Below are 60,948 nucleotides of genomic sequence, written 5' to 3'. Positions count from 1 at the left end.
TCTCCACTCACTGCAACCTCTGCCTCCCGGGTTCAAGCAATTCTCCTGCCTCAGCTTCCCAAGTAGCTGGGATTACAGGCATGCGCCACCGTGCCTGGCTAATTTTTTGTATTTAGTAGAGAAGGGGTTTTACCATGTTAGTCAGGCTGGTCTCAAACTCATGACCTCAGGTGCTCCACCCACCTTGGCCTCCCAACGTGCTGAGATTATAAGCATAAGCCACCACGCCTGGCCAATAACTGTTAATTGAGTTCCTACTGTGTGCAAGAGCTGCTCTGGGTCAGCGGGGGCTACAGCAGTGAACAAAACCAAGTTGTGCTTGCATTCTAGCTGGGGAGACAGACAATGAACAAATAAGAAAATAAATAAATGATATGTTGGGTAATGAAAAGTAAGGAAACATTTAAGCAGAATAAAAGGATGAGACTGATGGTGTGGGATGGTATTTTGGTTAAAGTGTTCAGGGAAGATACCACTGAAGGGTGTTGTCTAAGCTATACAGAAGGAAGACCTAAAAACTCCTCTCCTCTCCCCTCCCCTCCCCCCCCTTTCTCTTCTGTTTTAGAGACACAGTCTCATCTCACCATGTTGCCCAAGCTGATCTCAAACTCCTAGCCTCGAGCAGTCCTCCTGCCTCAGCCTCCCAAAATGCTGGGATTGCAGGTGTGAGCCACCATGCCTGGCCCAAGATAGGTTTTCAGTAGTGCACTATACTGTGTGGAGGTTTGGTTTAAAAGAACAGAAATTTATTCTTTCACATACCTGGAGGCCAGAAGTCCTAAGTCAAGACCGGGTGTGATGGCTGGGATCACACCTGTAGTCCCAGCACTTTGGGAGGTCAAGTCAGGCGGATTACTTGAGGTCAGGAGTTCAAGACCAACTTGGTCAACATGGCAAAACTTTGTCTCTACTAAAAAATTACAAAACTTAGACAGGCATGGTGAGGTTCACCTGTAATCCCAGCTACTCAGGAGGCTGAGGCAGGAGAATCGCTTAAACCCAGGAGGCAGAGGTTGCAGTGAGCAGAGATCATGCCACTGCACTCCAGCCTGGGCAACAGAGCGAGATTCTGTCACACACACACACACACAAAATCCTAAGTCAAAGTATTGGCAGGGCTGGTTCCTATTGTAGGCACTGAAGGGGAGTCTGTTCCACACCCTCCTCCTAGTTTCTAGAGGTTGCTGGCGATCTTGGCATTCCTTGGTTTGTAGATGTGTTACTCTAATTTCTGCCTCTGTCTCCACATGGCGCTCTCTCTCTTTCTTTCTCTCTCTCTCTCTCTCTCTCTCTCTGTGTGTGTGTGTGTCCACATTTTTTCTTTTTTATTAAGACACCAGTCAGGTGTCTTATTTTATTTTATTTTATTTTATTTTATTTTATTTTATTTTATTAAGACACCAGCCGGGTGCAGTGGCTCGTGCCTGTAATCCCAGCACTTTGGGAGGCCAAGGCGGGCAGATCACCCGAGGTTAGGAATTCGAGACCAGCCTGGTCAACATGGTGAAATCCTGTCTCTACTAAAAATACAAAAAAAAAAAAAAAATTAGCTGGGTGTGGTAGCCGGCACCTGTAATCCCAGCTACTCGGGAGGCTGAGGCAGGAGAATTGCTTGAACCCGGGAGGCGGAGGTTGCAGTGAGTCAAGATTGTGCCATTGCACTCCAGCCTCGGCAACAAGAGTGAGACTCCATCTTAAAAAAAAAAAAAAAAAAAGACACCAGTCGGTCGGGTGTGGTGGCTCACACCTGCAATCCTAGCACTTTGGGAGGCCGAGGCAGATGGATTGCCTGAGCTCAGGAGTTCTAGACCAGCCTGGCCAATATGGTGAAACCTCATCTCTACTAAAATGTAAAAAATGAGCTGGCCACGGTGGTGGGCACCTGTAATCCCAGCTACTCAGGAGGCTGAGGCAGGAGAATCGCTTGAACGTGGGAGGCGGAGGTTGTAGTGAGCCAAGATCATGCCACTGAACTCCAGCCTGGACTCTGCCTCAAAAAAGACACCAGTCATTGGATTTGGCCTCACCCTGATTCAGTAAGATTCAGCTTAACCTGATTACAACTGCAAAGACTCTATTTCCAAATATGACATTCACAGGTACTGGGCGCTAGGACTTCCACATATCTTTTGGAGGAACACAATCCAATCTGCAACAGTGTTGTTTTGAGTTATCACAATAACTAGGGGACATGCTGCCACATAGGGCAGGGGCCAGGGGTGCTAGGAAGACATTTCACAATTTGTCAGTTCCTCAGATACTGCTGTGAGTGAAAACCCTGTTTGTAATATCTGAACCTAGAACTAACTCTGTTTTACATATAACATAAAGAATATTTATAGGGATTCAGTATACACTAACTTTTCCTGAAATGCAACCAACTCTTCTACTGTTTTCTTTCTTTCTTTGTTTTTAATTGGTCTGCTGTTTTCATTGTGAAAGATTGTACTATTTTTCCCTTTCACTTTTTTCCTTTTAGAGATGGGGACTTACTCTGTCGACCATGCTAGAGTGCAGTGGTACAGTAACAGCTCACTGCAGCCTCCACTTCATGGCTCAAGTGATCCTCCCACTTCAGCCTCCTGAGTAGCTGGGACTAGAGGTGGGTGCCGCCAAACTTGGCTAATTTTTTAATGTTTATGTTTGTGGAGATGGGGTCTTGCTATGTTACCCAGGCTGGTCCCAAACTTCTGGCCTCAAGTTATGCCTCTGCCTTGGCCTCCCAAAGTGCTAGGATTAAAGGCATGAGCCACCACACCCAGCTTTTTAATTCTTTTTCACTTGTGTGTGTATTCTTCTTTCCTCTTCTTTCTTACATGAAAAGTAACACATTATATACTATTTTACACTTTGCTTTTTTCACTTATTAGGGTATCTGACATTTTTTGTACAATATTTTATACTGTTACAAGTTTATCTTCAAGGTAAACTACTAAAATTGACATTGGCGAGTTAAAGTGTAAATGTATGTATTGTTTCTATGGTTATACATTTCCTATTGTACTCTTTTTTTGCCAATCTGATACGTGAGAAATGGTATCTCAGTATGATTTTAATTTGCATTTCTCATATTACGAGAAAAGTTGAGCATCTTTTAATGTTTTAAGTAATTTAATTTTTTTTGTGAATTATCTGTTCGTGTGTTTTATCTGTTTTTCTATCAGGTTTTTAGTCTTTCTCCCCCTCATTTTTTACAAGTTCTTATATACTTGGTTATTTTAGCCTTTTATCTATGATATATCTTGGAAATATTTTCTCCCACTTTGTCATGTACCTCTACGTGATTTTTTGTCATGCAAACACATTTTATTTTTACATCATTGAATCTGTCTTCTATTTTATCACATTTGAATTTTTATGCACTCTATTATATTCAGAATTTTTCCAAGGGCTGTCCACCATTGTGGACACTCATGTAACCAATGCCATTTGATTCAGCTGGTGGTGTTTGAGCCACAAATACAACACATGGATATCTGTCTGCATTTATAGCTGTCAACTCACCATAACTCTATAACTGCAAGCGCCAGACTTTTTCATGACATTTGCTAATATAGTTGTGCCTGAGCATTAACATTAAAATCTATGTTATAGTAGAAGTTGGTTTCCTTTCTTTCTCATTATATCACAATTAGGGCATTATATTTATTTTATTGGAGTTGTAATTTATAACCTATGGTTTTCATTGTGGGATTGGGATAGCAAATATCTTAAAAGAGAGCATTTGGTCTGATAGGGTTGAGCACCACTCCTCTGGGGGAAGTGTGTTTCAGGCTAAAGATGTAGCAATCACATGAATTGCCTTGGCCTGTCCAATGCAGGGAAGGTATTGAGGCTGGAGCAGAGTGACAAGGGAAAAGTGAGAGGTCACAGAAATTGCCAGGGTTCACATCATATAGGGCCTAGAAGGTCATGGTAAGGACCTCCCATCATGCTTTCCACTCTAGCTAGAATAAAATGCAATGTGGCTTTGAGCAAGCGAGTGACAGGGTCTCATTTAGGCTCCTCTGGGATTGCAGACTGCAGTGGGGTGCAATGGAAGCAGGGAGACCAATTGGAAGTCCACTGCAGAAGTCCAGGCATGGAGGCCGGGTCCGGTGGCTCACTCCTGTAATCCCAGGACTTTGGGAGGCCGAGGCAGGTGGATCACCTGAGGTTGGGAGTTCGAGACCAGCCTGACCAATAAGGTGAAACCCCGTCTCTACTAAAAATGCAAAAATTAGTTGGGCTGTGGTGGCGTGCACCTGTAATCCCAGCTACTCAGGAGGCTGAGGCAGGAGGATTGCTTGAACCCGGGAGGCAGAGGTTGCAGTGAGCCAAAATCGCACCACTGGACTCCAGCCTGGGTGACAGACGGAGATCTCAAAAAAAAAAAAAAAAAAAAAAAAAAAAGTCCAGGCATAGCTCAGTGGAAAAGTTGGGAAGTGGTTTGATTTGGGATATATTTTGAAGGTGGAGAGGTCAGGATTTGCTCATGCAATTTATTTAGTCTTGTGTGAGGAGCCATAAAATCCAGGTTCTACCTGTGTGGAACTTATACTCTAGAGGAGGAGACAGCTGCCACACATACAGTTATCAAACCATGTTCTAAGTGCAATGATGGTGATTTGTGCAGGGTATTCTAGGAGTACAGAGGAAGTTGGTGGTGGGTATTTAACCTAGCCTGGATAGTGGTGATCGGGATAAGGGTAGGGAAAAGTTCTAGGATTAATCACAATTCATTGCAGCCAACAAGCCTTTATTAAGCACCTGCTCTGTACCAGGCACAGTTCTAGGCACTGGGGACGCAAAAGTGATCAAAATGAAGTCCCTGTCCTCATGGAGCTCACATTCTAGAGGGCACGATCTGAGACCCTCTTCCTGTTTTATTTGGTTTTTCTCTAGAGACAGAGTCTTGCTCTGTTGCTGAGGCTGGAGTGCAGTGTTGTGATCATGGCTCACTGCAGCCTTGACCTCCTGGGTTCAAGTGATCCTCCCACTTCAGCCTCCCAAGTAGCTGGGACTATAGGCACATACCATAATGCTTGGTTAATTTTTAAAAAATTATTTTTTTTTTGTAGAGATGGGGTCTTGCTATATTGCCAAGGTTGGCTCTTCCTGTTTTTGGTGAAAGCAATTAATACTTGTTAGTATATATGTAACATAACTCATTGGTGTGGTAAAGCTATAGTCGTAGGATTCTGGAATGCCATTCTCTTGGGGCATCTGACTGTTTTCAGAGAGAAAGAAAGAGGAAGGGGAGGGAAGGGCTTTGACTTGAGTGGGAGGAAGGGCAGGTAGGACTGGAATGAGATTTTTATTTTTATTTTTATTTGTTTATTTATTTTGAGATGGAGTCTTGCTCTGTCACCCAGACTGGAGTGCAGTGGCATGATCTCAGCTCACTGTAACCTCTGCCTCCCAGGTTCAAGCACTTATCCTGCCTCAGCCTCCGAGTAGCTGGGATTACAGGTGTGCACCACCATGCCCAGCTAATTTTTGTTTTTAGTTGAGATGGGGTTTCACCATGTTGGCCAAGCTGGTCTCGAACTTCTGACCTCAGGTGATCCACCCACCTTGGCCTCCCAAAGTACTGGGATTACAGGTGCGAGCCACTGCACCTGGCCCAGAGTCACCTTTCTGAGGCAAAAAGCAAAATGGCAATATGAAGTATGTGGGCAGATCTGGATTTTTTTGGACCTAGAATTTATACAGTTTGGAAGACCTACTTCAAGAAACATCATATAAAATTGTGAATACGGGGCTGGGCATGGTAGCTCATGTCTGTAACCCCAGCACTTTGGAAGGCCGAGGTGGGGAGGTCACTTGAGGCCAGGAGTTCAAGATCAGCCTGGTCAACATGGTGAAACCCATCTCTACTGAAAATATAAAAATTAGCTGGGCATGGTGGCAGGTGCCTGTAATCCCAGCTTCTCGGGATACGGAAGCACGAGCATCGCTTGAACCCAGAAGGAGGAAGTTGCAGTGAGCCGAGATCGCACCACTGCATGCCAGCCTGGGCACCCTGGGCAACAGAGTGAAAACTCTGCCTCAAAAAAAAAAAAAAAAAAAAAAAAAAAAACAAAGTTTTGCACAGAGCCTTGGAAAGGCCTGTGCAAGTGAGGGGCCCTGTAGCCTAAGTTTGATTAGGTTCACAATCACACCATCTCTAGGAGGAAGAGTCACTGAGCTGTTAATATCTTTTTATTTTAAATCCCACTCCTGGAAATCAGTTCAACAAAATGATCGAGAGGCAGTGTGGTCTGGTGGGTAAGAACGGCAAAATACAAAGTCCTTTCAATAACCTACAGCGTCCTCCATGGTTCCAGTGACTCTCTCCTTCCTTTGTCTCTTGACCCTCTGTCCCCACTCTCACTCCACTCAGTCACATGGGTCTTCGTGGTTAAGGTCTCCAGGCCAGCCACGTTCCCACCTCAAGGTCTTTGCCATTCCCCCTGTCTGAACTGCTCTTCCCCCGGATCTCCACACTGCTTGCTCTTTAACCACCCTGAGGTGTGTACTCAATATCTTCTGAGTTTGCAGCGAGGCCTTCCCTCACCAGCCCAAATCTCCTTTTCTTCTTTTTTCTTTTCCTATTCTTATTGCCAGTTTACCTACTGTACATATTACTTTTTTTTTGAGAGGAGTTTTGCTCTTGTTGCCCAGGCTGGAGTGTGATGGTGCGATCTCAGCTCGCTGCAATCTTCGCCTCCTGAGTTCAAGTGATTCTCCTGCCTCAGCCTCCTGAGTAGCTAGGATTACAGGGGCCTGCCACCATGCACGGCTAATTTTTGTATTTACAGTAGAGACGGGGTTTCCCCATGTTGGCCAGGCTGGTCTCGAACTCCTGACCTCAAGTGATCCACCCGCCTCAGCCTCCCAAAGTGCTGGGATTACAGGTGTAAGCCATGATGCCCGGCCACCATAGCATCTTCATCTACAAGGTGGAACTAACAAATTTGCCTACTAGTCAACATCAAGATTAATTACATACTTGCATTGTGCTTTGAACTTATGGAAGACAGATGCCACTGACTTGGCAGGCATCCCACAAGGATGGTACTCCTGTGGCTGTGGGGACAGAGTGGTATTTGAGTCCCTAGCCCTCTGTCAGTAGCGTTCAGCAGCACAGGGCCAAGCTCCAGTGCTAGGCAATACTGGGCATTGAAATGTTGGTTTCCCTCTAATTTTTTAAGGTTCTGTTTTTTATATAAACAGTAGGAAATATATTTCAATTATAGCAGGAAAGGCATGGCTAAGGCCATCTTTATTACCTCGATCTTTCTGAAGTTTCTGACATTAAACACATTCCTTTCTGAACAAATCTCCCTATATCTGTAAAATTAGCTTTTAAATACATAGCACATATACATGGAACAAATTTAAAAGGTAGAAAAGGATATGCAATAAAATATTATCTTCCCATCCCTGTCTCCCTGCTTCCAAGCTCCTCTTCCCAGAGGTAACTGCTATTTTAAGCAAACACTGTATGTATATCTGGGTGTGTGCTTTCTGTACAATGCAATGGTAGAGTGGCTATTACACTGTATTATACTACAATATTATGCACATTGTACTCTTTCTTTCCCTCTCTTCCCTCCCTCCCTCCCTCTCTCCCTCCCTCTCTCTCTCTCTCTCTCTCTCTCTTTCTTTCTTTCTTTCTTTCTTTCGACGGAATCTTGCTCTGTTGCTCAGGCTGGAGTGCACTGGCAAGATCTCGGCTCACTGCGGTTTCTGCCTGCCAGGTTCCAGCGATTCTCCTGCTTCAGCCTCCTGGGTAGCTGGGATTACAGGTGCACGCCACCATGCCTGGCTAAGTTTTGTATTTTTAGTACAGACGAGGTTTTTACCACGTTGGCCAGTCTGGTCTCAAACTCCCGATCTCAGGTGATCCGCCAGCCTCAGCCTCCCAAAGTGCTGGGATTACAGGCGTGAGCCGCCACACTCGGCCTTTTTTTTCTTTTGGAGACGGAGTCTCGCACTGTCTCCTGGGTTGAAGTGCAATGGCACGATCTTGTTTCACTGCAACCTCTGCCTCCTGGGTTCACAGGATTCTCCTGCCTCAGCCTCCTGAGTAGCTGGGATTACAGGCGCACACCACCACACCCAGCTAATTTTTTTGTATTTTTAGTAGAGAATGGTTTCACTATGTTGGCCAGACTGGTCTTGAACTCCTGACTTCGTGATCTGCCCGCCTTGGCCTCCCAAAGTGTTGGGATTACAGGCATGAGCCACCGTGCCCAGCCCTTTGTTCTTAATACTATATGTTACAGATTATTCCACTTTGGGGTATACAAAGTTGTTTTATTTTAATAAAGATTATCTAGCATTGGATTATATGGATAAACAAGTTTATTTAATCAATTTCTCATTGGCAGATATTCAGGTGTTTCCAATCTTTTGCTATTTCAAAAAATGCAGCACCTCCTCAGGCAACGCAGAGTTAAAAATATTTAAAAATGCAGCAATGACTATCCTTTTACATTAAAAAATATGTGGGAGTCTATCTAAAGCTTAAATTCCTAGAAGTGCATTTAAATATTGCCAAATTGCTTGCTGTAGAGGCTGTACCAATCAATGTACATTGTCATCAATAATTCACGGAATGCCTACATCTCCACATTTTTTTTTCCACCTTACCTCTCCATATTCTTTCGTAGCATTTAGCCCAATATCATTTACCTGTAAGTTTTTAAAAGATGGCTTGTATTGATGGCAGCAACCCAGGAACTTCCTTACAAGTTAAGTGATAAATTCTAAAGCAAACTATCCGGGAAGATTGAGGAAGTCCTTTATTTAAGATATCCAATATTAAACTATCTTTGTATTTTATGCCTAAAATAGTTTATTCCAATATATAGAGAGAACAGAAAAATAAATGTTTAATGTGATGGTTCTCAAAGAATAATCTGCAGATCAGCTGCTATCAGAATCACGTGGAAGTTGCAGGGAGGGAGGGCTTTTGAAAAATTTAGATTTTTTTTAGGCTCGTCCCAGACTTATGAAACTTGAAATCTCCAAGGGAGGGGCCAAGTTCTCATTGGCGATCCTTATACCCACTGTCATTTGGAAACAGCTGCTCTATCCTTAGGGTAGGACAATTTGCAGGCAGGCAAGTGCCCTTACTAATTAACTCTTTAAAAATTACAAAGTGATACACTTTTATAGTAAACATTTCAAAGAAAAGACAGCTAAGCACAAAAGAGAATAGCAGTAACATTGCTTCAAGTACTGTACATAAATTTATCTCATTTAAATCCTCACAACAATCCTAAGAGTTCAGTACTATCATTACTTTTCTCTTCTGCATTTTACAGATAAAGAAACGGAAGGACCGAGAGGTTAACTGATTTTTACAACATGATATTGCTAAAAAGTGGTGTAGCCATAATTTTATTTATTTATTAGAGACAGAGCCTTGCTATGTTGCTTAGGATGGTCTCCACCTCCTGGGCCCAAGTGATCCTCCTGTCTCAACCTCCCAAAAAGTGCTGGGATTACAGGCATTAGCCCCCACGCCTGGCCTACCGTTGGCTGTGATTTAAACTTCAGTGTTTCTAAAGGCTGAAGTTGAATTCCAGAGCATTCACTCTCTGTGAATTCTAGAGCACAACTTAGAAATAAACACTGCCAGATATTGGGTGTGTATTTTTCTTGTTCTTGTCTTTTTCTCAAGCACGTGTACTTATGAGTTTATCAGAGAAACTTTCCTTAGCCCTCCACCTAAGCCAGATGGCCCCTGTTTTCTTTCATTGTACCTTGGGTATGAGTAGTGGGTACAAAACAATAGTGGTGGTGGTAAAGGGAAATAAACAGAATAAATCTCAGGCAATATCGTCAAGTATTATCTGTTATTTATATAAATAGCTAGCTTTTATTTTATATCAAAATTATCTTTTTGTAAGGCTGTATCAATTTATATTCCCACCGGCTGTGTTCTTTATATATTTGCTATCCATTGGTCCCCAAATGTTGTTTACTCTCATTACACTGTGGAATATTTAATGCCTTTTTGTTCTGCAAAAACTGTTTTTATTAATTAACATCAAGGATACGGTGCTGACAAATATTCTCTACAATTACAAATGTTGGAAACTCTGCTGTCTGACATTCTTTCCGTGTGAATGGAACATCCCATTCTCGTCCAGAGCATCTGAGCCATGCAGGTGACTTTGACACACGATTTTCAATACGGGTACAAAGTTTTACATAGAGTTTTCAGACCCAACGTTTCACATTTGTCTTAACTTTGAGATCTCCAAGGAAAAAGCCTGCTTCTTACTCAGTCTAATGTTAACCTGATGCTACACACAGCTCTGCTTTGTTTTGAGTCTATCAAACACTGCTCCATTTAATTTTTACCAAAAATTCCCCTCATTCCCAAAACCCAATAATGACACTTCTGTTTGATGAGAGGCATTGAGGTTCCTCTGGAGTGCAGTCTCCCTTGCTGCAGCAAGTTAATAAATCTAACTTTGTGGACTACAGGTTTGTTCCTGGTGGTCTTTATGGGAAGACTTTAGCAATCTTAAACTGTAGGCCCCAAATCCCAAAACAACAGGAAACTCTACTCAGTATCTTTTCTTTTCTTCTTCTTTTTTTCTTTTTTTGAGACGGAATCTGGCCCTCGTCCCCCAGGCTGGAGTGCAGTGGCGCGATCTCGGCTCACTGCAACCCCCATCTCCCGGGTTCAAGCGATTCTCCAGCCTCAGCCTCCTAAGTAGCTGGGACTACAGGCGCCCGCCACCACGCCCGGCTCATTTTTGTATTTTTAGTGGAGACGGGGTTTCATCATGTTGGTCAGGCTGGTCTCAACCTCCTGACCTCGTGATCCGCCAGCCTCGGCCTCCCTTAGTGCTGGGATTACAAGCCTGAGCCACTGCGCCCGGCCAGTATCTTTTCTTAAAGATTCCTTTTTATACAAGATGAATTAGACAAGATGGATCATTTTGGCTTTTAGTTTTTCCAAGGTTCCAACCTAGTTAGAGCGGCTGTTTTCTGTGCACGGAAAATTCTTTCCGCAGATCTTTGCCCGGCTGGCCCAGTTCACACCTAAAGTGGCCATCTGTCCTCACACTGCCGCACCCCGACCCCGTCACTCTACCTCATCATCTCATTTCATTTTCCTATTTTTCCAATCACTCTCTGAGATTATCTTACTTCATTATCTATTTGTTTATAAAGTATCCCAATGAAGATGCAGGATCAGGAGAGAGGGTACCACGACAGCGCTGACAGCCGCAGCTGCCCGGTGTCTAGAACTGTGCCCGACGAACACTTGTGGAATGAGTGAGTAGACGAGGAACTAGACACTTCGTTTGCCTTCGTCCCCTTTAAATACCCTCCAAGTGGATCCAGCCGTATTAAAACTCTGAGAAATAAGTGAATGGCATTTGGCCTCGCCATTGGCTGGAACTTTTGCCGTTGCTCCTGGCAACCACTGTTTTCCCACCAGTCGTGTCGTCGCCCTACCTGGCTCCGCCCCTCAGGGCGCCGAGCCTCGACCGGGCGGTAAAAATCGGCCCTTGCCCTTTAAGCGGCGGGACTTCTGGTCACGTCGTCCGCGGCCGCCGGAAGGGGAAGTTTCGCCTCACAAGGCTGTCTCGCTGGTCCGAATTCGGTGGCGCCACGTCCTCCCGTCTCCGCCTTCTGCATCGCGGCTTCGGCGGCTTCCACCTCGATACCTAACAGTCGCGGAGCCGGCCGCGTCGTGAGGGGGTCGGCACGGGGAGTCGGGCGGTCGTGTGCATCTTGGCTACCTGTGGGTCGAAGATGTCGGACATCGGAGACTGGTTCAGGAGCATCCCGGCGATCACGCGCTATTGGTTCGCCGCCACCGTCGCGGTGCCCTTGGTCGGCAAACTCGGCCTCATCAGCCCGGCATACCTCTTCCTCTGGCCGGAAGCTTTCCTTTATCGGTTTCAGGTACTTACCAGAGACGGGGGGGCGTGGAGACTACAGGCCCCAGGAGGATCCGCGGCGGCGGAGCGTAGGCCGGCATGTTGCGGACGAGCGGTGCCTGCTGGGATTTGTAGTGCGTCCGGAGCCGGCGGTTTAGGGCGGGGTCCTTTGGGCCGGGGGAGGCTTTGGGAGCCGGGTCCTGGATAGCTGGAGTTGTGGGCTTAGCCTGGTGGGGAGGGGTTGACTTAACTAGTTTAGTGAGATTGTGCTTCCCGCTCTTCGCACTCATGAAGGAAGCAGTGAGATTAGTCGGCGGTAGTTGTCAATCTGTTGGACGCTGGCAATTAGGTCTGCCTGGAGCATTGCCCTCTGACCTCCCTCTGGTCACCCACGTGGGTGGCCTGTAGGTGTCAACTTCACCAACTTCTAGCTGAGTTCCTTTCACGTTAATGGAGTTTTTTTGTTTTGTTTTGTTTTTCCTATAGGAATGATTTAAAGTCAGAGATACAAAGAATTAGTGTATTTTTCTGCATTTCCCTGTAGCCCTAATTTAGTATCCCCCACGTAGTAATAGAATGTACGAAGGAATGGGGCAAAGAGTAAATTTGTCCAGAAATGGAAGGCCTTGTTATTTTCTTAAGCATGAAGGAAACGGTCCAGAGTAACATTTGTGTCAAGAGAGTGCTAGTTTTCAGAAGGTTATTTGTATTCACCAATTTCTGATTTAAAACTTTAATCAGCGGCAGGTCAGATAGCAAGATCTGGCATTAATTTCAGCCCTTTGCTTGGCCTGTGGATAACGTTTTCTTGTCTTTCTCTCTCTTCACTGGGTATTATTTCTTGGTTTCCTTTGCTGGTTCCTTATCCTCCTGACTTTTAAATGTTAGGATGTTCCTTAGGAAACAGTTATAGGACTTTCTCTATAGACTCTCCCTAGCTTTAGATGGTCTCATTCATTCAGCCTCAGGGCTTTATGTTCTTTCTGTAAACTGGAGATTCTGAAATGTCAATATAAATATCTTCAGTCCAGATCTGTCTCCCTATTTCCAGATTTGTACATCCAACAGTTACTTGAAATCACGACTTGGATGACTAAGAGTCATCTTCATCTTAACGTGTCCAAAACTGAATCCCCTTTCCCCCTTTGCCTTAGAAGTGAATAGCAACTCCATTATTAGAGGAGCTGAAGTTAATTGTCAGAGTCATCTTTTATTTTTCTTGTTTTTCTCACACGCCGCAATCTGTCAGTAAATCCTGTTGACTCTATTTGAGACATATATCCAGAATACAATCCCTTGTCATTCTCCATTGCAAACCATTATCACTGCAATCTGGTTCCTTTCTGTCTTTTCTCTAGACAGCTAGAGTGATCCTTTTAAAACCTAAATCAAGTGCTGTCATTCCTCTGTCCAGAATCCTACCATGCCCTTCTTAATGAGTAAAATCCAAGTTCTTTCAGTGGCCTGCAAGGCCCCTGCTGCCTCTCTGACCTCATCTCCTACTGCTCTCCAAAGTGTACCTTAGGCTCCACAATGAGATCCTTGCTGTTACTTCAGTGCTTATCTGGATCTCTCCTTAGGGCCTTTGCACATGTTGTTTCTCTGCCTGAGGAAGATAACCGTGGCTCACTTGTTTACCTTCTATCATTCTTCAGGTCTGTACCCAAATGCCCTCTTATTGACAAGGCCTTCTCTGATGGCCCTATATAAAATAGCCCCTCTTTCACTCCACTCCCTTATCCTTCATTTTTCTCTTCTTTCTTTTTCTTTTTTTTTTTTTTTTGGAGACGGAGTCTCGCTCTGTTGCCCAGGCTGGAGTGTATATGGTGCAATCTTGGTTCACTGCAACCTCTGCCTCCTGGGTTCAAGCGGTTCTCCTGTCTCAGCCTCCCAAGTAGCTGGAATTATAGGCGCACACCACCATGCCCAGCGTATTTTTGTATTTTAGTAGAGACAGGGTTTCGCCATGTTGGCCAGGCTGGTCTTGAACTCCTGACCTCAGGTGATCCACCTGCCTCAGCCTCCCAAAGCGCTGGGATTAGAGGTGTGAGCCACCACACCCGGCCTTATCCTTCATTTTTCTTGCTGCATGTTACCCTTTGGTATTTGTCTGCTTCCCCTCAGAGAATAAGGCTCCATGAGAGCTGGATCTTTACCTTGTTCACCACTGTCCTTGTTACCTAGAATAGTGCCTGGCACATAGTAGGTGCTTGTATATTAACTGAGTTGTTGGAAGTAATTGTTCACTTGCTGTATGTGGGCACTGGGGTACAATAGTAAATAGGACTGAAAAGGTTTCAGATCCTGTGAAGACATAGAGGCACGTGATTTAAGGGGTATAATATTTGATAGGGTGTTGCACCCAGAAAGGCCTCAGAGAAGACATTTGAAGAAATTGGAATACTGAGGAACCAGCCAGCTTTGAGTGGATCTGGCTCTGGAGACAACCAACCAATTCTGTGACTCAGCCTGGTGCTTATATTTGCCAAGCTTTTGCTTACATATCACATTTAACCTGATGACAGCACCTTAGGAGACTGACTTAAGAATGTATTGGGGAAGAGAGACATTTCAATATAGCAGGGAGGAGAATGAACTTGGACTATAGGCTGAGCGTAGAAGTTCTATATCCATCACTAGTAGTTCTAGATTCTTTCACTAGTAAGTGAAAGACTCAGAGGTAGGAGCTGGGAACAGGAAGAAGACTGGGTTGCCAGCTGGCACAGGGTCAGCTGTAGGATGAGGATTGGTAGATGAAGGCAGGGAGATAGCCAGAGCTGGGTGCAGTAAAGCTCAGATGGAAAGGTGGGTGAAAGCTAGATCATAGTTGAGCCTTGTATGTCATGTTAAGAGGTTTGAACTTTATTTTGAGGGCACTACGAAGTCTTTGGAGCCTTGTGAACAAAGGACTGACAGATTGCCCCGACTACTCTGTGGAGTGGACTTTGTGTGTGTATGGAGGGGGTTGAAGGAGGAAGGGCTAGGTGATGAGATCAGAGAGGTGAATCCAGTTAGGAGGCCAGAGAGATGGTGGTTTGAAACTGTGGCTGTGAAGATAGAGAAAAGGGCATAGACTTGGCAGAGGGGACAAGATTACAGCTGAACGGATATGAAGAGTGAATGGCTGAAGCAAGCAGGACTGAAAGATACTACTGTTTTCACAGGAGCAGCTGAGTGGATGGCGGAGCCCTTGACTGAGATGGGGAATGGTCAGGGATGCCTAGGTTGGGAGTGGGGGCTGGTATGGATGAAGAGTTGGGTTTTGGCCATGCTAAGTCTTGAGATGCTTTTTAGGCATCCATGTGGAGAGTCCCAGGGAGCAGTTGGAAATAAAAATATGATTCTGGAGTGCAGCCGGAATTGCATACTGTTCTGGGTTTATTACTTTAGTAAATATTTGTTGGCTGAGTTAATGTTGTGCACTTTGTTCCTTGTGGCTTGTTGGGTAATGTGTGGTCATGGGGAGCAATGGTGGCATATTAATGTGTGAGAAGGAGCTGGTCAAAACCGGCTCGTTGTCCTTGTTTGCAAAATCCTCACTTGTGTGGTGATACTAGTGACTACATGACGTAAATAAGCACGTTGTAAAGAAGTAATGTAAATAAGCCTCTCTAACAGGCTGTGAGTGTATAATGTTAAAAGTGGTGAACTGATTAGAAAAAGTCATTGTTCTTGTCACATCTTCCACGATTTTATCATCTTCCCTGTATTATTTCTTCTCAGCTTGTTATCCCCAGGCTGGGAGAAGCTACCGCAGGAGGCAGGACAGTGGACTGCCCAGGTGTGGAAAGACCAACAGCTGTACCTTGTCTTTTTTTCTTGTTACTCTGATTCTTGCCTATTTTGGACACATGTAACTTTTAGACCCACCTGGAGGAACTCATTTGCAAATGAAGCAGTCAAGGAAAAACTGCATTTGAAGGCTGCTGTGCACGGACAGCGTGAGGTGTGTTTTAGCAGAATTCTGCTAGAAAGCTCCTCTTTTCCTTAGAAGCTGAATCTTTCACAGCTTACAAAAATAGGGGAGTGATTGATTTAGAATTGTGTGCTTATGTTGGAAGTGACAAGTTATTTTTCCTCCTAAGCTATCGATTCCTGTGTGTAGCTTGTTGGTTTGAAACTCTGAGGTTTATAACGTTATTTCTTTAGGTTGGATAGGTTGAAACAGGTGTGTGTCAAGACTCATTATACTGTTGTCTATGATTTCTCCCTCTTCTGAGTCCCTCAGATTTACATTCATCAATCAAATAGTTCACAATAATGAAATGTCTTCATATTAATCCTTGATTAACTACACAAGAGGTGGCAATTCCTGCTGCCTTTGTGTTTTCTAAGGTTATGTCTCCCAGGGCTGCCTGCTTGGCGGTATTTCTTCATTTCTTTGGCCAAAATAACATCACCCTGTTACAACTTCTCTGAGGTTATGTCATTGAACTCCGACAATCATCCTGAGATAAGTGTTACCCCCATTTTGTAGACAGCTTCAGTTTCAGTTTCTATTTCATTGAGTCAGAGATAGTTCTAAGCTGTCTTGTTTAACTCCTTTGCATAATATCTACGAAAAAAATAAGTATGTAGCAAAACATTTTTGAAGGTGATTTCTTCCAAATCAATCATAGCAAATTATTTTTCCTTTTCTATTAGAGTAGAAAGACTGTTAGATTTCAAGTAGTTGAATCATGGTCTCAAGGCCTGGCTCAGCCCCCTGCTAGTTGTGTATCCTTAGGCAAGTTATTTGTCCTGTCTGAGCCTCAATTTCTTTAGGATCTGAGGATAATATAATAGCATATTAACTTTGTTCTAAGACTCCATTGATTATACAATGCACCATCAATTTAATGCAACTTTTTTGGGGGACAGGTTTGGTTTAATGTAATTTGTAGAAATTACATTAAACCAGTGTATTGATTGTAAGACACTCTAATTTCAGAAACACAAGAATGAGTACCTTCAAACTGAGGAAATATGTTATCTACTTCTTGCCTGTAATATGTAGAACACATAGAAAAATGTTTGTAATACCCAGTAAATAGCCTGATAAATAGGCTATTCAAAAATAGTTGCCTCGTTTGTAGTTAATGTGGGGAAAAAAAAGCTGCCAATTTTTATTTATCAGCCAATACTTTATGCCTTATTTCCTTCTCTCCTGGACAGTAAGATTCTAATTTTAATTAGTAATTGAAATGTAACTGCTGGATGATTATTCTGCTTTGTCTCCTTAAAAGCATCCTGACTTGAAATGGGAAGATGTGAACTCTTGATTTCTCTAATTTGTTTCCAGGGATAAGAAATGGTACCGACCAATTCTGTGACTCAGCCTGGTGCTTACATTTGCCAAGCTTTTGCTTACATATCACATTTAACCTGATGACAGCAACCTTAGGAGACTGATTTAAGAGTGGATTGGGGAAGAGAGACATTTCAACTTAGCAGGGAGGAGAATGAACTTGGGCTATAGGCTGAGCATCAAAGTTCTATATCCATCAAGGTTTGGCTATAGAACTCTAGTGGCAAGTGTTTTGGTATGTATAGTTGAAAATCTTTCCTTAGTAGTCCTGTCCACGTTGAACAGTTCAGCTGTGGTCTATAATAACGTTGCCCATTGGATTGTGGCTTTTTAAAAAACTTTTTCTTGAGTTATAATATATAAGCAGGAGAGTGTATGTATAATAAGTTTATAGCTGAGTTTTTAAAAATTCAAAACATGTGCATAGCCAGCATTCAGATCAAGAAACAGAATCCCTAAAACCTTCCTCCTGCTTCCTTCTGGTCACTGTCCTCTCTAAGGGTGACTGTGCTCTGGATTTTTAATACCATGTATTGTTTTTGCCAGTCTTTATGCTTTCTATAGATGGAATTATGAAGTATGTTCTCTTTTGTGTCTAGCTGCTTTTATCAACATTATGTTTGAGAGTCACCCATGTTGTTGCATGTGGTTATAGATTGCTCATTGTGAGACCATGCCACAATCTATTTACTCATTCAGCTATTAATGGACCTTTTGGGCAGTTTCCAGTTTGGCTGTTATGAATGGTGCTGCTATGAACATTCTAGTACATGTCTTGGTGAACATATGTATTTCTGGGTGAGCATGAATAGTCATTTCTGTTGCTTATATATCTAGGAGTAGATTTGATGGCTTCTAATTGCTCTTTTTAAAGATTAAGTGCATTTCATTTGTTTAAATGAGTGGAAGGGGCCTTTTCTTGCCTACTCGTCGTGTCCCCCCCACCCAGCAAAAAAGGCTACAGTTTGCTAAACCAGCATTTGTCACACAGGTGCTCATCATCTTTCTTGTTTGGTGGCTGATACATACTTAAGTTCAAATCAAGTGATCCTTATTTCAGACAAATCTTCACTTTTCATACTTTAAAAAAAAAAACAACGAAACACTCTAGACTCTGGATGGCAAATTATTTCAGTAGCAGATTGTTTAGAAGATTTTAGTTAAAGGATGGCTGCAACCTACACTCTCAAGTTGTTGGACTAATAACTGAGGAACAATGTCTTACATCTTCTTGAAGAGTGTGTATAGCAGTGAGCACATGGGCTACATGTCCTTGTTAAGTGAGGAACTCTGGGTGGATTACCGGAACTCTAATTAGGGCCCAGCTTTCTTCCTGAAAAAAACTAGGATCATTATGGGCCTAGTCTTGGGGTTGCTGTGGACTTAAAATGAGATACTCCCCAATGAGTCCTCTCAGTAAGTGTGAGGCAGGCAGTCCTCTGTCTGCAAGTTTTGGCTCTCTGTGCTGCAGCTGGCAGCCTCTTAGGCTCTCCAGGGTTGAAAATGGGCCTCTTTACTCCTGGCGCTGAACATAAAGCCAATTCCTTCTCCTGTTTACATATCTGGTAGAGGAAAAAATGGGATTTAGTTGGATACTTACAACGGGGATTTCCGAAATATGTTACACTGTATCCTTCTAAAGAGATAAGCTGTCTTCTGGTGTTTTTAGATTATAATTTTAAAGTAAAACAAAAATAATATTAAGTCTTTTAGATCAATGAAAGCAAGTATAACTCAAGGGTAGGCTTAATGAACAGGGAAAAGAAGTGAGATATTTTGACAGACACTGATTTCCAAAGAACAGGTGCGCACAGTGACTAAAAATAGTCTTGTGTCATCAGCATTAGAGAAAATGTAGTCAGACAAAAACGAGGTTTCTTTTCCACACCAGGCCTTGAGTAACTTATAGGAATATGGGGGTAGTTGAAATATGAATTTATAAAAACCGGTTAGCAGGTGTTTCCGAAAAGATGGTGATAATACAATTAATACACCCACACATATTAATTCTTTTTACAAAGCATCTTTTTAATTCACTGTCTTAATTCCAACCTTTTACAAACCCTGTAAGATAAGGAAGGCAGAAGTCATAGGATAATGTCATTGGGTAGATGATGAAGCCAATTTGACGTCCATACGTTTCTAAGGTTCCAGGGCTACTTAGGAGGTTTTGCTTCTGGTCTTTACTCCCAGTGCTTTTCTGAAGCACAGAGAATGAATTAGTAGGTTTATTCTGAGTCCATTTCAGGATTATACATGTCTTAGTAGTGAACACTTACACTAATTATAGTTGTACCTCATAATACTGATGCCATTTGTGAGAGGGATTGTAAAAATAGGGGCTTAATATCACAAACTCTGGAGTCAGACTGTCTGGGATAAAGTTCTAGCTTCACCACTTACTGGCTGATACTTAACCTTTTCTCATCCTGTTTCCTCATCTATGAAATCCATCTCCTGAATCAGTGCATGTAAATAAGCAGAGTAGCACACTAATTTAATGATTTATTTAAAAAAACCATTAACTATGGAAATTGAGGCTCAGAAGTGGTGACTTGTAAGCAAAAACTGAAACCCAGGCCTTCTCAAATCATCTCCAGTTTCTTTCCAACAAACTATCCTGTTTCTGTGATAAAGTTGTGAATAAATCAAAACAAATGTTAACCTATTTTATTTTTCTGGTTTAATACAAGTTTCTTGGAAAGTCACTTTTTCGGTATGCACATCATGCTTCCCTCTGCAAGGTATTAAGCTCTGAGGGTTACATTCCCATACTTGGAGAATGGAGCTGGCCAGTCTGTATGTGGCCAGTCCCCGTGACTGATGTCCTCCATTCCAACCACACTCGAATTGTTAGCAGTACTCGTTCAGTTATTGTGCTCTTGCAATTCTTGGGGCCTTTGTAACAAGTCCACATGTCCCCTCCCTTCTGCCAACTCTTTCTTCTTTTGACAGCCTTCCCCACTACTCTGAGGAATTCAGGGGGCATATCTTTTGTGCTTGGTATATGCTAGTGTGCAATGAGATAGACATATAGCTCTCATACCAAAAGCCAGCATTTCGCTGCCATTTCCAAAAGTTTAGGAAGGCCGTCTACTTCAATCATTATTTAACATTGTTCTGGTGGGGGTGCCAGCCAGTGAATTAAACAAGAATGAAATAAGATACAAAAGTTGATTTACAGCTAGGGTTGTATGCTTAGAAAGCCCAAGAAGCTCAATTTTCTTTTTTGTTGAGACAGAGTTTCACTCTTGTTGCCCAGGCTTCAGTGCAATGGCGTGATCTCGGCTCACTGCAACCTCTGCCTCCTGGGTTCAAGCGATTCTTCTGCCTCAGCCTCCCGAGTAGCTGGGATTACAGGCATGCGCCACCATGCCCGGCTAATTTTGTGTTTTTAGGAGAGACGAGGTTTCTCCATGTTGGTCAGGCTGGTCTTGAACTCCCAACCTCAGGTGATCTGCCCGCCTTGGCCTCCCAAAGTGCTGGGGTTACAGGCATGAGCCACTGCACCTGGTCGAAGCTCAATTTTCAATATTGTAGGCAGTAAGATACTCAACTTTTGTGGTTAGATATAAAAAGATGGAAAGAGATAGCTCTATAGACAACTCTAAGAGCTATGAAAAACTTTTTGGCTGGGAATTATATCAATATCACATGGATATAATGAAATAATGGTTCTAATTCATTTAGAAAAATAAAATATTGAGACTAACCAAGAAAATTGTGACAATTGTTGAAGAAAAAACAGGTGGGGGGATATCATTTAGCTATTTAACTTCACCAGGTATTAAAATATATTATAAAAGTAATAGAAATTAGGCTAGGCACAGTGGCTCATGCCTATAATCCCAGCACTTTGGGAGGCTGAGGTGGGAGGATCATTTGAGGCTGGCAGTTTGAGACCAGCCTGGACAACGTAGGGAGAGCCCGTCTCCAAAAAAAAAAAAAAAAAAAAAAATTAAACAGGTGCGATGGTACATGCCTGTAGTCCTAGCCACTTGGGAGGCTGAGTGGAGAATTGCTTGAACCCAGAAATTTGAGGTTACAGTGAGCTGTGGTCATGACACTGCACTCCAACCTGAGCAACAGACTGAGACCTTGTCTCAAAAAAAAAAAAAAAAAAAAAGAAATTAAAATAACTTGATATTGGCATAGGAATCAATTCCAAACAGAATGGTGTTAAAATAGACCTTAATATAAAAGAAGCTAGAGTATAAATGTTCAATGAAAGTAGTTTTACAAATAATTGGAAAAAATGAGGGTTACTCTGTAAATGGCATTGGGAAAACAGGGCGACCATTTAGAAAAACAGTTGGATCTCTTCCTCATTCCTTGGATGCACCTTGAAAGTGCTAAAATAAAACCGTAAACACTTACATTCTTGGAGCAAAAAGACTTTCTAAACATGACATATCGTGGACACATTTGCTTACATTTAATTAAACCTTTGTATGCCAAAATATGGCAAAAATACCATGAAAGTCGAATGACTGATCAGAAAATGCTTGCAATGATGAGAAAGAGAAATTTCATAATGTCTGAAGAAATACAGCCAGGTGCGATGGCTCATGCCTGTAATCCCAGCACTTTGGGAGGCCAGGGCAGGGGGATTGCTTGAGCTCAGGAGTTTGAGACGAGCCTGGGCGACATCATGAGACCCTGTATCTACAAAAAATATAAAAATTAGCCAGGTGTGGTGGTGCGTGCTAGTAGTCCCAGCTACTCGGGAGGCTGAGGTGGGAGAATCACCTGAGTGTGGGAGGTGGAGGTTGTGGTGAGCTAAGATCATGCCACTGCACGCCAGCCTGGGCATCAGAGCAAGATCCTATCTCGGGGAAAAAAAAAAAAAAAAAAGAAATGTAAATCCAGAAGAACAGATGAATAAAGGAAATGCTCAGGTTTTTAAAACATGAGAAGGTGCTTGACTTCTCATAATGCAAATAAAAATTAGTTTTCAGATTGGTGAATATATAATACATGAAATGGTGAGAGTATGGAGAGAAGACAGGCAGTCATCTACTTTTTAGGAGGAAGTATAAATCGAGCAGACATTTTTGTAGGCATTTGGCAGTATCTACCAAAATAAATGCTTATGTCTGTTGCTCTAGCAGATTTATTGACAGGAACTTATTCTGTATATGCACATATAAAGAGGATTTACAGGAATATTCATTGTGGCATTGTAACAGTTTAAACAAAAGTTTAGACATTCACATACAAGGAATACTGTGAAACCAATTAAAATATTTTGTCGGGAATGAACCAAGGTATAAAACAGTGCCATATAGAGTAGAATAAAGAAGAATGAGTAATAGTAACATGTGTTTCTTAGAGGAAATACAGGACACTGATCAGCTGTTGTTGGAACTGGGAGACTGGAAGTTGGGAATGAGGCTTACTTGTTACTTTATTATTTAATTTAATTTAATTTAATTTAATTTTTTTGAGATGGAGCGATTCTCCTGCCTCAGCCTCCCAAGTAACTGAGATTACAGGCGCCTGCCACCACACCGGGCTAATTTTTATATTTTTAGTAGAGATGTAGTTTCACCATGTTGGCCAGGCTGGTCTTGAACTTTTCATCTCAGGTGATCTGCCTGCCTCGTCTTTCTAAAGTGCTGTGATTACAGGGCATGAGCCACTGAACCTGGCCTACTTATTACTTTAGACCCTTCTTATGTTTTGTTTTTTCAGGGAAATGTTTTTAAAGAAAAAGTGCCCCTATTGCCTATTTAGTGCATTGGTTTGAATAAAAAATTGTTGTTTTACTTCTGCCTTTGTGGCATTTTTGGACAAGGTTTGTCATTCTAGAATATTCTTTCCCTAAATAGAGGCATTACTGTACTGTTGGAAATTAAGCCTTTGTAATTCATTTTTTGATGTAGGCTTACTTGTATGCCTGATCTTAGTAAAGACTGATCATGTACTCATATAGTATGGATTTTGTTTCAACTTGTTTAGAAATATTTGTTGCTTATTTTATGATGTCGTTTTATTCCATTGATTTGCAGATTAATGTGATCGTAACTGGTGTGAACACTTTTCTTCAGCTGTTTTCTTGAATTGTGTTGGTAGTATCACTTTCATACCTCTCATTGAGGAGGATGCTTTGCAGGGGTTAATTTTGTTTAGTTAAAAGGGAAAAAAATAACCAGGCTTACAGAAACTAACAGCTGTGTTTATTTTGATCTGGACAGATTTGGAGGCCAATCACTGCCACCTTTTATTTCCCTGTGGGTCCAGGAACTGGATTTCTTTATTTGGTCAATTTGTATTTCTTATATCAGTATTCTACACGACTGGAAACAGGTATGTTACCCATAGTTGTTTTAAGTATTGTTTCTTTCTCATTTACTAATCTATGTGTTTTCTTTGGAGGAATTTGGAGGGCAGTTAGCATTACAAAAAGAAACTGGGTATTGATAGTAAATGCTCAGTGACTGTGCTGGGACTGCACCAGGCACTTAGCTTATTCAATTTTTAATTCTCACAACATCCTGAGGTATAAGTAGCAGTGTTACCATTTTATAGATGCAAAAAGTAGCAGATCAGAGGTTGACATGTCTTGTCCATCTCCTTAGTGGCTAAGCTGTATGCCTCTCATTTATTTTGGCAGTCTCACTCATTTCTTTTGCAGCAGTCCTTGTCCTTCAGTGCAGAATTGGGCTGGAGTATATATGTCTCCTAGATTGGGGTTGAAAAACACTAATTTATGTAATTAAAAGCCTAGATTTGTTCTCCAATTGAAAAACTCAACTCTAAAGTACAGTATATAACCAAGATTTAATGATATATAATAGTTTATCAGGTATGAATACCAATGTAATATTTTATTTATTTATTTATTTTTTGAGGCAGTCTTGCTCTGTTGCCTAGGCTGGAGTGCAGTGGTGCCATCTCAGTTCACTGCAGCCTCTGCCTCTCGGGATCACACAATTCTCGTGCCTCAGCCTCCTGAGTAGCTGAGATTATAGGCACCTGCCACCATACCTGGCTAATTTTTGTAGTTTTAGTAGAGACGGGGTTTCACCCTGTTGGCCAGGCTGATCTCAAACTCCTGACCTCAAGTGATCTGCCTGCCTCGGCCTCCCAAAGTGCTGGGATTACAGGTGTGAGCCAACGCGCCCAGCCAACCTACGTAATATTATGGATAAATTCGAAAAATCTTACTGAATTGTCATTTATTTCCTACGATACCTTATATGCTTTTCTGAGTTGCTTACACTAAAGAAACAATGCATCAGTACGCTGTGTTACAGTATGGATATAATTTTGTTAAATTTAAATGATTTTGAAAAGGCTGACTGACTTCAGAGACTTTATAAACTTGCTGGCTGTTACCTCAGGGTAGAGAACTCTGAACCACCCTTAAATGTAAGTCAGTGTTCATGTGGTTGAGAATTGTGAATCAGCCTCATCACTGCAGGGAAATAGTAGGATGGCTATTTGATGTCAAGTAACATTTTTCCTTAAATTGGCATTTGCTACTAGGTTCTTTTTCAAAATAAAGAAATTGTATTAATACAAAGTATAAGGTCATAGACTATTATATTACTATTGGGAGAAACCTAGTTTATTTCCTGAGTTTTACCAAAAGATGAATAGGAGATTCAAGGAAGTGAAGTAACTTGGCAGAAGTGAAACTGACGACCAGTCCTCTCACCACCATGTCAGGGGTTTGATCTTTAAATCTACCAGAATATGTGATTTTTATTCTCCTTTGTTCCAGTTGGACCCATTGTGATACTGAGTGCTTAGCAGTCTACCTTTCTGGTATAACTTAATTGAGGATTAATTTGTTAGAGTAATTTTTTTTTGTTTGTTTGTTTTGAGACAGGGTCTTATTCTGTCACCCAGGCTGGAGTATAGTGGCACGGTCGTGGCTCCCTGCAGCCTTGACTGCCTGGGTTCAAGTGATCCTCCCACCTTAGCCTCCCTAGTAGCTACAAGTATGGGTGTTAAACTGCCACACCTGGCTGACTTTTGTGTTTTTGTAGAGATGGGGTTTCACTATGTTGCCCAGCCTGGTCTTGAACTCCTGGGCTTGAGAGATCTGCCCACCTTGGCCTCCCAAAGTGCTGGGATTACAGGTGTGAGCCACTGTGTCCAGCTGGAGTAATTTTTTTATATTGATAGTAAATGTTATCTCAGTAGTAAAATAGATTAAGTGTGGATGATCTATGATCAGTTATTTAAAATTTTATTCTGGAAAATTTTCAAACATATGAAAAAGTGGAGGGAAAAGTCAATGAACCTTTTTCTTTTTGTTGAGACCAAATTCGCATAACATAAAATTCATCATTTTAACCATTTTAAGGTGTACAATTCAGTGATCTTTAGTATATTCACAGTGTTATGCAGCTGTCACCACAATCTAATTCTAGAACATTTTCATTACTTCCTAAAAAAGCCAAAGCAGTCACAGTTTACCCTCCTCTTTCCCTCCTCCCAGCCTCTGGCAACCACTAAACTACTTTCTGTGTCTATGGATTCACCTATTCAGGACATTTCATATGTCCTCTGGTGACTGACTTCTTTCACTTATCACAATGTTTTTAAGGTTCATCCCTGTTGTAGTGTATGTCAGTACGAACCCTGCTTAACCATCTAATGGTTATCACCTCTAATAGTTACCTCATAGCCAATCTTGTTTTATTTATATCTATGACTGTCCTCCACCCCTGATTTTTTGAAGCAAAATGCCAGACATTTCATTGGTAAATATTTCAGAATTTAACTCTGAACTATAAGGACTTGAAAAATAATTCTAATGCTATTTTTAAACCTAAATTGTAATAATTCCATGGCCACTCTTTTTTTTTTTTTTTTTTTGAGATACAGTTTTACTCTGTCACCCAGGTTGGAGTGCAGTGGCATGATCTCAGCTGACTGCAACCTCTGCCTCCTGGGTTCAAGCGATTCTCATGCCTCAGGCTCCTGAGTAGCTGGGACTCCAGGTACGTGCCACCACGCCCAGCTAATTTTTGTATTTTTAGTAGACAGGGTTTTACCATGTTGGCCAGGCTGGTCTCAAACTCCTGACCTCAGGTGATTCGCCCACCTCAGCCTCCCAAAGTGCTGGGATTATAGGTGTGAGCCACTGTACCCGACCAAAACCACTGATCTTATTGACTCTTTAGATTTGCCTGTTCTGGGCATTTCTTAAAATCATTTTGTTGCCTTTTGTGACTTATGTCTTTTACATAGCATAATGTTTTCAAGATTCTTCCATAGAGCATGTGTCAGTACTTCATTCCATTATATCGCCAATTAAGATTCCATCGTATGGACATACCTCATTTTGTTTATTCAGGCGTCAGTTGATAGACATTTGACTTGGTTTCATTTTTTGGCCATTATGAATAATAGCTGCTATGAACTTATGGAGGGGAGCTTTTGAGATCATTCTACTTAATGCTCTTATTTTATAGATAAGAAAACAGTGATCTGGAGTGGTGGTGACATGTCTCAAAAGTCGCAAAGCTTTTTGAGTTAATGCAGTTAGGACTGGAACCTAGGTTCACGGATCCCCAGTTTTCTCTCAGCCACATAGCTTTAAGTTAACATCTTGACAAAATGTTTGCCACCTGCATATTTTCCCTCCTGGCTAAATTGTTAGGTATATAGCAGAGTTGACTTATTTATGAGGTTTCTGATTTGAACTGGAAGACTGTAATTTGAAACCAGTTAATTTGTAAATTCTGAGTTGCAAGCATGTCAGATAATATAGTACTGTAATTTATATGATTACAATATTTTAAGTACTCAGTCTAAAGACTCCTTAGGAATCAGACAGCCAAAGCCACATCAAAAGAAGCACAGCTATTATTAAAATTCAGAAATTGTGTTAGAATTTCAGCTCTGATTCATCATTGTGATCCTCTAGCATTAGGCCTGCTTAACACTGTGACTGAAGTGTGCTTTGAGGTATCAAGGGAGAAATAAAGGAGAGTAGAAGACACTTTTGCTGGAAACCTATTTTGTTTTAGATATATCTTTCTGCCTTGCTGACACTTGTTGGGTTTCTTTTTTTAAATTGACTAGCTATATCATGTAACTGTGAGGGGGTGTGGAGTGGGGAGGGAAAGTAACTTTCAAGCTAGAGTGATCTTACAGTCATTTCTGTTTTTTTTTGTTTTTTTTTTGCTTCTCTTAAAGTCTTCTAACCAAAGGCATTAGGAATCATGCTTATAAGAGAGCCCGTTGTTGATTATTCTGCCCAGTAAGGCATATGGCGCAGTGACAGCAGCACTGTGCTAGTAATTTGATGTCACTCTGCTTCTAACAAGCTGTGTGACTCTGGTCATGTGACTTTAACTCCACATCTGTAAGAAGCAGGTCATAGGTCTTTCCGTTCTCCCTTCCAGATGCAGTATGAGGACTGAGTCAGAGGCTATGGAAAGGTTTTGGGACGCTTTATTCACTCCTTCCCCCACATTGTTTTCCCGTGGTAGAATGTAAGTCTCTGGAAGACAGAGACTTTCTTTTTCAGTATCTAAGGCCAGTGTGGTACAGGGGGTTGTGTGTGTGTGTTTGTGTTTCTAATAATAATGGTAAGTGCCTCCCAGCATAGCCATGCTGGAGGAGACACAACAGGAGACAAAACAGCTATGGTTGCTCCTCTGACAGAGCTTACAGTCTAGTGGAGGAGGACAGGGATCAAGCATGTCATCCTGAATGCGGCCTTCAGGTCACGGTGAGAGCCAAGAAGGAAAGGCTGACAGGCTGGGAAGGAGCTTGGGGGGCCTCACTGGTCTTTGGGATGCAGGGCTCAGTAGCCGTGGAATTGACTGTACTTTCTCTGCATCTATTTTAGCCTATGGTAGTCAGAGCATGTCACTTACTGGAATTCAGTTAGGAGAGCATAGATTAACCTTATTCAGGTAACTTTGATTCAGGGCTTTATTGGGGACATTGTTTAGATATTTTAAAAAATTCACTTTTCTAGAGACGAGTGGTTTTTAAAATGTTCTCATTTTGGCTTTTTCTATAACTTTTTGAAGTGTTTCTCTATGTAGATGTTACTTTGTTCTGAAATTCTGAACCATGACATTTGGCTTGTTTTTGTTTCCAGGAGCTTTTGATGGGAGGCCAGCAGACTATTTATTCATGCTCCTCTTTAACTGGATTTGCATCGTGGTATCCTTCAGTCTGTGATTTTGGGCCAGAAATAAAACCAGTTTTTTCCAGGTTTGGGGAAATAGACCGTATTATGTAAACATTTCAAATTACAATATTTGCATCTTGGTTGACTGCAGTTAATAAGAATAATTAAAGTTTTTTTGAAAAAAAGCTGTAGTAAATCACATAGCCTTTGAGTTATGCGTTGTCTTACCATTTGTGGGATTTTTTTTCCCACCTTTGGTTGAGTAGTTTTATGACTGTTCCCTCTTCTTGTTCCCAGTTCTTTGTGTTCTCATGTGTGACAGCTTGTTGACTGAGGCACAAAGAGAGTCCGTGCCATGAAACAGCTTTTGAAATCTGTGGTCCTTATCAGAAAATTAATTTACAACCAGCATCCTTTTCTGACTTCATTTTTGTCCTTCTCTGGGGTCCTACATAGTAATTCAGTCCCTCTATAAAGTACCCAGCTCTGGGAAGGGACACAGTACGTTTCTCTGCTTTGTATCAATAGCAGTTGTCAGCCGCCCTCCAACTGCAGGACTCTTACAGATGGTGAGAGCACAGCAGCTCTTGATGTCCCAGGTCCTGTGCAAAATTGGTGAGCTCAAAATTGCCTTTGGGCTCAGCTTCCATTTAAACTTGGCCAAGGGCCAGAAAATGTGGTACTGTGGATGCCCTTTGCCCTCCTTTAAGGCAAGGAAAAAAATGTTTTGGACTTTAACCATGCTATAGAGCCCTGAGAATGTAAGTAGAATGATTATTTCCTTCAAAGGCTACAGACATCTTTATCCTTTATTTGAAGGAGAGACGTTAAAATGCAATAGCAGAGGAAAAGAATGCCGGGTGACCAGACTAAGTCATAGGCTGAAGCTGTCGATTTCTACTGTGTTCTTGTCATGGTATCGTCGAATGAAATATGCATAATGAAGATTAGATACCTTTGTGTTGTGGACCGTTTTAAGCAATCTGAACTATAGAAAAGTATTTTCCTTCAGAACACTGGAATTAACTTAAAAATTTTTTAAATAAAAAAATATGTATATAAATTAGAGATGGGGTCTTGCTGTGTTGCCCAGGCTGGTTTGGAACTCCTGGCCTCAAGCAATCCTCCCATCTTGGCCTTCCAAAGTACAGAGATTACAGGCATAAGCCAAATTACACCTGGCCAAATGAACTTTTAAGTGGGGGGAAAATAAACACATCAGTCTTGACTAGGTACAGAATGCTTCTTTTATGTCTGATCTTTAACTTTACAAACCAAGATTACTGGCTTAACAATGGATATGCAGGTAAGTGTCCCTTTAAACTATCTATTTGCCCTTTTATATGTTTCAAATCATCAGTCGCCATCAGAGAAATGCAAATCAAAACCACAATGAGATACCATCTCACACCAGTTAGAATGGCAGTCATTAAAAAAATCAGGAAACAACAGGTGCTGGAGAGGATGTGGAGAAATAGGAACACTTTTACACTGTTGGTGGGACTGTAAGCTAGTTCAACCATTGTGGAAAACAGTGTGGCGATTGCTCAAGGATCTAGAACTAGAAATACCATATGACCCAGCCACCCCACTACTGGGGATATACCCAAAGGATTATAAGTCATGCTGCTATAAAGACACATGCACACGATGTTTATTGCAGCACTATTCACAATAGCAAAGACTTGGAATCAACCCAATTGTCCATCAGTGACAGACTGGATTAACAAAATGTGGCACATATACACCATGGAATACTATGCAGCCATAAAAATGGATGAGTTCGTGTCCTTTGTAGGGACATGGATGCAGCTGGAAACCATTCTCAGCAAACTATTGCAAGAACAGAAAACCAAATTCCGCATGTTCTCACTCATAGGTAGGAATTGAACAATGAGATCACTTGGACACAGGAAGGGGATCATCACATACCAGGTGCTATTGTGGGGAGGGACGGTGGAGGGAGAGCATTAGGAGATATACCTAATGTAAACAACGAGTTAATGGGTACAGCACACCAACATGGCACATGTATACATATGTAACAAACCTGCACATTGTGCACATGTACCCTAGAACTTCAAGTATAATTAAAAATATATATTTATATATATGTATACAGTGTTAGTGGCCTTTGTCAGAAGTTGAAATTGCATTAACTATGGGGTTAATTACGTGATATTTTGAAATTATAGAATTACAACTGTTTTATTTATTTGTTTATTTTTGAGACAGAGTCTTGCTCTGTTGCCCAGGCTGGAGTGCAGTGGCTCAATCTCGGCTCACTGCAGCCTCCGCCTCCCGGATTCAAGCGATTCTCCTGCCTCAGCTTCCCAAGTAGCTGGGATTACAGATACGTGTCACCACGCCCGGCTAATTTTTGTATTTTTAGTAGAGATGGGATTTCACCATGTTGGTCAGGCTGGTCTTGAACTCCTGACCTCATGATCTGCCTGCCTTGGCCTCCCAAAGTGCTAGGATTACAGGCATGAGCCACTGTGCCTGGCCTACAGCTGTTTTATTTTGAAGATCTTAAGTCAGCTAAATCTTTGAGGCTCTTACATGAGTTATCTAAATCATTGCTTTCCTTGCTCATTTCTGGCCTCTTTTTGGTGTTTGAACATTGACAATAATGGTTGTCTAGTATTTTCTAGGCATGTGACGGTAATGGTTGTCTAGTATTTCTAGGCATGTATATGGATGTTTTTTAAAAATTGAGATTATATGGTAATGCTTTGTTGCTTTTTGTAAATAACAGAGCTTGACTCTTACATTTCTGAATCCATCTAAAATGATGTAGTTTTGTTGTATTTTATCATAGGATTTTGTAGTATTCATTGTATGATAAATAATAGGATCAATTTATAGTTCTGATCGGTTGAGTTTCCCTTTACCCAGGTGAGGATTGTTGTGAAGAGGAGGGGTAAAAAGCATAGTAGATGTACACGGTTTTATGTGCCTCTGGAGCTTGGTTTTTACATGTCGACTCCTTTTGCAGTTGCTGATGATTCCTCTGATCATGTCAGTACTTTATGTCTGGGCCCAGCTGAACAGAGACATGATTGTATCATTTTGGTTTGGAACACGATTTAAGGTACTTTACCTTGATTGGAAAAGTGTCCTTTTCATTTGTCTTTGCAGAAATCCCTCTTCAGTCCAGAGATGTACTTTCTGACTCACCCAGAAGAGGTCACTGCAGAGCAGTGTACCATAGGCAAGCCCCTTTCTGCCCTCCTCAATCCCAGCTCTATTTAATTAGCCAACCTGGAGTCTGTTGCTGGCCTTTGTTTCTTCACTCCCTCTCTACCTCAGGCCCCTCAGGGATATGTCCCTGAGTGATCTTATGTGTCTGTGTTAGAGAGAAGGAGAGAGAACTCATGTGAAACCCTGCCTTTACAAATCAGTTCTTATCACTCCCTCATTCCCTGTTATTTGCTTTATACTGTAGCTGAAACAGACTGTTTTTGCCCCCAAACACTTCTCTTTGTACATTCTTTCACAGTTTTCCACCTGTAACATCTTGATTCTCTTTTTTGTATAAATCGTACCCATTCTTAATTTGAATTGGAACTGAACATATTTCCTGAGTCTCCTGCCTAGAATTCATCTTACCTTTGGGCTTTTTCAATACTTTGTGTTTCTCTTTAGTACTTACCACATGTAGCTGTAAAGTTATTTAAGTATAACCCTCTCTTTCCTGGTTTGTGAAGTTTCTTGCAACTCCTTTAGCTCTTGATATGATGGCTTGGATTTGGTAAGGGGCTCAAATGTTCATCTGGAGAGCTTTCTTATTTGGGACAGTATTAGTTTAAGATATCAATATGTGATGAGATAAAAATTCAGAGTAATTTTGCAAGTTATATAAAAGAAGAACTTGAAAAGACGGGGTATGTTTATTTTATTTGTAACAATTTGTTGGCTGGAATCTTAGTGTGATTCTCTCATGGGTCTTGCTTTTAGTAGCATCTGTGGGACACTCATCTGCTTTTTGAAGCTGTTTGTTAATAGCAATTCAGCAGGGCCTGTATTGCAGCAGACCTGTGGGCAAAGTACTGTGTCCTTCCAGTTACAAATACACAAGTAAGTCTAGTTTTAGATAGGAAGGTTTAAGTATAGTGGGAATAATGCTAGATTGATCTGAGAAATTTTGCAGTGACCTTCCAGAGGATTTATATAAAGCCCTTGTCAGTGTATCCTTACCCATTTTAGTCCCAGTAGTAGCTGTGTCCTCGTCAGGTGTGGCTACTCACATTTGCATATATTTATTCCATCCTAGGCCTGCTATTTACCCTGGGTTATCCTTGGATTCAACTATATCATCGGAGGCTCGTAAGTGATATTAGATTTATTTAATTGGAAACTAATCCTTGGGAAATTTCCATTAGTTTTTATCTTTCTCTAACCTTTATACAACTTTAAAGAATCCCAACATTGATGCATTAGAACCTTGTACTTATGGGATAATTTTACTTCGATGGAATTGATTAGATTGCGGGGCTTTAAGCACATTTAACATTGAATGGTTGTGATTTTGTTAACTTATTGTTACACACAGTGTGTTCCTATGTGTGTATAGGAATAAATATGTATTTCTGGATTCACTATTCAGATTGACGGAGACCTAATTTTTGTCTGAGTTGACTCCTCTAAGAGCTATGTATAAAATTACTATGTCTTATATTCTTAAGGCATTTCCAGAATGCCTTGGAGACTGCCGATCAGTCATAGAAATCCAGATTCTTAGATAGGATATAATTTTGCAAGTGGATTCATAATATAGAACCTTTTTTTAAAATTTTTTTTGAGATGCAGTTTCACTTTTGTCGCCCAGGCTGGAGTGCAATGGTGCGATCTTGGCTCATTGTAACCTTTGCCTCATGGTTCAAGCGATTCTCCTGCCTCAGCCTCCTGAGTGGCTGGGATTACAGGCACCCGCCTCCACACCCGGCTATTTTTTTTTTTTTTTTTTTTTTTTATTTTTAGTAGAGACGGGCTTTCACTGTGTTTGCCAGGCTGTTCTCAAACTCCTAACCTCAAATGATCTGCCTGCCTTGGCCTCCCAAAGTGCTGGAATTACAGGCATGAGCCACCGTGCCTAGCTGATAATACAGAGCTTTTGGCCAACCAGGGTCAAATATCTAGTCTATTGGTCAGGAATTAGAACTAGACCTAGGAATACCTTTAATTCATCCAGTCAGAATTTTAAAGGGAGGATACTAAGATGGAGCTTCTCTAAGAACTCCCATTTCTTCATATTTTCTGTTTATTTATTTACTTATTTTTTTTTTTTTTTTTTGAGATGGGGTCTCGCTCTGTCACCGAGGTTGAAGTTCAGTGGCACGATCTTGGCTCACTGCAACCTCTGCTTCCCAGGTTCAAGCAATTCTCATGCCTCAGCCTCCCGAGTAGCTGGGATTACAGGCGTGCACCACCACACCCAGCTAATTTTTGTATTTTTTGTAGAGATGAGGTTTCGCCATATTGCCCAGGCTGGTCTCAAATTCCTGACCTCAAATGATCCTCCCGCCTTGGCCTCCCAAAGTGCTGGGATTGCAGGCATGAGCTACTGCACCCCACCAGAACTCCCATTTCTTATACTACAAACTACTTTTTAATATTTCAATCGATTTTTATAGTGCTGGTTCTTCATATATCTGACATATTTGCTCTGTGTGATCCTGACTACTTCTGCATATTGTTGGGGAGAAGAGAATGAATAGAGTGGACTGTTCAGAGCAAAGCATGTTCTGAACTTGGTAAAGCTGCTCTTCCAGCCAGGAAGGCGAAGTCTAAAGTAGTTGCAGGTGTTGATTTGTCCCTGACAGGAATCATGTTGCAGGTGAAGACAAACAGGATATGTAATAGTAACAGTAGATCTATACACTCTTGAGGTGACCTGTGTGTAAGCCATGGGAAAACTGAAGAAGGTCAGCGTTGATTTCAGGGTGCAAGTCAGCTTTCCTAAGTGATCTCTGTGGTGTCTTACACTCAAGGGTACAAGACGCAAGAGAGAAGTGCTTAATAGTTCCAGGAAAGGGGGAATAGGCATTTATTGTTCCTCTTTTCCTTACTCCCACGCTTCTCTCTTGGTAGCCTTCATGTTTGCCCACATTTTATCAATACAGTATTCATGACTGAAAGCATTCAGAAGCATGCTTTACAACTTCCCCAACTCTTGAGGCAGGAAGTAGCAAAAACAATATTTTGAGGATGGGCTGGTGCTTGAAAGAGATGTCGGAGGGGCTGCTGGCCTTGAAGAGTGGCGGGCCTCATTGGTTCAGCAGGACTGATTTCCCGTTTCCCTCAGAATGCATTTGCCACTTGGACTACAAAAGGGCTCATTGTCAGCTCTCACAGACTCCCAGGGACTAAATGGTCTGCCTTGAAGGCTCTCTTCTTTATGATATTAGTTAAAACTTGGTTCGTTTCACTATATTGCTTGAATGTCTTTAAACTCATTTGGCTCTCTTTGCAGGGTAATCAATGAGCTTATTGGAAATCTGGTTGGACATCTTTATTTTTTCCTAATGTTCAGATACCCAATGGACTTGGGAGGAAGAAATTTTCTATCCACACCTCAGTTTTTGTAAGTGTTTTTGTCCTGTCTCATCTAACATTTTAGTGCCTGTGTTCTTAATGCATCCTAATAAGAGCTCCATGAGGAGTATGATTTAGCCCCATGCCCCATCTGATGGAGTAACCTAAGGCAACAAATGACTTATCCTCGTCACATAGTCACAGGAAGTCAGGCATTAAAGCCTTGGCTCCATTGCCTTCTTGTTACTCTTTTAGCCAGGGACCACTGACAGCTAGGTTCCAGCATTACAGGAGGCTTCTCAGCCCACTGAGCCTGCCAAGGGACCCGATGCAGCTCCAGAGTGCGAAGCAGTGGGCTGGGGAATGGGCAGAGTCATAGGATAGTGGGGTCTCTTTTCTTGGCCCATCAGTTTTTTACCCATGATTTTGCCCAAGGAAGGGTAAGTTAGCTTGTTAGTCAGCAATTTTAAGCATTTTTATATTAAATACTATGGAGTAGCCATTTTACAGGACTGTTCAGAGTTAAAATGAGAGCCTTGAGGTTTGTATGGTCCCAACCCCCTGGGAGTTTGTGCTCTTTGTCTGCTTTTAGGGTTTACTGAAGTAGGATGCTAAGGGCAACAGCTTTGATTTTTGAGACAAACTTTGGTTTGAATCTCAGTCCCCTCAGATAGCAGTTTTTATACTGGGAAAGTTACTTAATCAAGCCTCCAGGTTTCAGTCTTCAAGTCTGTAAATTGTGGGGGAAACCACTGTCTCACAAGACTGCATGAGGTAAGATGCACCGTTGGGAAGCACATAATGGGTTCTCCATAAGTAAAGCTAGCTGCCATATTCCTGAAGGTGGGGGTAGGAGAGCAGGATTTTGATGAGCTGAGAGGAGATGCGCACACACATAGAAGCATGTAATAGTCATGTGACCATTCTGTCAGTGAGGCAAAAAGGCTGTCGAAGAAGGGACCAGTTAAATCACCATCTGGGTGTCACAGCCTGCCTGACAATCACGCCTAATCTCATATCAGGGATATGCAGTAATAGCTTGCATTTAAAAGCTTTAAAAAAACAAACAAACCAAACCCTTTCACATCTTGCTAATTTTAATGTTTTGCAGTTCTGTCATTCTTCTAAGGGATCAATGAGGGCAGTAAAACTTGAGCAGGCCTCCTCTTTCTCCCCCTCCTTTTATAGGGTAGGGGTATGTTTTTCAAAGACTTTTCAAATTGTGAACTGTAATTTACAGAGATATACCATATTGGTGGTTGTGGTGTGTGTGTTTTTCTTTAAGAGAATAAAAGGAAACTTGTTTCTCTTCTGAGCCTTGAATTGCCTTCAGGCTAAAAAAACAAATGACCAATCTGGTTTCTAATTATCAAAGGACATAATAACAGCAGGTTTGGCTTTCTGATCTAGGTTTATCAAGTAGGATGGCAGATGCATCAATTAAAAAAAGCTTGGTGCTTTTGGGGGGCAGCCAACAGTTACTTTACTTTAAATGGCCATATTCTAACTTAACGGCTTGTAGCTACTTCTCAGTTGTGGGCAACACAGGATACAAGATTCTAGTGGCAAAATCAGCAGAGCCCTGGAGCCTGCCTTCCACTTGAACTTTCTCTGTTGGTGGAAGTCCTTCTGCTAAATTTTGCATAAAGATCAGATGACAAAATATAGCTCCTTGCAAAAGCAATAACTGCTTTGAAATTACCATAAATTTTTGTTGATTATGTATAATTGGGTATCTTTTTATACTAATTATTTGCATTTAATTTCACTATCTACTTAATCAGTAGAGATGGCTTCCATATTGTCTTAGAGTGAGTAGCAAAGCAAGACAGCCCTAGCATTGCCTTCTGTAAGTGTTCTATTTTATCATGTACTTTGGAGGAATATTATTGTACCAGAAGGCATGGATGTTGAGAAACCAGCACTTGGAAAATACATTTTGATTTAATGGTAAAGCTGTATTTGTTTAAAATGGAGGAGGTGAGTATAAGAAGGTATAACTACCTTTCTAAATGGAATGCTGATACATTTGTATCACCATTTTCCATTCCATTTAGAGTACTTATATCTTCCCTGTACACATTAAATTTTGTGTTTAAAGGGGGTTGTTGGCCGGGCGTGGTTGCTCACGCCGGTAATCCCAGCATTTTGGGAGGCCAACAGGGGCGGATCATGAGGTCAGGAGATCGAGACCATCCTGGCCAACATGGTGAAACGCTGGCTCTACTAAAAATACAAAAATTAGCTGGGCATGGTGGTGGGCGCCCATAATCCTAGCTACTCGGGAGGCTGAGGCAGGAGAATCACTTGAACCCAGGACGGGGAGAGGTTGCAGTGAGCTGAGATCGTGCTACTGACTCCAGCCTGGTGACAGAGTGAGACTCCGTCTCAAAATAAATAAATAAATAAATAAATAAATAAATAAATAAATAAATAAATAAAGCGGGTTGTTTTCTGTTTTGGGAAGAGGCATGAAGGTATTGAGTATGATGTAAACAGACTCCAGTCACTGACTGCTGTCCCTTCCCAGGCAGGAGGCATGTAGTATAACAAGTAGTGCAGGGTGCAGGCTCTGGAGCCAGGCTCACTGGGTTGGAATCCTGTCACTTTTGAAGCGCTTCACTCAGTGTTGGCTCAATTTTCTTGTTTATAAAACAGGAGTAATAGTAATGCCTACCTCATGGGGTTGTTGTGAAGATCAAATGAATTGATAAGCAGGCAGCACCTGGTGTAAGGTAATGCTCGCTGAGTAAGTTCACAGAGTAGCTGCTCTTGTATGAGGTCAAGTATAAAGCCTGTCCTCTTCAGGGTTTCTGCTGTGGACAAGTCACTTGTCATGACTTACTCTTGCTGCCAGGAAGGGTTTAAGCAGAGGTGTCAGATCATCCTCTCTGCCTTCAAGCAAAATTTTAAACATTAGGATCTGCTAAGTGGAATAGGTTTAAACACATTCTTAGTTCAGTAATAAAAGAGTCAAGGATGGGAAATAGTTGGAAAATACTACTGAGAGTGTAGGCTTGAGTTTAAATTCTCTTAGCTGTTCTGTGAACTCTTAGTTTATGAATTTTAAGGTGGGAAATCATGTAACCTTCTGGGGCCCCAGCTCTCCTACCGTCCGTGAGAAGGGAAGAATGTACCTGGAAGGCAGATTCTGAATACATTTTAAAACATACCCATACTTCCAACATAGAAAGCCTTCTTCCCCCGTCTCCTTTGATGGGCTCAGCTGAGAGCCTTTTAGAAATGCTGTGCAAGGCTCAAACACGCAGGCTGTGGATTTGGCCTTTGAAAGTGAATGTATTTTGTATCCTTTGATCCAGTTTGAGCCGTATTTAGATATACCAAGATGCTATCAGTCATTCTTTGGTTGCTGGGCTTGTGGGTGTAATATTTTTGTTTCCATACTGTTCTGCATGGATTACTTTTATAAGTGGAGAAAAAAACGTTCAGAGTGTGAATTTAGCTGAAATCTGAATACATTTAAGAAACATGAAAAACGAATGCCTTCTGTGGTCAGGTCATGGAGCTGAGTACTGAAAACACAAAGTTAAATAAGACATTGTCCCTCATCGCCTTCAACATGAAAAGTGCCATGGGAACAGCAGGAGAGGGAGGTGTTCTCGGAGGTCAGATAACTATGTAGAAGTGACTTTGTTCTCTTCTCTCCCTTTGTGTCCCCGTCTTTCTGCATCAGGTACCGCTGGCTGCCCAGTAGGAGAGGAGGAGTATCAGGATTTGGTGTGCCCCCTGCTAGCATGAGGCGAGCTGCTGATCAGAATGGCGGAGGCGGGAGACACAACTGGGGCCAGGGCTTTCGACTTGGAGACCAGTGAAGGGGTGGCCTCAGGCAGCCGCTCCTCTCAAGCCACATTTTCTCCCAGTGCTGGGTGCGCTTAACAACTGCGTTCTAGCTAACACTGTTGGACCTGACCCACACTGAATGTAGTCTTTCAGTACGAGACAAAGTTTTTTAAATCCTGAAGACAAATACAAGTGTTCCACAAGTTTCCCGATTCTCATTCAAGTCCTTACTGCTGTGAAGAACAAATACCAACTGTGCAAATTGCAAAACTGACTACATTTTTTGGTGTCTTCTCTTCTCCCCTTTCCATCTGAATAATGGGTTTTAGCGGGTCCTCGTCTGCTGGCATTGAGCTGGGGAGCTGGGGCTGGGTCACCAAACGCTTCTCAAAAGGACCCTTATCTCTTTCTTGCACACATGCCTCCCTCCCACTTTTCCCAGCCCCCACATGTGCAACTAGAAGAGGTTGCCCATAAAATTGTTCTGCCCTTGACAGGCTCTCTTATTTATTGACTTTTGCCAAGGCTTGATCACAACAATCATATTCACGCAATCTTCCCCTTTTGGTGGCAGAACTGTAGCAATAGGGGGAGAAGACTGAAGCAGCGGATGAAGCGCTTTCTCAGCTTTTGGAATTGCTTCGACCTGACATCCGTTGTAACCATTTGCCACCTCTTCAGATGTTTTTATGAAAAAGTACCACTGAGTCAGTGAGGGCCACAGATGATATTAATGAGATATGAGGGTTGTTGCTGGGTGTTTTTTTCCTGAGTTAAGTGATCAAGACTAGTGGAGTTGTGTCTAACGCAGGGGTTAGGTTTCAACCATGGGGGATGCAACCCCTTTGCGTTTCATATGTAAGGCATACTGGCTTTGTGTACCCAGAGTAGTTGGGTTGCTTTGTGTTAGGAGGATCCAGATCATGTCGGCTACAGGGAGATGCTCTCTTTGAGAGGCTCCTGGGCATTGATTCCATTTCATTCTCATTCTGGATATGTGTTCGTTGAGTAAAGGAGGAGAGACCCTCATATGCTATTTAAATGTCATTTTTTTGCCTATCCCCCATTTTTTGGTCATGTTTCAGTTAATTGTGAGGAAGGTGCAGCTCCTCTCTGCACGGAGATCATTTTTTAAAGTTAATATAAGCACAGCTAAGGGAATAACATGATTTAAGGTTGAAATGGCTTTAGAATCATTTGGGTTTGAGGGTCTGTTATTTTGAGTCATGAATGTACAAGCTCTGTGAATCAACCAGCTTAAATACCCACAACTTTTTTTTCATAGGTGGGCTTTTCCTATCAGAGCTTGGCTCATAACCAAATAAAGTTTTTTGAAGGCCGTGGCTTTTCACACAGTTATTTTATTTTTTGACGTTATCTGAAAGCAGACTGTTAGGAGCAGTATTGGGTGGCCGTCATACTTTGAGGCAACTAAAAAGGCTTCAAACGTTTTGATCAGTTTCTTTTCAGGAAACATTGTGCTCTAACAGTATGCCTATTCTTTCCCCTGCTCTTAAACAGTGTGATGTGTGTTATCCTAGGAAATGAGAGTTGGCAAACAGCTTCTCATTTTGAATAGAGTTTGTGTGTACCTCTCCATATTTAATTTATATGATAAAATAGGTGGGGAGAGTTTGACCCTTAACTGTCATATGTTTTGTTGTTGATCTGTGGCCACAATAAAGTTTACTTGTAAAATTTTAGAGGCCATTATTCCAATTATGTTGCATGTACACTCATTGTACAGGCGTGCAGACTCACTGTATGTATAAGAATATTCTGACGGTGGGTGACCCGGAGTCTCCGGTGTACCATCTTACCAGTCAGCTGCCTGCGAGCAGTCAGTTTTTTCCTAAAGGTTTACAAGTATTTAGAACTCTTCAGTTCAGGGCAAAATGTTCATGAAGTTATTCCTCTTAAACCCATGGTCAGGAAGCTGATGACATTATTGATTTTGTCTGGATTATCTTTCTGGAATAATAACAAGCTATTTGAGTTTTGACTTGGCAAGGCAAAACATGACAGTGGATTCTCTTTACAAATGGAAAAAAAAATCCTTATTTTGTATAAAGGACTTCCCTTTTTGTAAACTAATTCTTTTTATTGGTAAAAATTGTAAATTAAAATGTGCAACTTGAAGGTTGTCTGTGTTAAGTTTCCATGTCCGTGCTCTGCTGTCTGTTAGATATCACATAATTTGTGTAACCAGTTATCTCTTGAAGAGCATTTAGGAAGTACCCAATATTTTTTGCTGGATTAATTTCTGGATGCAGAATTCCTGGGTTTTCATTTTAATGAAGGAGGATGCTTCCTAACTTTGAGTGGGGAGTCATACCTGCTTGTAGCATGCTTTATGGCATTTTTATAGCTTCTACTTATGAACCTGAGCCCTGGAACTTTATAAAATTAGATTAATCCCATTTCCTCATGAGGCACACACAGACTAGACAGCAAGTGCCATGACATTCCTGACCCCCCTTTTTTTTTTCTCGAAGGTGAACTCCCAGTCTGTATCTTGGGCCTTCGGCAGGCCAACTTCACTCATCACAAGGTGAGGTGACAGGAATCAGGCTGTATGTATGTCCCTCTTCTATTACTGGGCAAATACTGAAGCAATAGAAAAAGATCCTGCTTATTTAGAAGGACACGTTGCCAGTATCACTGTGTTCTAAGCTACCTTTTGAATGACACTGATCTAATAATAGGCAATGTTGCAGTTGCCAACATCTTCGTTTATTGCCAACTCTGTTTCTGAGGTCCCTGCCCCTCTTACACTTTCAGCAGTAACTTAACACTCTGAATAACTAACCTTTGGAAGAAGTTACTCCTTTCTGGCCTTTATACTGTATGTATCTTAGAAGGCTGGGCTGAGCAAATGGGTTTATTGGCAGTTCACTTGTTCGCCTTCCAGAGTGACTGGTGATCAAAATTGGCCAGAAATACCATGTCCCGTGTTTACTTCTTTCTTCAGTCCTTCATACCCTTCCCTCCCTCCCTACTTTCCATCCCTGTCCCTCCCTCCCCCTCCCTCCCTGCCTCTCTCCCTCTCTCTCTCTCTCCTTCCTTTCTTTTTTGAGATGGGATCTCACTCTGTCACCCAGCTTGGAGTCCAGTGGCATGATCTCAGCTCGCTGCAACCTCTGCCTCCCAGGTTCAAATGATCCTCCCACCTCAGCCTGCCGAGTAGCTGGGACCACAGCTGTGTGCCACCACACTCGGCTAATTTTTTGTATTTTTGATCGATACGGAGTTTCACCATGTTGCTCAGGCTGGTCTCAAACTCCTGAGCTCAGGCAAGCCACCTGCCTCGGCCTCCCAAAGTGCTGGGATTATAGGCCTGAGCCATGGTGCCCAGCCTTTCCCATGATTTATATGTGTGGTTTAAGCCTAGGCTCCTTCCTGTATGGTCCCCTTATCTCACATCAGCTCTGCTTGTTCCAGTAGGAACCCCATGTTCAGGGGCACACCTGGGCACTGAGCAGTAATGTGCCAGGTACTTTGTGAAAAAGCCTCCAACTTACGGTTTTTAAAATCTGGCTATACACAAGCATTAAACTTGAGATTTTTTAAAAAATGCAGTTATCTTGGCTCATTCCCATTCTACGTATTTTTGAGGTTCCTAGTGATTCTGATGTTCACTTGGATTTGGGAACTTGTGTTTAAACAAACTTGTGAAATAGCATTATCCCCGTTTTCCAGATAAGGAAACGTAAGCTTCAAATCTCTTGATTAAAATCAGGCAGCAACCAGGTGTGGTGGCTCACGTCTGTAATCCCAGCTGTTTGGGAGGCCGAGGTGGGTGGACCTCCTGAGGTTGGGAGTTTGAGACCAGCCTGACCAACATGGAGAAACCCCGTATCTACTAAAAATACAAAAATTAGCTGTGCGTGGTGGCATTTACCTGTAATCCCAGCTACTCGGGAGGCTGAGGCAGGGGAATCACTTGAACCCGAGAGGTGGAGGTTGCGGTGAGCTGAGATTGTGCCATTGCACTCCAGTCTGGGCAACAAGAGCAAAACTCCGTATCAAAACCAAAACAAAAACAAAAAACAACAACAAAACAAATAAGCTAGAAGGTGCCAAAGACAGGATATGAACCCAACTCTTGAGTAGAGACCTCTGTTGCGGCTTTTCAGTGAAGGAAGCCAAAGCAGATGCAAATAGACAATGTCTCTGTCTTCATGACGTGTCCTTTCTACTGAGGCAGTCAGCTGGGCCCATTGTAGGGACTCATACTTGTTGAATAAGCAAACAAGTCATTATAATACAATTTCACCAAACTACCAGAATAAAAGGAAGTAAATTTCTTGGATGAGAGGCCAGGTCTTGAAAGATTGATGGAGAGTTCTGGTCAAGATGGGGGAAGTCACTCATTCTAGCTGGATTTAGAAACAGCAGCAGCAAGAGCAGGAACTTTGGGGAAGACAGAACTGTGTGCCTGGACCTGTAGAATACAGGTAGGGAGTGGCAGGGAAAGGGGCTAGAAAGATAGATGGGGGCTTGTATCAGGAAAACTTGTGTGTGATTGCTTGAACTTCAATCTGTGGGCAGTGGGGAACGTTGAAAAGCCTTCATGTTTGGTCTTTAAAAAGTAGCTGGCAGGCCAGGTGCGGTGGCTCATGCCTGTAATCCCAGCACTTTGGGAGGCCGAGGCGGGCAGATCACAAGGTCAGGAGATCGAGACCAACCTGGCTAACACGGTGAAACTCCATCTCTACTAAAAATACAAATAAATAAATAAATAAATAAATAAATAAATAAATAAATAAATTAGCTGGGCGTGGTGGCGGGCGCCTGTAGTCCCAGCTACTTGGGAGGCTGAGGCAGGAGGATGGCGTGAACCCAGGAGGTGGAGCTTGCAGTGAGCCGAGATAGCGCCACTGCACTCCAGCCTGGGCGACAGAGTGAAACTCTGTCTCCAAAAAAAAAAGTAGCTGGCAGCCAGGTGTGGTGGCTCACGCCTGTAATTCCAGCACTTTGGGAGGCCGAGGCGGGTGAATCACCTGAGGTCAGGAGTTTGAGACCAGCCTGGCCAACATGGCGAAACCCTGTCTCTACTAAAAACACAAAAATTTAGCTGGGCCTGATGGCAGATGCCTGCAATCCCAGCTACTCGGGAGGCTGAGGCAGGAAAATTGCTTGAACCTAGAAGACGGAGGTTGCAGTGAGCCGAGATCGTACCATTGCACTCCAGCCTGGATGATAAGAGTGAAACTTCCTCTCAAAACAAAAAACAAAAAAAGTAGCTGGCTGCCCCTGGGGAGTAGAGGGAGAAGGCTGGGAAGAGGAGAAACGAGGTAAGACGACCACGTTTTGTACTGGTTGCTGTGATGCAGGTTTAAGGGAAGAGTTGGTTTAAACCAAGGCAGTGGGATTGGGGACTGGATCAGAGGGACCTCCCTGACAGAATTACTGGCACTCAATGAGGAAGAGGAGGGTTTTCTTGAAGGGGTTTCCATTGGCGACCAGGGCTTGGATCTGTGTTTCACACACAAGCTGGGTAAAATGCTATTTCTGGCTGTTGGTGCCACAGCCATTGTAGATAATTAGGTGCTGGCATCCTAACCTGGAAACCTAGCCACTATTCGCAAGTATATTTCTGTGGAAGAAAACATTATGAGCTCCAAATCCATCCACTTGAATGAAAATGAACTTTTGAAATATGGCATCTTCCTGAAATGGGAACAGCTTTGCAGAAGGCCCCAGTGAGGAAGAAGCAATTCTCTTGATTGTATCACCAGCCTTTAGGGCCCAGTTTAAATGTCATTTCATCAAGGAGAGGGCTATTAGACCTGCAGGCAAGGTGAAATGTCTCCTCACATAGCCACCGGCACCCTGATCTCTGCTTTTGACACTTGTCCCACCTGTGATCATTTGCTTAATATCCGTCCCATGGTTTGTAACCATCCTCAGGACAGGGACTGCAGCTTATTTACAGCTGTTTCCCAGTGCATAGCACAGACCTGCCACATACAGGTGCTTAAGTGTTTCTTGCACTGAACTGAAATTTGGCCTGCGTAGGAATTTGTCCTGCTTAGGGAGAGAGCTAATAATGGCCAAGTCTCCCAGGATCATTGAATGATTTTTTTGTTGTTCATCTAAGGGAATCCTAATCCCCTGAAACAGGATATTAGAACAGGTTAGAGACAATGGAAAGAACGGACTCAAAATTAAAATACTTAAAAAAAATGAGCAGCAAAGCAGCTTCTATCTGCAGTGTGTAATCTGCTAATGGGTATGAGTACTGGGGTGATTTGGGCAAAAGGAGACTTGGTACAGAGTGAAGGCAGGCAAGAACACTTGGGAAGATTAATTGAAGATGTAAATTTAGCTTTCTCTTCCCCGAGGAATTCCCCAGTGGCTTGTACAAATTCACATGTATTTGGAGAGAAGGAGAAACCCCTGCCATGTCATCACGGCCAGAGAGACCCACAGGGAGTGCAGAATTAAATCTAGGTGCTAGGCGTAAGGATTGCTTAGGAAATGAGCTCAGTGTGTCATTTGAAGCCTTAACCTGACCCAGATGAATCTGATCTCTCTTTTCTCTCTGTCAGTGTGTTGGCCTTTTCCTGAGGGCTGGCACTCATCTTCTAAGTGTCCTTGTTGGTTAAGGGCAGTCACTGTTAGCTTAAGGGAGCCTTTGGATTTTGATCATTACTGTCTTAATGTCGAAGTAGGCTCTAAGGATGTAATAAGATGCCTCTGTCTCTACAGCCAGGCCCTCGTCTGCTCTAAGCCAGTTTTCTCTTGGAGGTGCCCAGACCCCTTACTGGGGAGGAGGGATTGGAACTTTTCATGATCACAGGCATCAGGTAGGGTTTTCTGACTGTGGGTACCCAAAAAGGACCCTCGCTAAGTTAAACCAAAGATGATTTATTGGAAGGATATAAAATAGCACACAGATTCTAAGGGCCTGCTGAGAACCCTCACATGGATGGGGGACCAGGGAGCCAGGCAATAGGCATTGATCTCATCACATCTCTTGCTGGGCTAAACCAGCTTCATCTTTGATTCTATTCTTGTATCTCTCCCTTTTAGGATTTGACTCCCAAGACTCACTGACCCAGCTTGGACCTGGTGCCTCTCCTGTGGCTAGGAATTCAGGGAAAAACATTTGACTGACAGTCCCATTATGGCTACCCTCAACAGGAGAGAGGAAATTTTCCAAAAGCGAATCAGAGTTCTCTTGCCATAAGAAGGAGGACATGGATGCTGGCTGCCTAAGGAGCCCTACCTGGCCCACTAGAGCATGCAAGCCCCATGTTGGGCCTCCTGTGAGGAGCCTCTGGCTTTGTTTCCTTCCAACCCAGGACAAGACAGCATTTCCTTATGTCTCCTCACTCTAGCTCGTCTACCAAGCATTTGCGAGCAATGTGTGCTTTGCTGAAGATTTTGGGGGAGAGGGTGGAGAGCGTTGACATTGGACATCACAGGGAAAGGGACTTCCCACGCTTGAGGGCAGGTGCTGTGTCTGTCCCATTCATCATTACATCCTCAACACCTAGCAGAAAGTTTGGCATGAGAGAGCTTTTTGAGATAAATATTTGTTGAAGAAATGAATACATTTTACAACCTAAATTCCTTTTAGCTATCAACTGGCTCCCTCCCTTTCTTCTCCAAATCCTTCTCTCATGTGGCCTCGCCATCTAATGTCTTGGTCAGTTTAGCTCTCTGGCCCCAAACCTCTATACTCAGTGAAACAAAAGCCTTGCAGTGAGTCGGAACTACCCACCATAGAAAGGCTCATCAGAGTTCTTCACCAGATACAAAGCAAGACTCTAGGTCAGGGAAGCAGGTGGATTTTGTTTTAAAAAAATTAAGGGCCGGGAGCGGTGGCTCACACCTGTAATCTCAGCACTTTGGGAAGCCAAGGCGGGAGGACCATGGAGTCAGGAGTTTGAGACAAGCCTGGCCAACATGGTGAAACCCTGTCTCTACTAAAAACACAAAAATGAGCAAGTCTTATAACCCAGTCTCAAAATAAATAAAGAGATTAAAAATAAAATTTAAAGAATTAAAAAAAAGGGTTGAGCACCATCACTCTACCACCGAAGACAGCCTGGCTGCATCTCTTCTTTGCTCCCTGAAGAAGCTTTAACTAATTTAGAAGCTGACCATTAGGCCTCTCTGTACATCCCAATATTGGTCTACTTTTGTTATAGACCACTGTCATTGGCAAAACTTTGCAAAAATAAAATTTTGGATTTCTTATATAAGTGCAAAGATCCTTTAGGCCAGAGGGTACCAAAAAGATGATCTAAATCAGAGATTTTCAAACTATTTTTAGACACAGTACTCTTTGCTTGAATGAAATTTTAAATCCTAACAGGTAAAAGACAAGTGAAGCTGATCTAAATTGGGAAGGAAGAGAGGGGTCATGGCTAGTGCTGTTTCAACTCCATCCCAACCCTCATTTCAGTCGCTTTATGCCCCCGTTCTTGAACAAATCCTGTGAAACACTCCTGACTTCTCTTGTTAAAAAGGATTCTTTCAAGCTGGGTGTGGTGTTGCGCACCCATTGTCCAAGCTTCTCAGGAAGCTGAAGCGGGAGGATTGTGTGAGCCCAGAGGAGTTTGAAGCCGCAGTGGCCTATGACTGCACCTGTGAATAGCCACTGAACTTTAGCCTGGGCAACATAGCAAGACCCTCTCTCTCTCAAAAAAAAAAAAAAAAAAAAAAAAAAAAGGATTCTTTCTAATTTGTCCTAGTTTCTCGGCCTCTGCTGCAGGGAACAGCGTCTTTCCTAGTCTTTGTTGGTTTTTTAGGAGCCAATAATCCCCCTTTTTGTCTGAGTTTGGAATCAACTGAGAGATAAGCACAATTATTAGACAGATAAAACATGTTAGCGCTATTTCTGAGAAAGTCTGGATTGGAAGATAATAACTTAGGGGTGTAGCCATGTGGACTTTCTAAGACTGAACCCCAGAATTTGAAAGACTCTCCTGGCCACTGGCACAGCGAGGCAAGGACAGTGTCTACTGCAGCAGGCTCACCATGGGGAAAAGCAGAGCAGGCAGCTTCTGGAGGCGTAGCTGGCTTTATACAGTCTGAGCTCAGTTCTTTCATCGACTCACCCATTACATAGGCCTCCCCTTGGGACATAAATTAAGACCTTCTTATTACTTTTTCTTTTCAGGAAATTGCCTCTCTTTGGAAACCCAAGGAGTAAGGAATATGTATTTCTCTCTAAGAATGTTCACTTCCATTCCCATTTACGAGGCAGAGAAGGTTCCACTTCGAGACCCAGGACCCAAGTCAGGCATATTAGGTATTAGTCAGATAGTCAAGTTAGGCTAATAACTATAACAAACAATCCCCTCTCCATTGCATATTATAACAGAGATATATTTCTTGTTTAAATCAGAGTCCAAAGCCTGTCATGGTGGCTCACACCTGTAATCCCAGCCTTTGGGAGGCCAAGGCAGGCAGATCACTTGAGGCCAAGAGTTTGAGCTCAGCCTCACCAACATGACGAAATCCCCTCTCTACTAAAAATACAAAACTTAGTGGGGCATGGCAGCTCATGGCTGTAATCCCAGCTACTCAAGAGGCTGAGGTGGGAGGATCGCTTAAACCTGGGAGCTGGAGGTTGCAGTGAGCTGAGATTGTGCCACTGCACTCCAGCCTGGGTGACAGATTGAGACTCTGTTTCAAAACCAATCAATCACAATCAATCAATCAATCACAGTCCAATGTGGATAGGCAGGTGGGGTGGTGCAATCAGGAGGAGGCTCTCTCTGCTCCATGCAGTTATTCAGGGACTCAGGCTGCTTTCATTTTTCTTTCTATTTTTTTTTCTTTTATTTATTTATTTATTTATTTATTTATTTATTTATTTATTTGAGACGGAGTCTTGCTCTTTTGCCCAGGCTGGAATGCAGTGGCATGATCATGGCTCATTGTAGCCTTGACCTCCCAGGCTCAGTTAATCCTCCTGCATCAGCCTCCCAAATAGCTGGGACTACAGGCACCCGCCACCATGCCTGGCTAATTATTTGAATTTTCGTAGAGACAGGGTTTCACAATATTGGCCAGGCTGGTCTTGAACTCATGGGCTCAAGTGATCCACCTGCCTCAGCCTCCCAAAATGCTGGGATTACAGGTGTGAGCCACCACGCCCAGCTCTCCTTTCATTTATTGCAGAGAATTTTTTTTAAAAAACTCTTGTGTGCCGTAATAAGAACTATCAATTGCTCCATCATCTCCCAGGACCTCAGAGTCTCCACTGACTTTTTTGCAGGTGGTGAAGAGAATGAGAAAGATTAAGTGGAGGATTGTGCAGGAGACTGAAGGGGCCAGGCTGAAAGTAGCATACATCATTTCTGCCCACACGCTATTGACCAGCACTCATCACATGGTTCCACGAACCACAGGGAAGCCCCGAAACGTGTCTTTCTGCATGCATAGGAGGAAAATTAAGTTTGGAAAACACAAAGTATTGTCCCAGTACAGTATCACATTCACATAGATACAGTCCAGTCAACAAAACCAATTATACAGCAATTCATATCTTTACTCGGAGAAGCCTAAAGAACAGATCAACAGCTTGATGAATTTTTACAGAGAGCGCACCTGTACAACTAGCACCCTGATCAGAATAGGTGACATTGGCCAGGTGTGGTGGCTCACACCTGTAATCCCAGCACTTTGGGAGGCCGAGGCGGGTGGATCACTTGAGGTCAGGAGTTCAAGACCAGCCTGGCCAACACGATGAAACCCCGTCTCTACTAAAAATACAAAAATCAGCTGGGCATGGTGGTGAGCACCTGTAATCCCAGCTACTGAGGAGGCTGTGCAGGAGAATCGCTTGAACCTGGGAGGACAGAGGTTGCAGCGACCCGAGATCATGTCATTGCATTCCAGCCTGGGTGACAGAGTGAGACTCCATCTCAGGAAAAAGAATAGGTGACATTATCAGCCCTGAAGAAGCCTCTTGAACCCCCTTCTAAACATCAACCCCCCAAGTGAGCACCTATCCTGACTTATACCCATATAGATTCATTTTTAAATATTCTACAAATAGACTCATACCATATGTATTCTTTTGTGTTTGGCTTCTTTTGTTCATATTGAACATCATGTTTGTGGGAGTCACCCACGTTGTTGTATGTAATTGCAGTGCTTTCATTCTTGTTGCTGTATCGTCTTTTATGGTATGACTATGACATTATTTACCCATTCTAATGTTGATGTGCATTTGGGTAGTTTGTTGTGTTTTTGTTTTGTTTTTTGTTTTTTTTTTTTTGATATGGAGTCTTGCTCTGTAGCCCAGGCTGGAGTGCAATGGTGCGATCTCCACTCACTGCAACCTCCACCTCCCGGGTTCAAGCAATTCTCCTGCCTCAGCCACCCGAATAGCTGGGATTACAGGTGCCCGTCACCACACCCGGCTCTTTTTTTTTTTTTTTTTTTTTTGTATTTTTAGTAGAGATGGGGTTTTACCATGTTGGCCAGGCTGGTCTTGAACTCGTGACCTCAGGTGATCCTTCCTCCTTGACCTCCCAAACTGCTGGGATTACAGGCATGAGCCACCGTGCCTGGCTGGGTAGTTTTAAGATACAACGGATAGTGCTGCTATGAACATTCTAGCATACATCTTTAGTGAGAATATGGATGCACATCTGGTGGGTATATATGAATTGTACCTAATTCCTAGAAGTGGGGATTTCTGGGTCACAGAGTATTAACATGTTCAGCTGTAGTAGAAGCTATCAGCTTTCAAAGTGGTGGTATGATCTGAGGATGCAAGTATTACGTGGCGAAAATTGCAATGACTTTCGCACCAATGTAATACTTTGTGGTCCTGTTTTCCTAAAATCTTAATTCTGCTTTGTTTCATTTTTCCCTCACACCTGAGGCTGTGCTAGAGCTCCTTATTCCTCACTGCCAAGAAAACTCTCCCTCACACCCAATTTTTTGAATTTGAGCTTTTCTCTCCCTTTACCTGCTACTTCCTCACCTCTAGCTTGGTTACTGTCAGTCCCATTGTCTGGATTCTTCATCACTCAAACTTGAAATAGGCCTGGCCAGAAGGGAGCTCTTCTCAGAAGGAAGTGGAGGCTGTGGGGGACACGGAATATGCAAAGATCAAATTTCCTGTAGAGACAGCGTGTGTGGGAGAAGCTGGGAACATTCACTCATTAATAATTTTTGTATCTGCCACACAGAGAAAGGGAATTAAGGAAAAACCCTTAAAAATCATTAAGATGAACTATCTGGAGGAGTGCGGGATCTTATTAATATTCAGGTCGTCGTGGGGAGAGGCAGGCAGCAGGAGGGGGAGGAAGCTCCCTCAGTCCCCACCCCGGCCCTTTGTGGGAGTCCGGGAGTGGGGCCACTGCAGGGGGACCCGGGGTGCTCCCATGCTGGGGATTCCGCGTGCTCTTGCGAAAAGGTTAATGGTCACGGCTCTAACTCCACCCGCGGCCGATCCTGATTAATGGCGCATCTTGGGAGGGTGCTGAGGCGAGAGACGAGTTGAGTTCCCAACTCTCATGAGAAATACGTAATCATTAATCAACATTACTGGGCCCCACTCAGACTAAGTGGCCTCTTGTGATTAAGAACCGGCCCTTGAAAAATAAAAACGCAGTCTTTTAGCATTTCGAGTATTTGACAATGGCTTTCTTAATAGCAGGTGGTGGGGAGTTGGTTGGGGAACTTGCTGTGCAGGGTGCACGTGTGTGTATGTGCGTATATGTGTGCGTGCATGCCTGAGTGTGCATGCGTGTGTGTGCATGGGTGTGTGTGCCTGTGTGCGCCTGTGTGTGCGCTTGCATGTGCCTGTGTGCCTGTGTGTGCATGCGTGTTTTTGTGTGCCTGTGTGTTTATGCATGTGTGTTTGTGTGCTTGTGTGCATGTGTGCGTGCATGCCTGTGTGCGCCTGTGTGTGCACCTGCGTGTGCCTGTGCGCCTGTGTGCATGCGTGTTTTTGTGTGCCTGTGTGTGCATGCATGTGTGTTTGTGTGCCTGTGTGTGAATGCATGTGTGTTTGTGTGCTTGTGTGCATGTGTGTGTGCATGCATGTGTGTTTGTGTGAATGCGTGTGTGTACCTGTGTGCCTGTGTGTGTGCATGTGTGCATGTGCATGCGTTTGCCTGTGTGCCTGTGTGTGTGTGTGTGTGTGTCTTTGTGGGTGCCTATGCATCTTTGTGTGTGCATGTGTGTATGTGCCTGTGTGTGCATATGTGTGTGTGTGTGCCAGTGTGTCTTTGTGTGTGCATGTGTGTATATGCGGCTGTGTGCCTGTGTGTTTACGTGTGTATGTGTCTGTGTGTATGAACAAAGACAATGTGATGAGTTGAGAGCTGGCCTGAAGGTAGGCCGACCAGGCCTCCTCATCCACTTTGCAGGGTGATTCTGACGGGGCTGCCTTTCTCTGGCTAGGAACTGGAACCTCCAGGAGGGGTGAGGGCAGCTGGGGACTGGATTCCCTCTGAGTCTTCTGTGTTACAGATTCATAACGCACCCAGAAAGCCAGAATTAGAAGGAAACAATCCAGCCCTCACTTCCAAATGGGAAGCGCAGCTTCCACCTACAAGGCTACTGTGAGAATTAAATCAGGTCATACCTGTAAATCACTGGACTCTCCCCAGAGATGTTAGTTCTCCTTCCCTTCACAACCAGGAACTCATTCAGTCCTCATAGTCACCCTGTGAGGGTTCTGTTTTCCCCGTGTTGTTGAAGACTTTGAGCTCAGGGGCGGCCACGGGCTCCCCTAACCAGGTAGTTCCAGAACCTAAACCCTGACCTTCTCTCTTCAGCGTGGCTGAGGGAGTCCAATAGACCTGGGTGACGTGGACACCGCCCTTTCCCAGCTCTGTAACTTCCAGCAGGCTTGGTCAGCCTCAGCTTCCTCAAATCTAGAAGGAGGGGAACCACCTCGTAAGATTCTCATGAGAATGTAAGATTCTCATGAGAACTCAGCGAGCTAGTGCTGGGAAGCATTTGGCACAGACCATCCCCAGCACATTAGTTTCTTTGCCTCCTTCCCCTTTCCTCAGACCAGTCATCAGCTTGATTCCCGCAGCAGCCTGTGAGGTTGGTGTGGTTGTTGCAGATGAGGGAACTGAGGCTCAGGGAGGCAGTGACTGCTCACTCTGCCTTGTCCCAGGGCAATGAAGGACCAGTGGCCTCACTCACCACCAGCCTGAACTGCATGTGGCGTTCATTATAGGGGATGCTATGGGCCCAGGGAAGCAGCCTCCAAGGCCACTGTGAGAAATGATTCTTTCTCTTCCCTCCCCTCCCCTCCCCTCTCCTCCCCTCTCCTCCCTTCTCCTCTCTTCCCATCCCCTCCCCTCCTCTCCTTTCTTTTTTGATGGAGTCTGACTTTGTAGCCCAGGCTGGAGTGCAGTGGCGTGATCTTGGATCACTGCCACCTCCATCTCCTGGGTTCAAGCTACTCTCCTGCCTCAGCCTCCTGAGTAGATGGGATTACAGGCATGCACCACCACGCCTGGCTTACTTTTGTATTTTTAGTAGTTATGGAGTTTCACCATGTTGACCAGGCTGGTCTCAAACTCCTGACCTCAAGTGATCCACCTGCCTTGACCTCAAGTAATCCACCAAAGTGCTGGGATTACAGGCATGAGCCACTGTGCCTGGTCCTTCCCTCCCTTTTCTTTCCTTTCCTGTTCCCTTCCCTTCCCTTGCCTTCCCTTCCCTTGCCTTCCCTTCCCTTCTTTTCTTTTCTTTTCTTTTTTTTTCTTTTCTTTCTGCTAGGGTCCCACTCTGTTCCCCAGGCTGCAGGGCAGTGGCATGATCATGGTTCACTGCAGACTTGACCTCCTGGACCCAGGTGATTCTCCCACCCCAGCCTCCTGGACTACAAGCATGTGCCACCACTCCTGGGTAATTTTTTTTGTATTTTTTATAGAGATGGGGTTTCCCCATGTTGTCCAGGCTAGTCGCAAACTCTTAGGCTCGAGTGATTGGTCTCCCAAAGCACTAGGATTACAGGTATGAGCCACTGCACTCAGCTTCTACTTGCTTTAAAGCTAGTTTGAGGAAACATTTGTCCCCAAATCACCTTTTTTATTCCCTAACATTTCCTAAGTTTCTTTGCAGAATTAGAAAAAACTACTTTAAATTTCACATGGAACCAAAAAAGAGCCCATGTAGCCAAGACAATCCTAAGCAAAAAGAATAAAACTGGAGGCATCATGTTACCTGACTTCAAACTATACTACAAGGCTACAGTAACCAAAGCAGCATGGTACTGGTACCAAAACAGATATATAGACCAATGGAACAGAACAGAGACCTCAGAAATAATACCACACATCTACAGCCATCTGATCTTTGACAAACCTGACAAAAACAAGCAATGGGTAAAGGATCCCCTATTTAATAAATGGTGCTGGGAAAACTGGCTAGCCACATGCAGAAAACTGATACTGGACCCCTTCCTTACATATTATACAAAAATTAACTCAAGATGGATTAAAGACTTAAATGTAAAACCCAGAACCATAAAAACCCTAGAAGAAAACCTAGGCAATACCATTCAGGACATAGGCATGGGCAAAGACTTCATGACTAAAACACCAAAAACAATTGCAACAAAAGCCAAAATAGACAAATGGGATCTAATTAAACTAAAAAGCTTCTGCACAGCAAAAGAAACTAGCATCAGAGTGAACGGACAGCCTACAGAATGGGAGAAAATTTTTGCAATCGACCCACTGACAAAGGTCTAATATCCAAAATCTGCAAGGAATTTAAACAAATTTACAAAAAAACAAAACAAAACAAAAAAAAAACCAAACAAAAACAAAAACAAAAAAACAAGCCCATCAAAACATAGGTGAAGGATATAAACAGGCACGTCTCAAAAGAAGACATTTATGCAGTCAACAAACATATGGAAAAAAACTCATCATCACTGATCATTAGACAAATGTAAATCAAAACCACAATGAGATGCCATCTCACGTCAGTCAGATGGCGATTATTAAAAAGCTAGGAAACAATAGATGCTGGTGAGGCTATGGAGAAATAGGAATGCTTTTACACTGTTGGTGGGCATGTAAATTAGTTCTACCATTGTGGAAGACAGTGTGGTGATTCCTAAAGGATCAAGAACCAGAAATGCCATTTGATCTAGCAATCCCATTACTGGTTATATACCCAAGGGATTACAAATCATTCTACTATAAAGACACATGCACACGTATGTTTATTGCAGCACTAATTACAATAGCAAAGACTTGCAACCAACCCAAATGCCCATCAGTGATAGACTGGATAAAGAAAATGTGGCACATATACACCATGGAATACTATGCAGCCATAAAAAGAATGAGATAATGTCCTTTGCAAGGACATGGATGCAGCTGGAAGTCATAATTCTCAGTAAACTAACACAGGAACAGAAAACCAAACACTGCATGTTCTCACTCATAAATGGGAGTTGAACAATGAGAACACATGGGCACAGGGCGGGGAACATCTCACACTGGGGTCTTTCGGGGCATTGGGGGCAAGGGGAGGGAGAGCATTAAGACAAATTCCTAATGTATGTAGAGCTTAAAACCTATATGATGGGTTGATAGATACAGTAAACCACCATGGCACATGTATACTTATGTAACAAATGGGCACGTTCTGCACATGTATCCTAGAACTTAAAGTTAAAAAAAAAAAATCTGAATTAGCCCCAGTTTTACCTCCCCTCACATGACTGTCCAACAATCTAATGTTCAAAAAGGACATATGTAAGAATGCAAATAGCAGCATTATTTGTAATAAGCCTAAATAGAAACAATCCAATGTCTGACAACAATAGGATGGGTAAATTGCAGCTTACTCATACAGTGGTATACTATACAGTTATGAATATGAACAAAGTACTGCCACTGATAGCAACACTGGCAAGTAGCAGAAACATAATGATGAGTGAAATAAGCCATCTGTAAAAGAGTATACCATATACTGCATGATTCCATTTATATAAAATTCAAGAATAGGCAAAATAAGTCTAAGGCATTAGAAGTTATATTAGCAATTACATTTAGAGAGTTACTGGAAGAGGTCAATGTGGGTGCATATCTGGGGTACTGGTTCTGCTTATTGACATGCGTGATGATTGTATGAAAATGTATTGAGTTGTATGCTCATGATGTGCCTACTTTTCTGTAAGGACATTATACTTTAGTTTTAATGTTTGTTTAAAGATTTTTGGGTAACTCAGAGAATCACTGGGAAGGCTGGAGAATCAGGCTCATAACTCTGCTGCAGAATTGATCTGATGAAGAAACTGCCACCACTGAGTATTAAATGGAATAGTTGTACCCTCATGACCACTTTTGCAGCAGGGACTCAATGAGACTGAGATGTGAATGCTGCCCCAGCCCCACCACCCCTTCATTTTCCAGTAAGAACACAGCTTTGCAGCCACAGCCACCTCCCAGAACATGGATGTTGCATGGTGCTTCTTTCCTCACATGCTCATTTCCATTCCAGCAGCTCCTGCTTGTGTGCTTGATTCATGGAGCTGATGCCCATTCCTAGCTGCAAAGGAGGCTGGCAAAGTGAAATCATAGTCTCCCTTTGGGATAGAAGGCAGGAACTCCTCAAGTGTATAAAGACTGTCAAAAGGTGCAGCACAACTAGAAAACATGACAAAGGTCCATGGTGCTTATGTTTATTAAAAAGGGCCTATTGAGGATATCACCTTATGCTCTAGTGGCCCTAATGTTGTATTAGTTGTTGTCTGTTGGTGTTCAGCTCCATACCTGCCATTTTATCCTTTTTCCTGTACCATTGCCACTGAGAAACTGTATTTTCTAGACTCCTTTGTCAGTTGGGTTCCAGTTAATTTTTGCAAATGAAAGGCACTGGGTCGGTGCGGTGGCTCACATCTGTAATCTCAGCACTTTGGGAGGCAAGGCAGGTGGATCACTTGAGCTCAGGAGTTCAAGACCAGCCTAGGCAACATAGTAAAACCCCATCTCTATAAAAAAATATAAAAATTAGCTGGGAGTGGTGGTGCCTGTAGTCCCAGCTGCTTGTAAGGCTGAGGTGGGAGGATTGCTTGAGCCCTGGAGGAGGAGGTTGCAGTGAGCTGAGATCGTGCCACTGTACGTGCCTAGGCAACAGAGCCAGACCTTATCTAAAATAAAATAAAATAAAATAAAATAAAATAAAATAAAACAAAACAAAACAAAACAAAATAAGACACCTGTGTGCAATGATATCAGAAGTGGGGAAGATCGTAGAAGTCATGGTCATTCTTCCCCTAGCAGCAGCGTCAGTGGCGCTCATGGTCTCTGGCCAATGCCACTTTTCCCCACTTGCTCCTTCAGCCCTCCTGACACTTGCAAGGAATTCTCTGTCATCATCCCTATCCTGTTTTCCTGATGGACATCGACTGATATCCACAGGCATTCTGAGAGCCACGGGGTGTGAGTTTAGATATATGTGTATGTGGAGGGCTGTGGGAGAATTGAGCATCTCACGCCATGCTAAGAAGGCAGATCAGACAGCCCCTAAGGGTCCCTCGTGGAGTGGTTAACCTGTCACTGGAGGGCTCTGAGCAGCAACTGCATGTTCGAATCTCTGGCTAGCGGGCTCCACTCAGTGATCCCAGAAGTCTGAGCCCTGTGATGGAAGAGCAAAGGAGCCAGGAAGAATAGTGCTGAGCTTGGAGGCAGACAGCCCCAGGGGCCAGCGGTCTCTCTGCCATCTCCCAGTGTGCATGCTCGGGCAGCGCACCTGGCCTCTCTGGGCCTCAGGTTCCCCATCTGTAAAGTGGACAGACTGATACCTACCTTGGGGGTGGTGGGAAAGTGGAATGGACAGGTTTGTGAAAGCCCTTTGCGACTATAAGGGCATGGTTTTCTGTATAGAGGAAGTACTCTTGGCCCCCAAAGGAAGACCGAGGTGCAGCCTTGGTTCCTCTCTGTCCTGATCAGTTGATCTCTCAATGGCTCCCGTAAGAGGGAGAACATTCATTTGCTCCTTTAGCCTGGCACAGTCACACGGGCCTGTCACTGCACTAGGTGCTGGGGATGGAAGGATGAAAAAGACATGGCTTCTGCCCAGAGGGAGCCCCAGTGCAGGACAGGGGCATGTATTGAGACAATTAACATTCAGTGTGAGGGGCACTGAAGAGGAGGCAGAGGATGCGATGGGAGCTTGAAGGAGAGGCAGCTCATTTGGAGGTGGCTCATTCCTGCAGGTGGAATCATGGGCACTTCTGGAAGCAGAGAGTTCTAAGCTGAGAACTAGAAGAGGAGCAGGGGCCAGCCACATAAAGTAGCAGGGCTAGGGGAATGTCTGAGGTGGAGGGGACAGCCATGCAGAGGTCTGGAGGAAGAGAAATGGGGTGTTTGGGGAACTGGAGGCAAGTGTAGATGAAGACTGAGGAGCGGGGAAAGATGGAGCTGGAGGGTAGGTGGAGGCCACTCACGTCATACTGAGGGGTTTGGATTTGTCCTGAACAGTGAGGAGCACATGCTTTGCTCCAGGAGAGATGCAGCTGGCCCTGAGCCCAGCTCCAGGCTGATTTACAGGCGCCAGGTGCCAAGAGTGGCTGCGTCACCTGCTCTGAAATCCGAGGCACGTAAGGCTTGGTGCCTTTGTCCAATGTTAACCTGAGCCCAGAGGAAAGGCTGTCTCTGGGACTCTGTGGACTCTGCCCTGGCCCTGTACTTCTCACAGAGTGCATGCAGGAATGGGAGCTGCTTCTGCCCGCAGTCTCTCCACCTTCTCTTGCTCTCTGGTCCTTGCTCTTTGTCGGCATCTGATGCCCTCTTTCTTCTTGGCTTGTCAAGCCTGCAGCGAGGCCCACCATCATTTCCTACCTGCCTTCCATACAGGAGACCAGAGCAGGCTTCACAGTGATGTTTCTGTGGCATTCAGTGAAGCTTGTTTTCCCATTGGAGAACAAAACCCTCATCCATTGTGCAGGGAGAGGCAGGTGGAAGTTAAGTAGAAGAGAAAGCCAGAAGAGAGAAAAAGCTGAGTTTGCATTAAATGGCTTTCTGCCAACTTCTGTCCCCTCCACCTCATTTTTCTTGTGGTTTATCCTTGTTTGTCTCAGAATTCAGCTTAGCTGCCACCTCCCCTAGGGAGCTGATCTGAGCTCTGTTTTGCAGTAGGTGCCCTCTCCCTCTGTTTTCCCAGTTTTCTCTAAAGTTGTTGATAACTTGTCTGCTTCCCCCATGAGACTAACATCCATCAGTTCAACAGAAGTGAACTGAGCACCTCCCATGTGCTGACATTGTGCTGGGCCCTGGGTGACTGGATGAAGTCCTGGAGTGCCTACAACCTCCTGAGGGCACAGACCAGCGGGGTCAATTGAGGGTAGGAGCCAGTATCATTCAATTTTGTTTCCCCAGCAATGACAGTGCTTGACACAAAGTAAGCATTCATTAAGTAAGTATTGAATGACTGTTTTGGCACTGCAGATGTGTTTCTCAGATATCTAAGACAATAAATACAAGAGTACTTCAGAAAGTAACTCATCAGTGAAGGCTTTTCCGCCCACATTGCTCTGATGCACCCTCCCCGAGTCATCCCCCTGCTTTTCTTCATAAGAGTGGGCTCAGGTCCCACAGGCACAGCTGCTGCAGACAATGACCGAATCCTGGGAAGGGGAAAGATGAAGTGCTTGCAGTAGATGGGCCCGCCTCTAGTCTAGGGAACTGGGAATGCTGAGACTGGAGGATTTGGGTCTAGAATGGCAAAGCTCAATGGGAAAGACACTATATTTCTACCTTATGGACACTGGCCAGATGACAACCACCTATATTATCCATCATTGTCACCATTCTCATCACCATAATTGCTCGCTGTGACAAAGCACTATCACATCTATTAGTACATTATCTGATTTAATTATCACAATAACCACCAGGTTTTTTAGGGTAGTGTCTACTGTATTACCCTCATTTTAGTACTGAATAGAGGGTAGCCCACAGAGGTTAAGAATTTGTTCAAGTTAGACAAAAGTAAGAAATGGGGAAAGGATTCCCTATTTAATAAATGGTGCTGGGAAAACTGGTTAGCCATATGTAGAAAGCTGAAACTGGATCCCTTCCTTACACCTTATACCAAAATTAATTCAAGATGGATTAAAGATTTAAATGTTAGACCTAAAACTGTAAAAACCCTAGAAGAAAACCTAGGCAAAACCATACAGGACATAGGCATGGGCAAGGACTTCATGACTAAAACACCAAAAGCAATGGCAACAAAAACCAAAATAGACAAATGGGATCTAATTAAACTGAAGAGCTTCTGCACAGCAAAAGAAACTACTATCAGAGTGAACAGGCCACCTACAGAATGGGAGAAAATTTTTGCAATCTACCCATCTGACAAAGGGCTAATATCCAGAATCTACAAAGAACTTAAACAAATTTACAAGAAAAAAAAACAAACAACCCCATCAAAAAGTGGGCAAAGGGTATGAACAGACACTTTTCAAAATAAGACATTTATGCAGCCAACAGACACATGGGAAAATGCTCATCATCACTGGTCATTAGAGAAATGCAAATCAAAACCACAATAAGATGCCATCTCACACCAGTTAGAATGGCGGTCATTAAAAAGTCAGGAAACAACAGGTGCTGGAGAGGATGTGGAGAAATAGGAACACTTCTACACTGTTGGTGGGACTGTAAACTAGTTCAACCATTGTGGAAGACAGTGTGGCGATTCCTCAAGGATCTAGAACTAGAAATACTATTTGATCCAGCAATCCCATTACTGGTTATATACCCAAGGGATTATAAATCATTCTACTATAAAGACACATGCACACGTATGTTTATTGTAACACTAATTACAATAGCAAAGACTTGCAACCAACCCAAATGTCCATCAGTGACAGACTGGATAAAGAAAATGTGGCACATATACACCATGGAATACTATGCAGCCATAAAAAAGGATGAGTTTATGTCCTTTGCAGGGACATGGATGAAGTGGAAAACCATCATTCTGAGTGAACTATCACAAGCACAGAAAACCAAACACCACATGTTCTAACTCATAGGTGGGAATTGAACAATGAGAACACTTGGACACAGGGCGGGGAACATCACACACTGGGGCCTGTTGTGGGTTGGTGGGGTGGGGGAAGGATAGCATTAGGAGAAATAGCTAATGTAGATGATGAGTTAATGGGTGCAGCAAATCAGCATGGCACATGTATACATATGTAACAAACCTGCACGTTGTGTACATGTACCCTAGAACTTAGAGCATAATAATAAAAAAAAGAATTTGTTCAAGTTATTATATGCACAGCTACTAAGAGACAAAATTGGTAGGGAAATTTTGGCCAAGGTAGGACTCAGGGCTTTTGATCCTAAAACTTTTTT

At 43.0% G+C, this 60,948-nt stretch overlaps 1 protein-coding gene across 6 annotated transcripts; it reads left to right on the top strand.

Annotated features, from left to right (window-relative positions):
* The first annotated feature begins 11,449 nt into the window (after nucleotides 1–11,449).
* DERL1 (derlin 1) lies at nucleotides 11,450–40,750 on the top strand. Of its 6 annotated transcripts, none has more exons than XM_025393476.1 (8): nucleotides 11,450–11,904; nucleotides 23,364–23,475; nucleotides 28,241–28,305; nucleotides 29,553–29,579; nucleotides 31,272–31,367; nucleotides 32,550–32,602; nucleotides 34,809–34,859; nucleotides 38,505–40,750. In XM_025393476.1, the coding sequence occupies exons 1-8, from the start codon at nucleotides 11,752–11,754 to the stop codon at nucleotides 38,641–38,643; spliced, it is 696 nt and encodes a 231-aa protein (XP_025249261.1). In that variant the 5' UTR covers nucleotides 11,450–11,751; the 3' UTR covers nucleotides 38,644–40,750. The 6 variants fall into 6 exon arrangements, with proteins under 6 accessions (XP_025249261.1, XP_025249260.1, XP_025249262.1 ...); XM_025393475.1 differs by having other exon boundaries at nucleotides 34,749–34,859; XM_025393477.1 differs by having other exon boundaries at nucleotides 34,749–34,865.
* Nucleotides 40,751–60,948: the final 20,198 nt, after the last annotated feature.

This window comes from Theropithecus gelada, chromosome 8, assembly GCF_003255815.1.
Source record: "Theropithecus gelada isolate Dixy chromosome 8, Tgel_1.0, whole genome shotgun sequence".
Lineage (NCBI taxonomy): Eukaryota > Metazoa > Chordata > Mammalia > Primates > Cercopithecidae > Theropithecus > Theropithecus gelada.
The sequence above is the reverse complement of the archived record's forward strand: the minus strand, read 5'-3'. Positions and strand labels throughout refer to the sequence as shown.

Bases quoted from the DNA above. Each gene is read 5' to 3' on its own strand.
- DERL1 (XM_025393475.1), top strand. From the start codon at position 11,752: ATGTCGGACATCGGAGACTGGTTCAGGAGCATCCCGGCGATCACGCGC. The intron at 11,905-23,363 runs GTACTTACCAGA...TGATCTGGACAG, and splicing joins CTTTCCTTTATCGGTTTCAG to ATTTGGAGGCCAATCACTGC. The intron at 28,306-29,552 runs GTATCCTTCAGT...TTACAAACCAAG, and splicing joins TTAACTGGATTTGCATCGTG to ATTACTGGCTTAACAATGGA.